General features: G+C 34.6%; 6 protein-coding genes across 7 annotated transcripts; 2 read left to right on the top strand and 4 right to left on the bottom strand.

Annotated features, from left to right (window-relative positions):
• The first annotated feature begins 1,704 nt into the window (after positions 1-1,704).
• Positions 1,705-3,142, top strand: LOC115956845. Its single transcript, XM_031075126.1, has 3 exons — positions 1,705-2,002; positions 2,443-2,548; positions 2,633-3,142. The coding sequence occupies exons 1-3, from the start codon at positions 1,860-1,862 to the stop codon at positions 2,966-2,968; spliced, it is 585 nt and encodes a 194-aa protein (XP_030930986.1). The 5' UTR covers positions 1,705-1,859; the 3' UTR covers positions 2,969-3,142.
• Positions 3,143-12,050: 8,908 nt separating this feature from the next.
• Positions 12,051-14,259, top strand: LOC115974400. Its single transcript, XM_031094749.1, has 2 exons — positions 12,051-12,481; positions 13,943-14,259. The coding sequence occupies exons 1-2, from the start codon at positions 12,071-12,073 to the stop codon at positions 14,096-14,098; spliced, it is 567 nt and encodes a 188-aa protein (XP_030950609.1). The 5' UTR covers positions 12,051-12,070; the 3' UTR covers positions 14,099-14,259.
• Positions 14,260-34,799: 20,540 nt separating this feature from the next.
• On the bottom strand, positions 34,800-35,939 carry LOC115956837 (uncharacterized protein At1g15400). Its single transcript, XM_031075120.1, has one exon. It carries the CDS (start codon positions 35,498-35,500, stop codon positions 35,132-35,134), a length of 369 nt encoding a protein of 122 aa, XP_030930980.1. The 5' UTR covers positions 35,501-35,939; the 3' UTR covers positions 34,800-35,131.
• Positions 35,940-38,908: 2,969 nt separating this feature from the next.
• On the bottom strand, positions 38,909-45,102 carry LOC115977042 (zinc finger CCCH domain-containing protein 34-like). 2 transcript variants are annotated; one of them, XM_031098673.1, is made up of 3 exons: positions 44,843-45,102; positions 43,557-43,667; positions 38,909-40,823 (listed from the first exon to the last, which is right to left on the bottom strand). In XM_031098673.1, the coding sequence occupies exons 1-3, from the start codon at positions 44,912-44,914 to the stop codon at positions 39,393-39,395; spliced, it is 1,614 nt and encodes a 537-aa protein (XP_030954533.1). In that variant the 5' UTR covers positions 44,915-45,102; the 3' UTR covers positions 38,909-39,392. The 2 variants fall into 2 exon arrangements, with proteins under 2 accessions (XP_030954533.1, XP_030954534.1); XM_031098674.1 differs by lacking the exons at positions 43,557-43,667; positions 44,843-45,102 and adding an exon at positions 41,038-41,128.
• Positions 45,103-47,377: 2,275 nt separating this feature from the next.
• On the bottom strand, positions 47,378-56,574 carry LOC115977041 (NADH-cytochrome b5 reductase-like protein). The gene is made up of 13 exons (XM_031098672.1): positions 56,240-56,574; positions 55,225-55,267; positions 54,925-55,000; positions 53,293-53,352; positions 53,133-53,183; positions 50,567-50,621; positions 50,361-50,431; positions 50,231-50,282; positions 49,908-49,985; positions 49,508-49,597; positions 49,295-49,408; positions 47,865-47,933; positions 47,378-47,772 (listed from the first exon to the last, which is right to left on the bottom strand). Exons 1-13 carry the CDS (start codon positions 56,420-56,422, stop codon positions 47,716-47,718), a joined length of 999 nt encoding a protein of 332 aa, XP_030954532.1. The 5' UTR covers positions 56,423-56,574; the 3' UTR covers positions 47,378-47,715.
• A 14,432-nt stretch (positions 56,575-71,006) lies between these two features.
• Positions 71,007-71,579, bottom strand: LOC115973463. Its single transcript, XM_031093731.1, has one exon. It carries the CDS (start codon positions 71,577-71,579, stop codon positions 71,007-71,009), a length of 573 nt encoding a protein of 190 aa, XP_030949591.1.
• Between the last annotated feature and the right edge of the window lie 510 nt (positions 71,580-72,089).

Raw genomic sequence — 72,089 nt, 5'->3', positions numbered from 1 at the left:
TTCCACATTATCTACATATGGTGGCGTATCTTGCTAGCCTTATTTCTCTCTCTCTCTTTCTCTCTCTCTCTCTCCACACGTGCTTGTGCACGTGCACACACACACACTTGGTCAAGTCACACTTGTCATAACTTCTATTGATATTACATTACTCAATAATATTCAATTATTTCCTATCTTTAATAGAAAACTATTTCATGTATGAAAAGTTTAATTTTTTTTTGAAATTTTAATTATATACAAACCATGAGTTTATGTATTAAATAGTGAAGGTCAACGAATTGAAATGAAATTTAGTACGCATGTGTGTGGAGAATATAGAGAACATGTGAACAGCAATGAGAATTTCAAAATATTAATTTAAAAAAAAAAATATTAAGTGGAAAAACTTTTTAGTTCTTGTTAAAGTAAAAAGGAATATTAAACTACTGAAAAAGTCAATTTATAGACACAAAAAATTTCACATACAATTGATATGGTAAATTATTAATAATTAGTAAAAAGTTATGTAAATAGTGAGTCTAGATAAAAATAAGTAAATACTTGTTAATTTAATTATTGTAGCAAATATTATGAAATTTTTTATGTGCTATACTAATATATTATATTCTAGTATATGACGTAATACATTTGAAAATTCTTACTTCGCTTCTACAAAAACGTACAATGACACATCCTAGCTACAACCATTTTTTTCACAAGAGACAGCTAGATGGGGGAAAGTTCAGCATCAGCTTTCCCCATACGCAATTATCAACAAAATAAAAGGAAAAAAGAAAACAAAAATAAGAGTTATTATTATTATTTTGAAATAAAATTTTATTTGTACATATTGTGTGTGTATATATATATCTTTTATTTTTATTGTTAGCATATTGGTAGAGTATAAAATTCAGTTTATCTTCTTTTATTATGTAAAGTTTTCTAAAGTTTCATTATTTTAGTAAGTTTCAGTTAGATTATATTAGAATATAATATAATAAAAAAAAGTTATTATTATATTGGCCTAATCCTGCCTACATAAAAAAAAAAAATCATTAATATCTTACTTTAATGATAAAGAAAAATTCCCACAAAACAGATATAATGGACTTCAAATAATTATATTTGTAATTAAAAAAAGTTTTATTATTTTAGATATAGTTTATTCCTTACTTCCTTACAAAAACAATAAAATGGATCCAATAATAAATAAATAAAACTTTAAAAACAAAAAAAAATTATTCATAAAATTAAAACTATACGAAACCAAAACTGGATAACTATTAAATTCAATTTTAAATTATTTATGTGCACCACAAGAAAAATTCAGCTATTTTTTTTCAAAGGTCTGACCATTTTGTTTTCCCCAACAATAGGTTGTGTGTGTTTGTTTCTCAAAAAAAAAAAAAAAAAAATATATATATATATATATATATATATATAGGAACCATTCCTCAAAAGAAAAAAAAAAAAAGGAAAAAAGAAAAGGAAGATAAACAAAAAAAATTTCACTACTTGTCAGAGCCCAGATACGTCATACGTGGCGATATCGATCTTGATTGGTGACAATGTGACATGACGAGTGGTCTACGTGGTATCGCAATCCAAACCTGGGAATCTAAGAAAAAAAGAGAAAAACCCACGAAGCATACATGTGATTTCGGTTCTATCTGAATTTGGTCTCTATATAAAGGAGTGAAGCATAGCTAAGAAAATCTCAGCAATATTCACTCTCATCCTCTCTTCAATTATATCAACCAACCAACCAAGCTCTTCAAATCCATTATTCGTTTTTGGTCTTAGCCTCATAATAACTTTCTGGTATTTTTGGAGGAGTAGTACTGCAGTTCTTGTTTGGATTGTAAAATTAAGCATATATGGAAAATCCACTGCGCCTTAAGTCCTTGAATCACATCTCGATTTTGTGCAGATCATTAGAGGAGTCTCTCGATTTCTACCTGAATGTTCTTGGTTTCTTTCCTATCAGAAGGCCTGGTTCTTTTGACTTTGAGGGTGCATGGTATACATACATACAATCTCAGTTCCAAGAATCCTTTTTTCTTTGTTTGGATAAATAATCCGATCAGTTTCAAGAATCTTAAGAACATTAATAGAACTAAAAGATTTTGTGTTTTTGTTGATGGAGATTTGTTTGATATGGCGCACGATGCAATTCAATTCAACATTCTTGAAAACCATGAATACAAAAGAGTCCTTCGAAGTTGTTGAGATGTTTTGCATGTCACCGTATCAAATATAAATGATATTGGTCAAAGAATATTTTTGATGGTGTACTACAATTCAACTTTCTTGTCTCAGCCAAAAAAAAAAAAAAAAAAAAAAAATCAACTTTCTTGAAAACTTTTTTCTTTTTAAATTTTATTTAATTTCACTGAATGATACTAACATTAATCTTTTCCTTTATTAATTTTTTTGTTCTTTGGTGTTGATTCTGAATAGGCTATTCAATTATGGTATTGGCATACACCTACTTCAATCTGAAGACCCTGATAGCATGCCCAAGATTGGCCACATTAATCCCAAGCACAACCACATTTCTTTCCAAGTATATCTCTCACTTTCTCGATTGTGTGTTTGTTTTTATGCATGTCTATTTGCTTGAAATTACTAAATTAGGATGTGTTGGCAGTGTGAGAGCATGGCAACCGTAGAGAAAAAGTTAAAGGACATGAAGATAGAGTACGTGAAAAGCAGGGTGGAAGAGGGTGGAATTTACGTTGATCAGCTTTTCTTCCATGACCCAGATGGCTCAATGATAGAAATCTGCAACTGTGACAACTTACCTGTGATTCCTCTAGCTGGTGACACCACCAGATCATGCTCACTTGTCAAATGCAATTTCCAGCAGCAGGCACAACAACAACAGCAGCAGCAGATTCAACAAGCAGTACAAATGACACAACAACAGCAAGTCACATGCCTATCTTCTGTTCACTTGAAGGAAGATTATCTTCCCTGTGCATAATACAAAAACCTTGAGAGAATTTCTGTCTAAAGCAGCTAGATTCAGTTTTTTAATACTCAATTAAGAGTGATTGTATATGTATTATGTGTCACTTGGCTCTTAATATATATAATTTGTTTATCCATTTTACTGGACATAATGCAGGGGCATTATGTCCTTAGGGTGATACTACAATTGTGTGAACCAAGTTCTTGTCATCTTTTCCATCTGAATAAATAAGTGATATATATTTGATTAGAAAATGGCGTTTTTTTTTGGGGGGGCTTAAGTTTTCATGAATCAAAGTTCCACATTTGAGCTGGCTTTCTAGCCTAGTCCATTTTGAGTGAGAGCTCAACTTCCATGGCTGAGGTTGAGGGAGTATGCTTCACTGCTCTGATTTCAGCCAGCAAAAGCTTGGTTAGGTTCAAAGGCTAATTTACTAGAATGGGTAAAACTTAGGTACAATTTCTTAAGTGTTGTATCTTACATTTTCCAATTGAATTTAACCATATAATTTTGTTGGTCAATAAATCATATGGTTGAATTTTTAATTGTCCATGAGAAAGATAGCATTGTTTGATATTGGTCAATGCAGTCATGAAGTTGAATTTAATTAGGAAACTTGAGTACAACACACAAAGAACCCACGTAGAATTCAAATGTATGCTTTGACTTTAATGGCTGGCAGAACTGAGTGTAGCAAGTGGCAATACATTGTTTGATTCTTTATCAGATGAGATATGTAAAATTTGCTTAGGTCTTCTACATAAGCATGTAATGAAGATTCAGCAAGGGGCCTGTCATGGGGTTTGGCTGGCATGCAAAGAGGAAGGCAAGCCTAAAAGAAAATGGAAGCTCATACCATCAAATTAAGCCCAAATTCAATCCTAGGATTTGGTTTGATTAGTTGTCCTGAGAGAATTTAAGCAGATTGGGATTATTTGGATGCTTGTTTAGATAGCTTGGTTTTTCTGCAGATGCAAGTAATGGTTAGGAATTTAGATGTGTATGCTTTTCATATTACTAAAAGTTTGTTTTAGGACCCATAAGCAACATCTTTGCAAAAGGTTGGACTTTCTGCAACATCTTATTGTGTTTAAAAATTTTTAGTAGGACCAATTACAATTGATATAGCAAGGCTCTTTTTAAAGTAATTCTCTGCATGATTGTGGTAATTTTGCTTTAGAATAAAAAGGTAAAATGATGATCATATTAATTAGTATGAAATTTTAGTACAAGTTCATAGGTTGAGTAACATTGCACGTCTAATTTGTCTGTCATTCTCATATCCAGGTTGTCTCTGATATTGTGAAGCAATGTAAACAGTGCTGCACATCAATATCAAATTGAACCCAAATTTGGCTTCTTTCATCTGTGGAGCCTATGTCCTTATCAAATTGTCTCCTGAGCCTGACTAGTTGATTTTACTTGTTTAATCTAATAAGCACTGCACCGTTATACACATAGCCATGACAGCGACGAATGGACCAAAAACGCGTTAATTAAGCATACGCATGGGGCAATCCATTTGCTGGGATGAAGCATCAATACATTAATGGTGCATTGTTTAGAATCCTATTATCAATTAAAAAATTGGAAAATAAAGTAGAATATAATGAAAAGCTAATTATCCATGCCATCCATGCACAATTGGACCTTTAAACAAGGACCATGCTAGGCTATAAGATGTTTACCTCAAGTACAGCAGACACTGAAGAACTGAAGGCTCAATTGGCTCAGCAATCTGTCTAGAAGCATAACAAGTCCAATGGGGCTTAGTTAAAAGACGCTTAGAATGAATGTCTATGATTCTGACTTGTGCAAATAATTTGTTCTCTATAATTCTTGTTAATCGTACATAAAACATGACTTTCACGGTAGCTTGTAGATTGGAATGTCGGAAGTGAATATAACTAACTATCTGCATCCACATATTTTTTTGGAAGCAATTCAATATATAAGAATGATTGTTCAATCTGTTTCTGCATTTTTGTCTTTCATGCTTCACAAAGCAGAACATAATGAAAAAGCTAATTCAATATATATGAGTTAAAAAACTATTGCATTTTTGTCTTTCATGCTTCAAAAAGATGATCCAGAAGTCATGCTGATTGTATAATCAAAGTGCTTGGCACTTTTAATCTGAAAGATAAAGTGGAACAAAGATATATAGTATTAGAGGTTTCATTGGAAAAGAGGAAGCTTGAAAGGAAGTTACCTTTCGAAGCAAAAAACATTGTGTTTTGATTTTTGCAAAGGAGAAGTACCATTTTTGCAGTTGCCTTGTTATGCCTAATGGGCCTTCTGAACAACACAAAATTGGCTGTCCTAATTGTTTAGTGTTCAACACCATGTGAAGAATCAATAATTTTTTCGATGATGATCTTTGGAACAAGAGACAAAAAACCAAGGTTACTGAGATAAACACTAGTCCAAAACTTGTAATGTTGTCATAAATATTATGAAGTGTGACAATACCATTACTCAACCTATAGATTTCATCTACCAAAGGAAAACACAACTTATGGATTTCATTTTGATTTCAAAGTAAATGAAACCTATATGCATAAAATTTTCTTGAAGAGATCAAACATATACTAAAGATAGAGATACCATCAATAATTCTAACCTTTGAAGCTGAGAGACTGAATGAAAGAAGAAGTAGGAGCTCCCTTCAGTCCAAAACAGCCAGCCAGAAGTTCAGCAGAATGTTTTGGGCTGAAAGGAACCCCCATTTCTACTTTTTTCGCATTATGTTAATGAAGAATGAACGGAGGATGAATAGGAAGAGGGAGGGCAATGGTGTACAATTAAAAAAAAGCATCCCTAGTTACTAGCTAGTACTAAAGTCTAAAAAAGAGTTGCTTCACTCTTTTCCTCTCTATATGCTTTGCTTGAGGTTGAAGGGAAGTTTTAACCATATAAAGGACACGAGGGCAAGACTTTTATCGACCACGGCTCATGATTTGTTCAAACCCTACAACCACCCTGGCTAACACATAAATGCATGAATGAATTGAACTGATTGGCCAAATTATAAACAGGACATGCACTCTAATAATAAGTTTATATTTGTAAAAGAGTTCTTTCCTCATATATGCACATGAAGTTATTGTAACTTCATGGCCATGATATAAATGTCACAGCTTCCTACATCTTTTTATTTCCTGAACTATGGGCTTCTATTTTATTGAGTTGATACAATCATCATTAACTAGAATCAGCTTTTATGAACTAAAATGGAGAAATGCGAGTCTGGCAGTGTAAGTTATCTGTTGTATTAGAACGTACTTATAGCTAAGTGCTTAAAACTTATGAAAAGTGAGACTCCATGATTAGGAGAAGGTATCTTGTGCATCTAATACGTCATCTTTCTCACTAACATGAAGATCTCATACATTGTGAAATCCATATGTTTGGAAGAAAGAAGATAACCGGGATATATGAGATAATTATTTCATGACCAGTAGGCAATGAACAAACAAATTTCATTGAGAATCAAGAGCATTTCTTTGTCATCAAGGAAACACTCAAAAATAAAAATTCGACTAGATGGGAAAAAGATACAAGGCCAGGACCATGCTACCCTTGGCTAGAATATGAATGTCTAGCGTTCTTAAAAGGTGTACCATAGGAGTCGACCTCAATCCATCTAATAAGAAAGCCCTCAACAAAGAATATAGTAATAGTACAACCTCAAGTCCAAATGTAAGTTTCAATTTCTTTTTCTTAGAATACAAGAGGACATGCGACATATTTTTCACATTATTGGTACAGTTACTGACAGAACTTCAGGTTCCATTTCTTCGTTGTGGTCCCTTGTGACCTATTGAGAGTAGTGGTTTTATCTTTCTTGTAGTCTATTGACTAGGATAGCCAAAGCCTCTGCCAAAGTTATTGTTTTTGTTTGCTGTGGAGGTATGGCAATGGCATAGCTCTCTCATCATGATTCCCCTATAATGAATTATGAGCACATGATAGTGAACTACATTTTCTTTCGGCCCAATATTTATTCTTTGCTTTCCTGTTTAAAGGACTTTGATTCCCCTATTCTCACTAGATCTTAGCTAATGAAAGTAAGTAAACCTAATCCTCACTAGCATAGACTGTATGGTAGCATTCAGCTTTTGATGACCTCTCTCTCTATCTTAGACACACACACACACGCATGCTCATCCCACACGTACGCACCTCTCTCATAAACACACAGACATGCACATTAATTTGCACTCACAGTCACACACACCTAATAAAACACACAAATATGGCAGCTATTGTTTACACGCAATACAAGATTTTTTTCATAAAAAGATTATATTGGGAGCTTCTTGAATCTTTGATTGCATCAACTATGAACAGTTGATGGTGTCACTGAAAGGTTTGTTGCTAAGCTTTTAGCCCGCAAAATTCCTTTAAATGGGGTGAGCCACTGAAAGCTTTTTTTTTTTTGAGAAAGAGCCACTGAAAGCTTGGAAGCCCATATACCACATGAAAAAATAGTTGATTATTCCAAGGATAAGGTACTAAAATTCAAAATCATCCATCAATGTCTACTACACCAAACATGGCAACCCCGCAATTTATGTCGCATTTATTTGGAAATAGTCTCTAAGTAAAAATTTTGTATTCCTCATTTTATGATGTGAGCATGACTCATGAGTGAGTTGTTATGGACTTTTTTACAGTCTATCTCTTAAATTAACATTTTGAAACTTTTAAAAAATATATATATATAAGCACTTTTCCTGCCATCATGTACATAAATTACATATATATTTGTAGGTTAAAAAGAATCTCAAAACTCAAAAAAAAAAAAAATAAATAAATAAAAATTGAGCATTCACTATGGTCAAAATTCTTAAAACTAGTTTCAAACAATTAGGGAATAGTAACAACTTTTGTCTTTGTAGGGTCCGGTTTTTCTGATCTGGCCTAGGATGCATGAGATTTTAGACCAGCGAGCTCGGTACAATGAATTTGTAGAGAGTGGGCTAAAGAGTTAGGCTTTGGTGTATGGACAACAGTTATCATGGTGTTTTACTTGATAGGATGAGATGGACTGAGTTCATCTGGGAGAATTGATCCTCGGTACAGTTTCGGGAGCCCTTTCTGGTCCCTCTTGTGTGTTGGGGGGTCTTCGCCCTGCCCTTTCTGCTTCTCTTTACTCTCCTTTTATAGTAGTTTTCTTCCTCCTGAATGGGGTCCCTAGGGTAGGTACTTGTCCCATCAGCCCTTTCCTCCAGTTGTTGGGAGTGGTTGTAAGGACAAAGAAGTATGGCCGTGTCAGGCACAAGACACTGAATGCAATAATGACAGCCTTTCCTTTAAACACTTTCGTTGTCCTTTTCTGTTTTAGTACTTTTCCCGCTCCGTGGGGTGATAGGGAGTGTCACTACCAGTGGCGGGTTACCTCCTCCATTCTCGGCTACATTGTGCCAAGGAGGGCTCTCCCCATGGCCGAGGAAGGGCTTTTCCTCCCCGCGACTGAGGAGGGATTTTTCCCTTGGGCTGGGCCTTTGGCCTAATATAGACATCGACATAAGCCTACTGGTCTTTTACCCCCCACAGTCTTTATTGACGAGATTTGCATTATGATGTATGATAGAGATCTGATTAAGAGAAAAAATCAAGAAAGCTTATGATAAGGCAGTTCAGAAATCATAATAATAATGTTTCATGTGTTATATTTTAGATTATGACAAATAGGGACGGAACCAAGGTTTGGACCTAATGGAGACAAACATGAGGAAAAAAAATTTCATGTGAATCCCAACTAGCGTTTAACGAATATTAAAAAAATATCAACAAAAGAGAAAACTCAAAATAACTTTTTCTTAATACTTTTCAACTAAATTATTTATCAAATGGAACTCAATCTTCTTTTAAATCTCAAAAATCATCTTTAACTGACTCTATACCAAATTGAAGCAATTTCCCTTTATTAAGAAGAAAAAAAGTTAAAATATCATCTTTCAATATTCAAAAACTTCTTTGTGAAATTTTGTTTGAGAATTTTTAAAAATTAGAATATCAGCATTAATTCGAGTTTGTCAATGTTGCATAAGAGGTATTGACTTCTAAAATATTTACATTTTTCTTTTTGAAAAAGTCAAATATTATAGTCGACCTTTTCATAATCTACAAATCAAATAAAAAATACGTTTCTTTTGTGCCCAATATCGTTGTAACTAAAAAATCAATTAGTTTTGCAAATAATAAAAAAACAAAAACTTAGGCTAATTTTAGTTTTTGAGGGGTCAAATATAAGTTTTCTTAAGGTTAAATTAAAATATTAAATATAAATATAGCATTTATTTTGTTAAAAAACTAAATTCTTGTGTGTTGGGGGGGGGGGGGGGGAGGTTTGGGTAAAAGTGGACAAAATTTTTGGTCTACAAAGGACCATATATGGATCCTAGATTGTTGCAGGAACCATAGCCTTAAATTATTATTAAAAATAACTAATTGGGACCCATAGGAATTGGAAAAAGTTTCCCAATATAACCTTCAGTTAAATGTAATCTAAATGAATGTAAAATGTGTGCCATTGATATCATTGGTCCAAATTGAATTAAGTTTCAGGACAAGAACAATGTCCTTAAACATTGAAATATGCTAAAACACCCTAACACAATATTTACCTTTAATACAAAGTTTTACGGCTAAGTTGATTTTAACACTAAACTAAACAATATAGTCCAAGTGTAAGTGATTTAGGAAATTTCCAAACTAACAACACTACACAAACATGGCAATATAGAAAGATAAAGGAAATAAAGAACAATAAGGCAAACCATACACAACACCACAAAGTGTTGTGGAAGAGGAAAACCCGAGCTCCGAGTGTAAAAACCTCTCCACCGACCACCCGTCGGAAAACTTGACTAGAATGAATAGTTGCAGACTTTGCAGTACATGGATGACTATAAATCCTCCAAGCCTATATCTCCATGTGTACTTGAGCCTTCCAAGCTCCAGCTAGCAACCAACTCCATTAGTCTTTTCTTCACCTAGCTTCCTGGAGTCACCACCGTTGAGCTACCAACGGAAAGCCACCAAATGACTTGGATTTGGATATGGATATGGATATGGTTTCTCATGTTTCCAATGCCATTCTCTCACTCACAAAGTCTATGTTTGTGGATGAGGAAGGTGTTTACAGAATCTCTATCAATACAATCAAGAGATGGAAAAGAAAGATGGGAACCTGGTTTTTCTCTAGGAAAAGCTCTCTCTTTTCATACAAATGGAACAAGCAATTGACCTACAATTAGCACTAACTTCTACAAGCAAAAGGAACAAGATTAATTTAAAAGATTTAGGGCATAGACTGCTTAACAATCGATGCAAAATCAATTTTTAGAGTTGATTCTATACACTATTTTTTTTTTTTATCACATACACAATGTTACAATCTTAGTCATTGAAGTACTATGAATATTTGACTTTTGAGGTATTCTTACTTCTTACTTTACTATACAATTAATCATCTTTGCTTACTTACAAATTTGGGTGTTATTGAAACTTTTACCTATATGTAAAGAATAATACTAGAGATACAAATTATTTTATAAAAAAAATTACAAATTGCTGATGTGTTGAGTAATTATTGGTAAATGAAAAAAATGATATTAATAGTAAGCCTAGATGAAAACCAATAAGAAATTGGCTACATCAACATTTTGTAAAAATATTATAAAATAGTTTGTGCTGGTAATATTACTCATATGTAAATTCACGTGTTGAACCCTAACTTAAAGGAGGTGTGAAACATGTACTAATTAATTTAATGCTAAACAGAGTTTTATTCACTTAATTTAGTCAAATGAATTTTTAATATTGTATTGTAGTAATATAATACCTAAGCGTAAGAATATGTGGTATATGGTAAAACCTCCTTGATAAAAAAAAATGGTAAAAGCTCCTATTTCATTTAATTATTATAAGTTAGATCTGAGTAAGAATTAATTATTATACGTTAGACATGACTAAAATTTGATTGACTTGACAATAAAATTATAATAAATTATCTCGTTGGTTTCTTCTTCTTTTTTTCTTTTTTTTTTGGGTGGGGGGGAGGGGGGTGGGGTTTCAATTGGATGTTAATTGGTAATTTATCCGTTTATAAATCTTTTTTTTTTTTTGAGAAGGTTATAAATCATATAATTAGAAAACGGAGTCTATTGTCTACAATTAATTGAAGGTACTTGTTTCTGAAAAAAAAATTTGAAGGTACTTTTTGATGAATAAAATTGAAAGGTACTTGATAGTTGATACCAATGTTAGTCTCATAATTTTTTTTTCTTCATTTTTCCTTGTTTAATTTATCATACATAGCAGGTATAAAACGATCCTACGGGATCGAGGTATATCCCAAAAAATATCAATTAAACTTTACCAAGAGTACTGAGTCATACACCCATCCAAGTAGAGATTATTCATTATTTTAGCACAAATCATTCTAAGCCGGAGATTATTCAATTTTTAACACGTACACAAACTTACCTGTCCATTTCACCATGTTCCTGAAACTAACATAACCACCATCATAATTCAATATTCTTCTTCTTCTTTTATTTTATTTTTTATTTTTTAAGTTCTATCACAAACTTATTGGTTGGCACTTGACAAAGAATTTTTCTCTTAATCAATTCTCTTTTTTTATTCTGCATGACTTGAAAACAAGGAGTATTATAATGACAAGGACCCATTTGTTAGGTACCATAGCAAGAATTGGCGGTGCAGGCCCTTCAGCTAGAGTAGGGGTCCATTTGTGCTGGCTTAGCAGAAGCAAAACTATTGGAGACATATATGCTTCCCTAATATTAATAATCACTCTCTTCCAACCACAAGAACCCATTATTTTTGAAGGAACAACAAAATATATCAAATCTTTCACTAGCAAAGACTCACCCTTTTTTATTATCCATGACCATAGGCAGTTACACATGGTTCACTCATTTAATTTATCTTTCCCACTTCTTAATCAACATTATTTTAATGGGTCTTCCTTGTGCTCATGATTCCAAACACTTCATCTTCAACGCATTATATATTTTGTACCTTCAACTTATTGAACAAAACCAACCCATTTCCAATACTGCCTAAGAAGCATCATCAATGGCTTCCCATGAGAAGCAAAAGAAAAGTTTCATGTCCATTTATAAGTCCACCACCGGCAATCATATAAAGCCGATGATACCACCACCAGCTGTGGTGGTGGATAAGAAATCCATTCAACGAAGTTGGTTTTCAAGGAAATCGAAAACGTGCAACAAGGAAATTGAGCAAGGTGGCCAGAGAGTCATAGAGGGAGGAGTTGGAGGTGTGGGACAAATATTAGTTGAAGCAAGGAAATCAGTTTCCCATGTTGAAACCAATTTGGCATCAGTGGCAACATTTCTTCAAGTCAAGGTCTTGGTCTCTGACATGCCTGAATTCATGCAAGTGCATGCCTTTCGTTGTGCAAGGCGTACTCATGATAGCTTGGAGAAGTTCAGCTCTAAACACATGGCTTTTAACATGAAGAAGGTATGTATGTTTCAGAGATTTTATCTTCACAAACATTTAATTACATGATGTTCTTAACATATAGTCCATACCATACTAATGCTATATAACATAAAGCAGCAGAAATTTGCTTGCCATTGAAGAAAAAAAAAAAAAAAAAAGGGATTGTTACTTTAAGCATAATATACCAATTAAATAAACTATAAAATTTGATGGTCTTTATTAACAGTGACCTATAATAAGTGTCAGTGATGCCAAGGCCAAAAGGGTGTCTTGTGATCAATTATTTTTCTTGGAGTCTCTTTTTGGAACTTCTCTTTTGTGGATGATTCACATTTGGCTATGTGATTTCCCTTTCTCTCTCATTCTGTATTCTTTTTTTGGCTTGGCTATGGAAATCAAAAAGCTAGAAGTAGAACATGGAATATGGATCTCTCTTTCTTTAGTTGGTGGGCCCCACTAATCAACAGTACCCTTCAGAAGATCTCAAGATACTGAAGATAGAGTCAAACTGAGACTTTTTTTAAATTCTGGGGTCATTTAATCTAGACTAGAGTCTAGACACACCACATGATCTAGCTTATAGCTAGGTTGTCCAGATTATTAGATACTGGACTGGATCGAGGAATCAACAACCCATGTGTATGGGTTTAGAAAGAACCTACAGCTACAGCTACAGCCAGGGCCGGCTCTATGGTGGAGCAAGAAATGCCACCGCCTAAGGCTCCAAGTAAAAAAAAGGCCCCCAAATTTTAACCAATAGGATTATTTATAATCAATAAATAAAATAATTTTTTTATTAGATGAAAAACAAATAAAAAAATAGAGAAAAATGCAATGTCGTCCACAATATTTTTCACAATACTTTTACAACTAATGCTAAGTAGCAGGTTGTTACAGCCTATTGTTGATGGCAAAAAAATAATTATAGTGATATTTTCAAATAAAAAACAAAAAGCAGTTTAAAATCTAGGATTTGTTGTAAAAAATATTGTGAATGTTGCACTTCTAAAAAAAAAGAATATTAATAAGAGTTTAATTAGCAAACTTTTACTAGTTTTCATCTAAATCTATCACTAATACCACTGTTTTACTTACCACTATCAATCTACCACATCAACAAGTATGAAAAATTTTGTCAAATTTTTTTTTTGTCTTAAAAATTCCAAAAAAAAAAAAAAATTCTATGTAGTTCATGTTAATTAGTAGTAATTTTGCATCTAAATTAAGATGATCAATTTTTGCCTTAGGCCCCCAAATGCATCAAGCCGCCTCTGGCTACAGCTACAAATAATTCAGCTAATCATGTACTAAATTACTAGTAGTAGTGTGTAATATTCTAAATTGTCTTCTTAAACTATGTGCATATATGCTAGTAGTATATGCCACAATAGTGGGGTTTATAATAATATAAATAAGATTTGTCTTTGGAACATAAACAAGACTCAAAAGAAGTAACAACTTGTCTTAATGCTCACACAGGAATTCGATAAAGTGTATGGGCCGGCCTGGCATTGCATCGTGGGCTCAAGTTTCGGCTCGTTTGTGACCCACTCAACAGGCTGTTTCCTTTATTTTTCAATGGATAAACTCTACATTTTGTTATTTAAAACGAAGATCCAGAAAGCTTTGGATTAAGGGTTAATAGGATTATAGGTTTGTTTGATCGATCACTAATGCCAGTATGATACTTTTTAGAAGCTATTGTTTTGTGTTTGATACTTAAATTTGATCCCTTATTGTATTTAGAAGTCTGAACATGGAGAAGTATTGTAATATGCTGTAACGTATCTTACAAGTTTGGGTCCTTATCACATTAAGCGTGTAAGTGAGATTTTTCAAGTTGAGGTTGTATGCTAATCATCAACTCTCTCTCTCTCACATTAAGCGTGTAAGTGAGATTTTTCAAGTTGAGGTTGTATGCTAATCATCAACTCTCTCTCTCTCTCTCTCTCTCTCTCTCTCTCAACCCAGGCAGTGATTAGAACTCAGAATAGAAGATTAGAAGTTTAGAACGCGTTAAATATTATTATATTTCGGTCACTTTTCCTTCCATTCTCCTTTTCTTCCCGGATAATTCAATCTCTCACTTTTACTATCAAAAATTAGATTTTGGTAAAAATGAGCTTAATTAATTAACCAAGAGATTACACAGTTTTATATACCAGCTAATATGAGTAAGTAACATAATAAACTACAATAACCAACTAACAAATTCTCTAACTAACTCTTACACGTGCTAATTAATAGATTATTTACAACTAAGCTAAGCTACTAGTCGTTTAGTTAACAACCATAAGTAAAACTACAATCGTTTTTCTCCTTCTTCTAGTTTGCAATTCATCTTGTGCTCTGTTCCATTGGCTGGTCACTTCTCCTTCTTGCTTTCACTCCGATACTCCCCCTCAAGTTGAACTGTAGGTGTATGTATGTTCACCATTCCCATTTTAGAAAGAAGATTAGAGAATTGATTGAAGTTTAGTGCCTTTGTTAGCAAATCTACTGGTTGACATTAAGTCATCACATTAATCAACTTGAAAACTCTTGCTAGAACCTTATCCCTGACCACATGATAGTCAATTTCTGTATGTTTAGTTCTCTCATGAAACACAGGGTTTGAACCAATATGTAAAGCAGATTGACTGTCACAAAATAATAATGCTTCTCTTTTGTGGTCTATTCCAAATTCATTAAGATGATACAAGATCCAAACTATTTCACATGTAACTACAGTCATGGACCTATATTTTGCCTTTGCTGAAAACCCAGAAACTATTGATTGCTTCTTGGACTTCCAAGAAACTAGTGAATCCCCTATAAAAATGCTATAACCTGTCACAAATCTTTTGGTATTTGGGCATGAAGCCCAATCAGAATTTGCAAAGCCTTTGATGTGTAGTTTTGAACTAGATGAGAACAGAACATAAGTCCCTTGCCTAGTTCATTCTTCAAGTATTGCAAAATCTTATGCACTACATCCAAATGAGGCTTTCTTCCCTTTCATACTTGCTGAGTTTGAGGTTTTACTCCATAGGTGTCTATGCAAGTTTACAGCCAAGAAGACCAACATCATTCAAGACCTCTAAGGTGTACTTTCTCTGGCAAAGGGCAATTCCCTTGTCTAATCTGGCTACCTCCAACCCAAGAAAGAATTTAAGCCCACCCAAGTCTTTGAGCTTGAATTTATGATCTAATAACACCTTAAAATAATTCACTTCTTCTTGATTGTTGCTAGCTATTAGGACATCATCCACATAGACCAAAAGAACCATGAATGAATGATCTTGTTGCCTAGTAAAGAGTGAATAGTTTGCCTTTGATTGTGTGAACCCCAGCTAAACTAGAGTAGTTGAAAACTTTGCAAACCATTGTCTAGAAGCCTGCTTAAGACCATAAAGTGATTTGTTTAGCTTACACACCAACTCCCCCTTACTGTGAAAACTTGGTGGAAGAGCCATGTAAACCTCCTTTAATAAGTCACCATGCAGAAATGCATTGTTGACATCAAGTTGGCTAAGAAACCAACCTTTCACATCAACCACATCCAACAAGCATTTGATAGAAACCATCTTGGCCACAGGTGAGAAAGTCTTGGTGTAATCTACCCCTTCCTTCTGAGTGAAGCCCTTAGCCACTAACCTGGCATTATGCCTCTCCACTAAACCATCATACTTGTACTTAACCCTATAAACCCATTTACATCTAATGGGCTTCTTGTTGGAAGGTAATGGAGTTAAGGTCCAAATATTTTTAGATTCCAAGATGAACTTGATGAATGGTTAACAAAATCTGGATTATGAGAATGAGAAATAGGAGAATTCTCATCAAGAAACATAGGTGGATTTGGAGGAGTAGAAGGCAAAGACAACTGAGAGGAAGAAGATGGAATATATGAATGAGTTTGGTAAGGAAAAACTGTTTCATGAAATGTGACATCTCTAGAGAGGAAAATAGTATGAGATTGAAGATCAAACAATTTGTAGTCTTTGACATTAAAGGGATAACCAATGAAAACACATTTTCTAGCTCTTGGAGAAAATTTGTGTCTATTTTGAGCTATGGTAGAAGCAAAGCATAAACAACCAAAGACCCTTAAATGATCATAGGTTCAAGGTTTATGAAAAAGTAGTTCATAAGGAGTTTTATTATGTAAATGAGGAGATGACAACCTATTAATTAGATGTACAGCAGTAGGGACGCAATCACCCCAGAACTGTAATGGAAGGTTTGATTGTAAATGTAAGGCTCTAACTATGGAGAGTATATGTTGGTGTTTTCTCTCAACAACAGAATTTTGTTGAGGGGTGTAAACACAATTTTTTTGGTGTATAATGCCACGAGAATTATAAAAATCAAGCATTTTAAATTCCATGGCATTATCAGATCTGATTGCTTTGATATTGATTCCAAATTGTGTTTGAACTATATCAAAGATTAGATTTTGGTAAGCAACTGAATAAACTATACTAACCAACAAACGAATTCTCTAACTAACTCTTACACTTGCTAATTAATAGATTATTTACAACTAAGCCAAGCTATTGGTTGTTTAGTAACAACCATAAATAAAATTATAGTCGTTTTTCTCCTTCTAGTTTGCAGTTCATCTTGTGCTCTGTTCCTTTGGCTAGATACTTTTCATTCTCGCTATCACTCTGATATTTACCTTATTTAATATGATTTTTATTTGTTAGAGATATATTAGCCCATTAGCATAGGCCCAAGCCTAATTTTACTTTGTGTGTAAGTTAAGTCTCCTACTTGTACTAGAAGTCTATTAGTATAAGGTTTAATCTACTATATACACATATGTTATGATTCATTGTAATACAAGATTTGTACTACACTATAATATATTATTGATGTAGCACTTTAAGGTTTCCTCTGTGGATGTAGGCCATTAGGCTGAACCACGTAACTCTTGTGTGTTATTGTGTTCTATACTTTATGCTTTCACTTCTACATCCATACTAGCATATTCAATATGGTGTATCAATGCTAATATTTAACATGGTATCAGAGCCACCTTCCTGTAACCATGGTTTTCTGTCCTTACGGTATATTTAAGAGCAATCTTTGTCTTCCTCGGTGTTTTTTTTTTTTTTTTTTCGTTGCGTTCATCTTCTTTGGCTTCTTACTGCTGCCGTCAAAACTCTCCGGTATAGTCAAGCCACCGTTAGAAGTCACATCAACACTGCAAGACCATTGCCTTCCTCAAATTACCGTCACATAGCCAAACTTCATTCGAGGGATCTTCTCAACTTTATCAAATCTCAAGATTTCATCAAACTTCCATCTTGAATTTGAGAGGGGGTGTTAGAGATATATTAGCCCATTAGCATAGGCCTAAGTCTAATTCTACTTTGTGTGCAAGCTAAGTCTCCTACTTGTACTAGAAGTTTATTAGTCTAGGGTTTAGTCTACTATATATACACATGTTATGATTCATTGTAATTCAGGATTTGTACTACTCTATAATATATTATTGATGTAGCCCTTTAAGGTTTCCTCCGTGGATGTAGGTCGTTAGGTTGAACCACGTAACCCTCGTGTGTTATTGTATTCTATACTTTATACTTTCACTTTCACATCTATACTAACATATTCAACATGGTGTATCAATGCTAATATTTAACATTATTCAATAAGAAATTACCTAATAAATGCCACGTCATTGTTATATTAAGTATTACATAGACCTTTTAAGGGATGTTTATTTGCAGTTCTTTCTTGGAACAACCTTTAAGATTTTTATGTATTATTATTCTAACAGGTTGAATTAACTTCAATTGTTTTTTATACTGCTTTTGTATACCATTTCTAGTAAGAAAAGGAAAAAAAGTACAAGTGGTGAGTTTTTTTTTTTTTTTTTTTAATAAAGTGGTGGGGGGGTTTTATTGCTTAAACATGTGTTGCATTTTGATACATCAATGCTTGGAGCCCGTTTGGTTTGTCATTTGAAAACATAGTGTTCAGTGTTTAAACACTGAACACTAGTATTCAAAAACAAAAAAAATATGTTTGGTGTACCAGTTTTGTCCTTATTATTTGAAAAACATTGTTCAAAAACCAATGTTATGAAACCCATTTTTTGAAATCAGCTCTGGATAGTTTTTAAACAATAAACACTAGTGCTTAGTGGCAATTCTGTAATTATTTCAAACAACAAACACAAGTGCCGGTCAGTTTTTTCATACTTTGTCAGTTTTTTTTAAAATGTTTTGGCTCTCTCCTGATTTATGGGCTCACCATGTTCTCTCTTCTAATTTAAAATATATTTATTTTGTATTTTGGTTAACTTTTTTTATCATTCAAAACACACATACCAAACACATATTTTATATTTTTTGAACACTGAAAAATGTTATTTAAACCATGATACCAAACACATTTTTTTTTTTATTCACACTAAAAATATGTTTTTCAACAACACTTTTTAAACCACAATTTTCACATCTTTTTAAACAACAATTTTTGAAAACTATAACCAAACGAGCCCTTGGACTCAGGTTTTTTGGGGCAGTCAAGTTCGAAATAACTCATGCCAATAGAATACCTCTTGATTGCTACCAGAAGATTTTCCCCTATATAATAAAGTAATGTAACGTGTGAAAAGTAGAAAAATAATGAGAAAAAGTATTTCTACAAAATAATTAGACTTTAAAGCATACAAAAAGAGTGATTAATATATTTGACAATGCCTAAATAATCGTATTCAATAGTAAATCTAAGCGAATAAATATATTTAGTAGCATCAGATGAAAATATCCAACTAATATATATATATATACACACACACATACACACGAGAGAGAGATATTTTGGTGGATGGTGGTCATGCCCACAAACAAGCAAGTGTCCTGCTTATCTCTTTGCTAAATAACTTTTTATAGGAAAAGAAACAAATTAACTAACTTTTTTGACAGATCTTTATATTTCTTATGAAAATGGTATTAAAAACTTTCTAAAATGATCCATTAACAAATACCTTAAGCTATTAATAAGACCCAATAAATATTGGTTCCCATAAATAGTGAAGCTCAAAATTCTTTGCAGAGATGAAACTAAGTTGACGCTAAGGGTGGCTATGCCTCCCTAGCCTTTGAAAAATGTGTGTGTGTGTATTTACACATAAAATTTTACTTTTGTCCCTAAAATTATATACTCCCCCCCCTCCCAAAAAATTTACAAGCTGACCCATGAAATTCCAAAAATGAAAAATTTATTCTATTCAACCCTTTTATTTAGATGTCATAAGAATATCAAGAAAAACCTTTAGACAAACATTGTACAATTCACAAATCTAGACAATAAGAAAAATCTAAAAAAAGAATTCACAAATCTAGATAATAAGTAAAATCTTGGAACAAATGGTATGTTTTATTAGTATATGGATTTCTCAAGAATATCATTCAAATTGTTTTTTGCCCACTGCTTTAACTAAACTGCAGTTTGAGCATATATATCTGTTATTAGTCTATTGGTAATAAACGGAATGCCTCAGCTAAATTAATTAAATGAGAAAAGCTTTATTATTTATATATTTGGTTAACCGTCCATCATCTTGTGATTATTTAATAGCTGTCTTTTTCTTTTGAGAAGGTATAGCTGTCTTTTTCTTAATACTATTTTTTCAAATTTGGAACTTTTAAAAGGAAAAGATCTTACATCTCTGTTGGAATATTTTTATAAAAATCATAATATTTTATATTTATTATTATTTTTAACTATTTGTTATGAGTTGGCGGCATAGTAAATGTCACTAGCTAACGTTTTTCTATTATTCAATCTTTTTTTTTTGAGGAAACACTTCAATGTAATTTATTATGAAAAACCCGATAAATCGGTTTGTAATACAGAATAAAATTATAATGAAACATCCTCTATCCAAACTAGAAAATCTGGTTTGCCTATTGCATATCTAGCCAGACTATGTGCTAAACTATTGCCTTCCCTCTTTGTATGAGAGTAACGTAGCTCTTCGAATTATTGGGACAAAAACTTTGCATCCTTCAGTAGTAAACTTCTATCATTCAATCTTAATTCATTGTTTTTAACCATTATCAATTTTTTTTTTTTTGAGAGAACAGATAGTCTACTTATTTTATTAATTAAAGACTCGAAAATCAGTACATACAAAAGTATCAATATTAGATGAAACAGACTCCATCCAAGCACAAAAAAGAAAAGATAGTCTTGCTCTTTGGTCCAAAGCATTTTCAATCGCATTACATTGCCTTACCACATGAGCGAAAGAAAACTCCTCAAGGAGCTAACATGAGATAGCGTGTCCCTAGCCAAATGCCCAATAGAAGAGAACTGTAAACCATCCCTCTGCAATTCCTTAATGACTAGCTCCGACTCACCTTCAAAGTGGGAATCTTGCAACCCAATTTCCTTAACGAAAATCACAGCTCACCTTGCTGCCAACATCTCCAAGCATTCCACGGAATGGGGCTGTTTTATTTTTTCTGCCATCGCAGCCACAACCAAGCCATTTGAATCACGCACCACTACGCCCAAACCAGCTTCATCACTTTCAGTAAAAATAGCACCATCGAAATTTATTTTATACTCACCTGGGTTTGGCAGCCTCACCAATTTGCAGCTCGCTAAGTGCACACAGCCAGAACTGTACAACTGCATGAATTGACAGACCGCCTCCCTGATGCCACTAAGAGGAACGGTTCTTTCTTGCAACCTTGTCTTATTCCTGTGGGACCATATGAACCATGCCGTTGAAGCAAAGACCTCACGGATTCTCGGTTTCGTCATGACTAGCTCCACCAAATCTTGAAACAAGCCTTGTGAAGCTTCGAATTGATTAACCCAGTAAAAGTCTCTGTCCCAGACCTGCTTAATTGCTTCACAACCCCACAAAGCATGGTGCGTGTCCTCTTCAGCTCGGTTACGTAGGTGGCAAAACGGATTCGTCAACACTCTCCTCTTCACAAGGTGCGTTTTTGTAGGCAAACAATCTGAGCATGCTTTCCACATAAAATGTTTTACCTTCCCCGGCACTTTTAGTTTCCAAATACTCAACCAGAAATCAGTGGACAGAACTGAGCTTGAACCCGATGCTTCCTCATTCCTTACTTCTTCGCACAAGGCTCGATATCCCGATTTTACAGAATACACTCCGTTCTTCTCAAATGCCCAGTACAGGAGGTCCGGTTGTGGAGTATTACACAGCGGAATTGCCTTAATCCTTTGGGCATCGAAAGGTACCAAGCACTCATCAATTACTCGGCTTTTCCAGCAGCCCAAATCTGTATCAATCATTTCTGCAACCTTCATATCCTCATTCCTTCCCCACGCTACAGAAATTACCCTTCCACCCGATGCATCTGGTATCCAGTTATCTCTAAATACCCTTATGGACTGACAATCCCCGATTCTCCATCTGATACCCCATTGATATTACTTTCTCGCCCTCAAAATGCTTTTCCAAGCAAACGACTCCAAAGATTTTTTTGGCATCAAAGATAGTACCTATTGGGAAGTATTTTGACTTAAACACATGATAAAATAGAGTTTTTATTGTGGATAAGTCTCCACACCTGTTTTGCCAACATAGCATTGTTGAATTTTGCCAGCTCCTTAAAACCCATTCTCTCATCTTTCTTGGGTCTACAAAGTGTCTCCCAATTTTTCCAACGAATCTTCCTCCTCTCTCCCCTTTGGCTCCACCAAAATTTTCGAATTAGCATCTCAATTTCCCTACATAAACTCACCGGAAGCTTGAAGCATCCCATAGCATATGTGGAAATAGCTTGGACTACCGCCTTTAACAATACTTCTTTTCCGGCTTGAGATAGGAGTTTCTCCTTCTATCCTTGTAATTTATTCCAAACCCGATCTTTTATATAATTTAGACTTACCCTCCTATTTCTGCAAACCACTGCTGGAAGTTCCAAATACTTTTCATATTGTTTTATCTCCAATACCCCAAGTAGCTCTTTTATAGAATTTTTTGCCATCTCAGTAACAGTTTTGCCAAAAAAGAGAGTAGTTTTCACCTTGTTTATTTGTTGACCTGAAGCACTTTCATAGACTTCCAAAATACTTTGTATTGTTGTGACATCTTCCAGCCTTGCTCTACCAAATAACACGCTATCATCTTAATGGGTTGAATTCATACAATTTTTATATTATTGTTGGCATCGATATATTATGATTCAATATAATTACTATTTACTATCCATTTTAAGGATGATTATTACAGTAATAAAGTAAATTTAAAACCCAAATAAACTTTATGTTTATTGTATGTTTCTTCAGCCTATATGAATATGCAGCCAATATGTTTGGTTTTGGATGAGAAAATCAATTTTCTTATTGGCACCATTTTCATGCAAAAGGAAAAACTCCCTGCATTTTTGCTAAGTCAAAATTATACTTTCTTGAAAATAATTCATCCTCCTAGACATTATTTTTTTGGGTAAGCAAGTATTATGTTGAGAGCTTTAGATCCTACAAGCTGTGTAGACTTGTAAGGATAATTAGCAAGGTAGTTAGGTTGTTGTATCCCGGGTGTGGCATGCATAATGTTTTAGTCTACTACACCAGAAACCCTATAGACAGCGTATATAATCTCAAGATAGTGACATGGTCCATACCCCAACTCTGCCATCTAAAAACTTATGAATTAATGGTAAATTGTTTCTCATGTTATGAAATTTCTTTAAAGTATCATCAAGGTAATATCTCCTCATTAATCTCTAATTTTATGATAAATTCTAATTTATGTGAATTATTATCATTCAAATGATATGTTGAATATTATGAAATTCAATTTATTTATTAATTATTGTTCTTAGGAACAACAATCTTTATGCTATCACACCAATAAATGTCTCACTCTTTTTTTTGGCTCAATAATAATGCATGACCTTGATTAGAAATTATTTTAGTTGTTTTATTAATGTAATGTTTGACATGAATTTGCACTTTTAAATTTGAACTATAATTTTTTTTTTCTAAGAATTCTTTAACTATAATTATTATAATGCTAGGAGATGCCTTTTATTTTTACAAAAGAAAAAAAAAATTATAAGTTGTTGTTGTGGTTAATTTTTACTACTTCTTATCTTCGCCCTCTTGTAGAAGTGAAAATTTTGCAACCAATCACAAAGCGCCACATGCTATTTAGTGGGTCCCACTGACATTATTTAGAGACCAATGAAAATATTCCAAATATTTCTAAATAAAAATTGCAAAGAATACTTAAGGGTTAATCACATGTCGACATGTGTTGATATTTTAATTTTAAATAACATAAGCAGTCAAATTAAATATTGTCATGTGTTATTTTAAATTAGAACACTTTGGCTAATCAAATAGTGTCATGTGTCCCTTGGAGAACAAGACATAAAATCCCTTCATTTAAATTATGACATGTGTCACTACTCATAGCCAGTTACATGTGATCACACCTCCCCAAGACTCCTATAAATAAAGACCCTCCTCAATCTTATGAGAGGGATTTAGAAACATTAAGAGGTCTCAAAGTTCTACCGGAACCAAGCTCCAAAGCCTCCAAGAACCTCAAGAACTTTACCTTTGAAAGTGAAGAATATTCAAAGCAAATTCATTCAAGTCATCCTTCTAGATCTAAAAGTTCATTGGAATCAAACTCAAAAGCCTCCATAAACACCAAGAAACTACAAATTAGTGAAGCTCTCCGGATCCAAGCCTCTAAGGCCCCAAGAAACTTCCACTACAAATCTTCGAAGACAAAAAACATTCAAATAACATTTATCCAATAACTTTTTACTTACCAATAATTAATTACCACATTAATAGTTTGTAAAAAAATTTGTACAAAAAATTATATCTCTAACATTTTCCTTATTTATATTGCATTATGAAGATGTTAGGAATAGAATTTTGTGAAAAGAATAAGTAAATTGATTTTTTTTATTAAAAAAATAGTCCTCCGTTGATAAAATCAAAATGTATTAATTAAGCGACAAAGCACTTAATCATAAATTTCTATTATTGATTTAAAAAAAAATACAAATAATTCAAAAACTAATACTAATAATGTATTGTTGCCAACCTCTAGTATTGATATTCCGATATTTGAGAATTCTTGAATAAAGAACTTCAACCCTTCTTAAGTTTGAATTTTGGTTCCATACCTGATTCTCTAGTTACAAACTCAAAAAGAATTGTCACAAGGCCTGAAAGGTTGTAGCACATAAAGCCTGAAAAGGATTATGCCTCTAGGCCCTAAAAAACACCATGGGTCGTATGGCATAAGCCAATAAAGTTGTGGGTCATAAAGCCCAATAATCTGTGGGTCATGAGGCCCAATAAAGTTGTGGGTCGTAAAGCCTAAACCATGTAGAAGAAATTATGGCTCTTATAACTTAAAAATCCATGTCATTTAGTGGAGATGTTGAACCTAAAAGCATGCTTTGCCCGACGAAGATATGAGCACAAAGCTTTTCATATGTAGATAAGATCGTTGCTGTAGGTCCATCCAAGGTGAATTTGGATAAGGTTCACAACTCATTGTAGATGAAAAGGCTTGACTGAGTATGCATGTAACACGTTACTACTGAATGATAGCTCTTGATGTGCGCAAAGTAGTAGACTTAACATTATTTAGTTGGAAGAGTGGAAAATTGGAAGGATAAAAAATGGAGAAGAAAGATTTTGGTGGAATGATAGGAAAGATTTTAGTTTTCCTAATTTGTATTTCATTGGGAGAGGAAAAGTGGAGAAAAGGAAAAAAATAAATTTAGGGTAAACTACATATTTGGTCCCTATCCTTTACACCGTATTTCAATTTAGTTCTTAACCTTTCAATTGTGTCAATTTGGTCCCTAACCTTTCTGTATTGTGTCAATTTAGTTCTTACCATTATCTTTTGGATGAAAATTGCTGACGTGGCAAATGGTTAAAATAAAAAATTTGTTTATTGCCACCTTGACTGCCACCTAGTCCAACATGTCAGAATAATCTTAAATTAAAAAAAAAAAAAAAAAAAGTTAAGTGAGTAATTTTTGGGATCAAAATTCCTAACCCATGATTACTTCACATTTTTTCTTTTTTTTTAAACCCAAATCAAATATTTTTGTTTGATAAGAAAGCTTCCTGATTTCATTAAACAATGATAAACCTAAATTAAATCCAAAATCTCTGCCTCCCTAAAATCCAAAATCCCCAATAGTGAGGACGGCAGCACCTTCTCCCTTACAGCAGTTCCTTCTCCTTCCAGCAACGCCTTATCTATTCCAGCGACACCAGGCCTTCTCCTCATCGGTTTGTTTTCAACCCGTCAAGCCATTCAAATTCTGTCAATACACAAACCCACCTACTATTTTTACTCCTTTGCGATGATGGCGACAATAGTGGCCTTGGTAAAAACTTTCTTCCTTGTACTTAAAAAGTGCAGCACCTGCACTCCAAGCTAAAAAAAAGCATGTCTCTCCTGCACAGAATACCCAAAAGATGAAAATTTTATTATGAGTATAAAATTAAAGAACCCATTAGTTTTAAAAAACCATAAATAACAAAAAGAATGAAAGAAAGATAGATATAGATATTGATGTACATAGCATACTTGTATATGTAGATGTGTTCTCCAAGCAAAGAACTTTTGGTTTCAGAGAAAGCATTAGACAAGTGGGTAGGTAGTCACCAGAGAGCAAAAGGTTGAAGTTATGCCGGCAGTGAAAACTGGGTGGAGATGTTATGGTGTTCTAATTTAGTTTAAGTATTTTTAAAATATTAATGAATACTTTAAATCTAACTTCTTATTATTTTATGTGTATTTTAGTATTTTTTAAAAGCTGATGTGTATCGTGCCATATCATCAGTTTGTAAAATAGTTTATGCCTATAGCCACGTCAATAATTTCCATCTAAGAAATAATGGTAAGGACTAAATCGACACAACACTAACAGGTTAGGGACCAAATTGACACAATTAAAAGGTTAGGGACCAAATTGAAATATAGTGTAAAGGATAGGGACCAAATATGTAATTTACCCATAAATTTATACAAATTTACTTATATACTCTTGTTAAAAAATAGTGCCCAATGAAATCACAAATTAGGAAATCACCTAATTTGTGTTTCATTGGGAGAGGAAATATGGAGAACAAGAAAAAAAAAATATATATATATATATAAATTTACTTATATACTCTTGTTAAAAAATAGTGCCCAATGAAAACAAACAACCAAAAAAAAGAAAGAAAAAGGAAATCACCTAAATTTATTTAAAAAGAAAAATCATGCCTAGAAAAAAAAAGTAAAAAAAAAAAAAAAATAAAGGAAGAAGAAGAAGGAGCAAAACCTGTATACGCCCAAAAAAAAAAAAAAAACCAGCAAGTCCACGCCTAAGAAAGAAAAAAATAAATAAAATAAAACAGGGGATAGTTCAATCATTGACTACAATCTACAATTATTTCTTTTTCCTCTATTTTCTCTCCAAATTGGAGAGAGAGAATTTTGGTATGCTAAGAGAGAAAACACTAAGGCTCCTCCAATTTTCCATCCTCCCATTCTCTCCAACTAAACACCCATAAAATCAGTTTTTTCTTCACTTTTCTCTCCCCTGTTTTCTATTCTCCTTGTTTCACCCCAACCAAACGAACCCTTAAGATGCCGAAATTAATTTGATTTGTTACATGTTAATATCATCAAGTGCCAAGACATATAAAGATGAAGATTGGATTCAATCTAAACACTTTGTGGTTGAGCAACAAACTGGCTTTTGATAGTGTGCAAAGGGAAGTAGGAGGGAGCCGACAAATTAATGGCTTTAAAGAAGCTCTTAAAGGTAACATTAGTATTTCTAAATGTAGTAGAATTAGAAATACTTGAAAAACACTGTTGTTATGAGGCTCCTCAATTCGAAAGACATTTCATTTTATAAAAAATGCAAATATAAATATATGGCAAAGAGTTTTTCTTTTTCTGGTAGAAACCGCATAAAATTGAACTAAACAGAAACAACATTCAAATAAGTTTAAAACTAAACAGAAACAACAAAGATACACTTTACACCCTATAACTTTGATGAATTATTTTAGTCTACTAACTTTAAAATTATCATTTTAGTCGATTAAATTTGACCAATTATTTTTTTTTTATTATAAGTTAAATTTTTCATTTTAGTCCATTAACTTTGAACAATTGTTATGTTATTTTGCTAAAAATTTTATTTTTTAATTAAATAAATTAATAAATAAAATCTTTTTTTTTTTGGGTTAAAAATGTGAAACAACATTGTTTTAAGGGAGTTAAAGAAAACTTTTTACAACAATGGACAAAAGGGACTAAAGCAACCACGCTGTCAAAGTTAATGGACTAAAAATAACAAAATTTGTTTTTGCCTAAATATTTCAAGGCGTTGGTTAAGGATATTGAAATTGTTGGATTGGGGGAGTAAATAACAAATATATAGATTAATCTCTAAACCCATTATAGCATTACTTACTGCATAACAAAAGAAATAAAGAATGTTGCTAACTTAACTTAATTCAACAGTAATATCTTTGCCTCATTGCTTAGTTCAGCAGTGGAACTTAGGCATCGCTTTTTCTAATTCAGTTGTAAGCTTCGTCATCCAAAGGCATATAGCTGAACAATATCATATAATAAAGAATTGAAAAGCAAGCACATCAATATCTAGAACCACTTTGTTTACATGAGACCATATAAGAGCTCCAAAAGCCTCCAATGCGTAGCTAGGCATATGGGATGGGCATAGGACTTCAAGGAATTTAGCTAGGCCATATAATTTGCTGCATCAATTTGTGTGTTTTATGTGGGTTTACCGTGACTTTTAGCAAATTATATGCAGTGCATGCTTATGTTCATGAGTTTGAGATATGCCTTATCATGACTTATTTACTTGAGTTTGTAGTCCAGTCCTACCTACTTGATCTTGAGTTGCTCAAGATTTCAGAGTGCAAAGAAAGCAAATATGATGTGCTTGGCAGCAGCTTAGAGATGTCATACCAAATTTTGGCTTGAGTCCTATTAATGCCCACTTTGGCAAGGAGGCCCAATAGCAAGAAGAAACCCAACAATATAGGAGGAAAAGAGTTAGTTAATTGAGAAGAAAACCATGAAGCCTGAATGGCAGAAATAATGGGTCATAGGCCTAGAAAATAGTAAATGAGCCTCAAAGAAAACAAGCGGGCCCAAAGGAGCACAGAGAAAGGAGTAGTAAATCCATGGGTATTATGAGAAATAGAAAGCAAGCAAGGATGGGCCAAAGAGGCCCGAAGTAATGAATTAAGTGAGTAAGGGATTGGTGGGAAAGCCCATAAACCCTAAGAGTAAAGGATATGGTAATTGGGCTAGGAAAGCTCAAAAGACTTAGCAAAGGCCCATGGGAATAAAGAATTGGAATGGGCTAACGATGCCCAAAAGGATGAAATGGGCCAAGGAAGCCTGGAAGCAATGGAATGGGCTAAGGAAACCCAAAACAACATGAATATTAGCCCAATGATAATACTGGGCCATTGGAATTAAGCAAAGGGAAAGCATACAGCAAGCCCAAAAGATGCCCAACAAGTAAAGGTCAAACAATAGCACAGGTCAAACAATAGCACAGGTCAAACAATAGCACAACAGGAATAACAGAATGGCATGGCAGAAATGCTATCAGACTCGTAAAAGGGGTAAAGAATGGATTAGAGAAGGAAAACCCTACAATCAAGTAAGGCCCAACCCAGGAAGGAAGCGAGACATAAAGAATGAAGGCTTAGAGACCCATTCACGCCACAAGAGGTCAAGAATGAGTAGCAAAATGTACAGATGAGCCTTCAAGTCATGACAAACGCATGAGTAGCAGACAAGCCATGGACACACATGGAAGTAGAGCACGCACAAGGCTCAGGTACCACCAACTTGTATCCAGCTAATACAGGAGTAGTGTGCCATGAGTTAGAGGTAAGAAAGGGTGTGGTCTGGCGATGGGGAGAAGGGGGAAGCTTATTTTGGGGTTCCCGCTTAAACTCTTTTGGGGGAAATGTCTTGCTAGGATGACATACCACCCAAAAGAGGGAAAGATGAATTGGAATCACTAGGTGCATGTCATGAGGGATAGTGAAAGAGAATGTCCACCCTTATTTGAATAGGAATGCCACGGTGGGCAAGCAAACAAAATAAGACTATTTGTTTGGGAATGGGATGTGGCACGGCCAGCATAGGTAAGTGGTGGTGGCTGGGCAGCTGACAGACCAGTGGGTGGTCTGGGAGGACACCCACACCAAGACAAAAGCGATTAAGGGGTAAAATAGTAAAAACCCATCACAGCAGGCAGTATAAAAGGGGCCTTAGTCGTGCATAGCAAAAAGGGAGAACACAACATAACAACACCACGGAGAACAACGGAAGAGGAAAGTAAATATAGAGCAAAAAAACTTAGAAAGGAAAAAGAGTTAGAGAGAAAAGCAGAAAGTAGGCAAGAGTATGATAGTAGGCATGCACCAATTGGCTAATCCCTTCTCTCCCTCTAAAAGCCTACCCTCTAGTAAGGATTAAGAAATTTAAGGATAAGCTATTTAGGCCCATTCTCTCAAAGTGGGTAATTTCCGTGGCGGAATCCCTCTATGAGGTTACTCACATTGAAGAGTGGTTCCCTTTCTGAACTTAACTCCGTAAGACAATCAAGCATGGTAGACTGACCATTCTTTTTTTTTTTTCTTATTAATTAAGCATCGGTGTTATTTCTCTTTCTTTATTATTATCATCTTACTTATATTGCATTTATATTGCTGCATTGCTCCTTCCTTTATTTCATTTAGCATTTCTTGTTTTCTGGCTGACAATGAGCATATATATTTTTTTTGTTGTTGTTGTATTACACCTGTCTGTCATAATTGTTTTGTAACAGTTCTCTCTACCATGGGCACGTGGCCAAAGTTTTAGCAAAGGGGCCTTAGTTTGTGCACAAGCCAGTTGGGGGTGTGTTGCAGTTAAGCCAGTTCTGACTCTCCTACCCAAAACCATTGGGCCATAGCGTGGCAGGAGGTAACCCAACCTGCAGTCATGAAAGAGGCCCACCACAAGTCCATTTTGGGAAGGAAAGAAATACTAGAGTAGGAGAAGATGAGAGGTTATGGCTCATAATTTTGTAATTTAATAAGAATGTCCAACGTGACAATACAATTATTCAAATAAACACATGTTTGCAATGATTAGAGCATTAGCATTGGGGGTGTAAAACCCCCCAAATTGCTATTTTACCTACCAAATCTATAAAAACAAGCCCCAATTAGGTTGCTATATCTAAAATAATTTGCAACCCAGCTATAGTAACAACCCTTAAAAACATACATTTGGGACAAGAATTAACCAACTTGGATCTAAATCCTAACATAGATGTAGTTGATGTCATTATACTTTGGGACTAGACTTACAATATATTGATACACTAACTGAAAGAAGATTGAAAAAAAAAATTTCCTAAGAGGCAGAAGTTTTTTGCTTTTTGTTTCTTTGTTGTGTTTTTTTTTTTTTTTTTGTCTTCTTTTTTTTGACAAATAATTTAAATTTTAACTTTTTAAAAAATAATCATAATATATATTCTCACACTTTGCAGATCTACTACTAGTATATTTAAGTACCTAGCTAAGCCTATATGCACTGTATACATACCACGGTACAATACATTAAGTGTGAGTTTGGATAGTGTTTTTCCCTTGGCGTTGCACATTTGCGTTTCATTTCTGTGGGTTTCATGCACTGTTCACGGGACCCACAAGTACGGAATCTGACAAAATCAACTTTAAAATTGGGTCCCACAATACTATTCACACATTTAAAAATTATTTTGCTACAGTGTTTTCAATTTTCAGCAATAAGCGGTATCCAAATAGACCCTAATAATTGTATTTATGAAATTTTGATGCTCATTTCAGCAGAAAAGCCTAATAACAAGAAGAAGCCCAACAATATGAGCCGAAAAAAGTTAGTAAATTGGGAGGAAAAAAAAACCATTAAGCCCGAACAGTAAGAATAATGGATCATAGGCCTAAAAAATAAGAAATGGGCCTCAAAGGAAGCAAGCGGACCTAAAGTAGCCCAGAGAAAGAAGTAGTAAACCCAGGGGCAGTATAAAAGCAAGAACGGGCTGAGGTAAGCCCAAAGTGACGAAGTAAGTGATGAAGTAAGTGAGTAAGGGGTTGATGGAAAGCCCATGAACCCCAAAGGTAAAAGATATGGTAATTGGATTAGGGAAACCAAAAAGAGTTAGCAAAAACCTATGAGAATACAAAGTTGGAATGAGTCAAGGATGCCCAAAAAAAGAAAGTGGGCCAAGGATACCCAAGGAGGAAGAAATGGGTCAAAGAAGCCCGTAAGCAAGGGAATAGGTCAAGAAGGCCCAAAGAAGCATGAATGTAAGCCCAATGACAATATTGGGTCACTGTAATTGAGTGAAAGAAAAGCATACAGCAGGCTTAAAAGAGGCCCAGCAAGCACTGGTCAAATAACACCATAGCAGGAATAATAGAGTGGCATGGCAGGAATGCTAGCAAGTTTATGGAAGAAGCAAAGAGTAGGTTAAGGAAAGAAAAGCCCACAATCGAGCAAGGCCCAGCCCTCAAAGGAAGCAAGCCATAAAGAATGAAGGATCAGGAAACTAATTCACTCCACAAGAGGTCAAGAATGAGCAGCAGAACACACAGACGAGCCTTCAGGCCATGGCAAACGCATGAGCAGCAAACAAGCTTTGGACACACATAAAAGGGGAGCACGCATAAGACTCAAACACCACCAACCTATACCCAGCTAATACAGGAGTGATGGGCTATGGGTCAGAGGTAAGAAAGGGTATGGTTTGGTGGTGAGGAGAAGGAGTAGCCTATTCTGGGGTTCCCACTCAAACTCTTTTGGGGGAAGTGTCCCGCTGGGATGACATACTACCCAAAAGAGGGAAAGATGAGTTGGAATTACTAGGTGCATGTCATGAGGGATAGTGAGAGAGGATGCCCACCTTGTTCCGGATGGGAATGCCACGGTAAACAAGCAAACAAAATAGATTTCTTTGTCTGGTAATGGGATGTGGCATGGCCAGCACAGGTAAGCGGTGGTGGTTGGGTAGCTGACAAACTAGTGGATGGTCTAGAAGGACACCCACACCCAGACAAAAGTGGTTAAAGGGTAAAATGGTAAAAAACTAGTTGCAGCAAGCAATATATAAGGAGCCTCTACCATGCACAGTGGGATTATCATCACAGCAACAATCATAACAAGAGATTCATAACATTACAACAACAACAATCACCACTATAACACACGAGTAAAAACTAGAAAGAAAAGAGTGGAAAAGCAAAGTAACAAAAATGGAGAAAAAAGAAAGAGAAGGTTAGGAAGAAAAACAAAGAGAGAATAGAATGACAGGCATGCACCAATAGGCTAACCCCTTCTCTCCCTCTAAAAGCCTACCCTCTGTTAAGGATTAAGGGATTTTCTGGGCATAAGCCATTTAGGCCTGTTCTCTCAAAGTGGGTAATTTCTATAGCAGGATCTTCTTGTGAAGTTATTCACATTGAGGGAATGGTTCCCTCCTTGGTCTTAGTTCCGTAATGCAACTGAGCACGGCATACTAACCATTCCTTCTTTGCTTTTATTGATTAAGTACTAGTATTATTTCTCTTTTGCCTTTGCCATTTCATTTATAATGTATTTCTTGTTGTTGTGTCGTTCTTTTTCTTTATTTTAATTGAGAATCCTTTGCTTATTCTGTCTAACAGCAAGTATATTTTTGTTATTGTTGTCATATTGTATTTGTCTGCCATAACTCTTTTGTAACAGTCTCATTTGACATGGGTATGTGACCAAAGTTTCAACAAAGGGGCTTTAGTTTGTGCACAAGCCGGTCTGAGGTGAGTTGCAATTGGACTGGTCCTAACTCTCCTACCCAGAACCTTTGGGCCGTAGTGTGGCAGGAGGCAGCCCAGCCCACAATCTCAGAAAGGTCCACCACATAAAATATGATGTTATCATGTAGTGATGGCAACTTTTTCCTGTCGTGCAAAGATGGTGGGCTGGGGTTGGGGCAAAATATTTTCCACACATTGGACCCCTACCTTGCTCTTTTAGTGTTAAAAACTTAATTTGTATTACTAAGTATTTAAATGCATACATTTTAAGACTTTTATTTTATTATGATACTTTGGATAATAATATTATTAAGTCTTTACTAAAAATTAGTTCGATTTAATGCATATTTAATTGTAATATCAAGCATATTTATATCAATGAAACATGTTTTTATTAAAAAATATACTCCCTCCATCTTAATTTGTTTGTCCTGTTTGAAAAGTAAAACTTTTTAAGGAAACATCATTTATTGTCTTTTCTACCTCATTAAAATGTATAAGTTTACAAAACAACCCTTAAATAAATTTATTAGTTTTTTTTTAAAAAAAAAGAGTCATTCTTAATAAGGCAACTAAAAAGGTGTTCCAATTAGATTGATTTTTTAAATATTGGTCAGTTTTCTTTTCAAATAGTTTTGAAAATAAAGTAGGAGTATAATAGGAACATTAGTAAATTAATAATTTTTATTTTTAAAAACAGGACAATATTTTGGGACATCCCAAAATGGAATAGAGGACAAACAAACTGGGAATGGGAGAGTATATAATAGGTGTGGGGCAGGGTGTGAAAGATGAACACAAAATAGAGTTTTGCAAGCAAGGCAAAACCCCAATGGGCAGATCCACGTGAAGCTCCTAGGGGTGTAGTTGGGGCAAGATAGTTTGTCCTGCTATGTGGCATGGGGTGGGGATAGAATAAGACAAGTGGAAGTATAGATCCCATCTTTCAACCTACTTCGCCCTATTGTCATCCCTAAAATCACACAACAAAGGTAGACATCAAAAGTTTAAAATAAGACCTAATGGCCTTTGATAACGACTAACATTTTCTCAACAAAAAAAAAAAAGAAAAAAGAAAAAAGAAAAAAGAAAAGAAGAAGAAGAAGAAAGAAAGAAAATGACTAATATTAATATACAAAATTCTATCCAATATATACATACACAAGACTTCAATCTAAAATATCTTATTATAGCAGCTGTGCGTACATAGGAGATAATGGCTAGCAGCTCATCTTCTTGGAAGTGTTAGGCGATAAAAAATAGAAAAGATATCAAACAATAAAAAAAAGAAGACGACGACTTTGGTTACGTCGCAGTGCAAGCTGTTAGAATTTTATTACTTATTTTGAACAGCTCAATCTCATGTAACAGTCATTGGATTCATTCACCATATACCATAAGAAGAGAGAGAAAAGATGGGTTGTGCATCGAGTTCTTCAAGAAAAACAAGTAAAATTCTGGTGAGAAACGGCCATCTTTTAAGAATAAATGAGATTGCAATACTCAAAATCCCACAGTTTTCGGAGGCATATACTATTCGGGGTACATCATTCATAACAAACATTCCACACAAGCACAGGATAAAGACTGTTTGATCAAACTGCCATAGAGAAAAGTTTTCCATCAAAATCTGGGGGGAACAACAAAGAAAACAAAGACACAGACATGTTTGGTTTTGTGCTTTCTTAATTCTTATGACTCAGTTTTTGTTGTAATCAATGTATTTCAACTAGTACTATACATAAACATAACAATTACACAACGCCAAACAAAAAATTTGGAAAAGCACCCATGCAATAATCCCTTACAAGTTCACTTTGCCCTATGCTTGTTTGATTTTGGCTGATGGGAAATCTCTTGTTTTCCAAATATGGCACCACAAAAGCCACAACCTGCAAACTTAGGAGAAGGCGGGTCCTTGTTTGGTGTTGAAACAACCTTATCCTTCCGATATGCATGTCCTTTTGTGGTTGTGGATGGCCTACGTTCCATTAAACCAATTGACCCTACACTCCGGGATGGCCTCAGCTCTCTAAATTCCGCGACCTCTTGTTGTTGTTGTTGTTTTTGTTGAGTAGTCCTCATTTTGTTCAAGTCCCCTGATATAAACCGGTCATTCCAGACCAATCCTGAAGACCCTTGTCTTCTAAAGGATGTTGTAGACCTTTGCAACCCAGCCATCTCTGTGTGTTTGTGTGAGATGGTTTAGAACCTAGATGGTTCTTTGGTGGATGTAAATATGATATGAAAGTGCAACTAGCTATAAATGGTGTTTAAAGACTTTTTCTTGTTTATAAGGAGGGACAAAGGAAAATGACAAATAAAGAATAAAAGAGAAGAGATAATTGGATAGGATCTATGTATGAGGTAAAGAATGACAAATTAGAGAATCCCCCTTTTTATTTTCCCTAAATATCTGCTGTAATATAGGCTTTTGTTGACTTGTGGGTAAGTTACAATTTACCAATGTCTTTCACAATAACTAGCAAGAAATTATCCAATGGCTTGGGGATTTTCTTGCCATTTATGATGAAATTGGAGATAACTCAGGGATCTGCTCTATGGAGCAAGCTAATGAAGATGGCCAAATTCTAATGCTAAATGGTCTGATTTGGTAAGCATATGAAAATGGCCAAAGGGTACAGAGCGGTTTGGGTTTCAATTTATTGAGTCTAGATAAGTTTGAAATTGGACACCACAGTCCTCAATTTAGTTGATTATATCCTTAATGGTTCGTGTACATGAGTAATGCCGCATTTGGCAAGCCAATAATGTCAAGGGCTAGAAAAAGTAAATAAGGCATGCTAATTTTTAAAAAAATGGAATGGTTGATAACCAGTGCTTATTGTTGCCTTGCTTTGCAGATATAGAAACAACAATGTTAAACAGGTAAAAAATTACAGTAATTTTACTATTCGAGTCAGAAGGGTACAAACGGATTGAGGTTGGTTGATTGGATGCCCGTAAACGGAGTGGAGTGGAGTTTGATGACGATATCCAGGCTTAAACTTGGATTTAGATGGTTGTATTTAGCATGTTGTATTTGTACGTTAACCTTTTTCTTTTTTTCTTTTTGGATAGCTGTACATTACCTCTTTTGTTCGGCCTTTTTGGAATAGAGCTTTCTTATGTAGACAGGAAAAAACCTAAAAAAAAAAAAAAAAAAAAAATGAGAACTAAACAAATATAGCAGGCATAAGGTATATGCCTAATGCCCAAATAACTAAACAAATATAGCAGTCATTCGAGAGAACTACTAATATTGCATTTGTAGTTAATTGAGCCATAAGATTATTGAGCCACTAGTCATTAACCCGTGCGATACACGGAAAAACTATTGAAAATAAATTTAAAAAAATATTATTATTATTATTATTTTTTTAATATTGAATATATCATTTTCCATGTCAAGATCTAAAGAAATATAATTTTAAAATATTTTTATTAGTGTTGCATATCAATTTGATATTTTAATCCCTTGGTTTTTAATGGGTCATGAAAAACACTAAGTCGGTGGCACCTAGCCAAAATGTCAAGTTTTCAAAATTGGCTTAACATAATTGTTTCTTCTCGCTAGTGGCCACACAATTGCAGTATCAAAGATTCATACTTTAATCATAGATAAGTTGTAGAATATGCTATATAGATGATCTCAATCATTGCAAATTTAAACTTGTATCTGATTGGTTATATACACATATTAAAAAACATATTTTTATTTAGGAAGACTACTAAATATTGTAATGTTGCAAATTGGGCTTGGATTATGCAAAGTTTTAATGTACTAAATTGCCAATGATGTTGATGACTTAGTATGCCTAAATGCACATTAGAAAAAATGAGACCATCAAAGCCTACTCAAACCAAGAGGTGTAATAAATAAATAAAACAAACTTACCAAGATTTCACACAAACCATGAAGTTAATTTAAAAAGATGCAAGAGTGAGATATTTTGTCAAACACATAATGTGCATGTTCTAAAACAGGAATGAAAAAATTATTTTGTAACATGAATCCACTCAAATATTACACCAAAGACAAACTAAGTACATTATAATTGAACAAACAATGATCCCAAGTTGGCAAGAATAAAGCAAAATGTTCAAAATGATCAATTACAAATTTCAACATTAGATGGGTGACATATGAAGTACTCAAGCAAAAACCAAAACCAACAACGTATATAAGAAATGCAAACAGAATGTTCTGTGACTTCTAAAAGCAAAATTTATGATTTGGACATTATCACTGAGCTGGAAATCTTTATTTATTTATAATTTTATTTTATAAAAGAACTCAAAGATCTCATTAATGAGAACAAATTGAATACATCCAAAGATAGTTGATCGGTTATATTTTGGTTTGCCTCAACTTGTTTTTGTGTTGTTTGATCTTGGAAGTAATTTTTTGGTGAATGAATTCGAGGGTTTATAGAATTTGTTAAGAAACACACAGGATGGCACAAAGAGAAATCATCGAAGAAAAAAAAGTAATTACAAAATCATATAATTAAGCAACCCAGATTCTCAAATTTCTAATTGTTCGGATTGTTATTCAACATTTCCTTTGGAATTTGGATCAATTTGTACAGCATTAAGTGAACTATACATATAAAAATTTAATAGACAGAATTATATGTATGTAGAACATATCACATGCGTAACGAAGAAGAGGGCAGTATTGTTTTTTAATGTTAAAAAAGAAACCTTATACGTCTTGGTCCTACCAGACTCTTTGACTCTCTAATCATGAACCCATCCAAAGTGCAACCAACCAAAGCCATGGGAATTGTTTTCATACACTTAGTCCCTTTGTGAATTGCCCCGCCTTGGATTTCGCGTAATTTTGGATATAGCAAACTATCTCAGTGGTGACATACTAATAGCGATGAATGAGTTTCGTTGTTTCTGGAAGTTATTTAAGTCAACATAGTTGGCTTTTTTATAATCACATATTTTGTTTAGCCATTGAAGCTCTCTAAAGTTTGAACAGTGGCAAAGAAAAAGAAAGGGTTTATCAGGAGGAGAGAGACAATGATCGGGTTTTAGAAAAGTTCAATTACGTTTTGTTTTTTGTTTTTTTTGTTTTTAATATTGTGTTGACGTGGAAAATTGTAGAAGTTTCAAAGATTTCGGTTCTAATAAATGACTAATATTCCTAATTTTATATATATATATATATTTATATATATATATATATATATTTTTTTTTTTTGTTGAGAATCATATAGTAGTAGTAATCCTCATTTTAGTTATCTTTTATCTTTTGGTGATAAACCGCAAATGACTGCTCCATCTCGAATCATTTAATAATAAAAAACTACCTTATGGCTCAATAATTCTTTTTTTTTTTTTTTTTTTTTTTTGAGAATGGAATAATCTTAATCTTAAGCTAGACAAACTACTAATATTGCTCAATAATCAATAATCTTAATCCTCATTTGTCAATTAATATTGCATTTGTCAATTAACTACTAGCAAATTCGAGGAAAATTTGAATCACAAATAACTGATGAAAGATGCACACAAAGCACATTAAGCAAATTGAAAGAGAAGTTGGAGAGATTTGATTCCTACGGTGGGTCAAACTATAAGATGAAAATGTCGTTGTTACGCAACCAAATGTAGACAGTAACAGTGGTTAAAAATCATCTTTTCCACACACAAATGCAACAATCAATTTGTGAGTTAATCAGCACCTCTGTACAAGAAATCAAGACAAGCTTGATAACAGTAACATAAGATTTTTGTTAAAAGGTGTACAAGCAGAAGCCAGCCAATAGCCCGCTTTAGCCTCTAAGTTCAGCTTTCAGTGATTACCAACGGTTGGGGGTCACAGAAGAGATTTGAAAACAAATGCATACGCATCTCGTCATGTTCCTCATTTACCGGAAAGAAAAAGTACCTTTATCTAGTATGTAAAAACACGATCCCGCACATCCAAACATCGCAAAATTATGCTAAGGTCCTCATCTCCTTCTCAGACTAATTTTTATCATCATCATCATCTGTAAAATTACTACTCATTACTAAATGATTGAGATTCGACTAAGCCTAACTGGATTTTTTTTTTTTAGTAGCCACTACTATCACTGTCCCTCACAAAATCCAGCTTCCTTTTGTCCTTGAGGATTTCACTCAAGGGTTTGGGAGCCTGGAAGTCAGTTGATGTAGTTCTGCTTGAATGCCCTACTTTCCAAATGCAAACCCCATTTTCTTCAACTTTTTTCTTCTCTTCTTTAATCTGGGCAAGGGTCTTGGGTCCTGTAAACGTAGTCAACTCCTGAGTTGATCTCCTCTCTCTTGTAACTGGTTTCCTTGTAACTTCACTTGAGAAGGGATGTTTAGAGAGAATTTTTTTCCTGCTAACCTTCTTTGACCTATGTTGCTGTGAGCGCCTCAGCAAGCCACGCTGGTTGGCAGTGGCACCATGTGAAAAAGTTCCATTCTTGACTGATTCAATAGTACTCATTCCCACTTCTGATGCCATTCTTCCATGAAGACGCTGACCCATTCCATGCCTGCGAGGCCTTTCCTGGCTGTGACCAATTAGACGAGATGAGCCATGCCTTCTTGATAAGCCAGTAATTGGACAACCATCAGTCACCCTGCGTCTTCTCAAATGGTCTCGAAGATCCACGCCATTATGGTCACCAACTGTCAGCTCCATTGGCACATGTTTCCTTTTCCGGAACAATATAGAATCCAACATGCTGTCTCTTGAATGACCAGGATCTCTTCTAACATTATTGAAAAGATGCTTGTCATCTGGATCATAACTATCATCGATATCACGTTCATAATGTTTCAAATCAGGGTGTGTGGGATCATACATAACTGGATCTTCAAAATCATAACCCAAGAAGTGGCTACTCAATTCTCTTTGTTCCCTATCAAGGTCCAGCAAATATTCTGCATCGTCATCATAACCCAAATTCTCTGATTTATCACCCACAAGAACATCAAAGCCAGGGGATGATTCCCACCGCTCCTCTGGCTCAATATCATCTTCCACTTGCTCCTCTGAACTCTGATCTGCCTCAAAATGAGATCTGCTTTGAATAAAACCATCTGCTATAAGCAAGGACTCTGATCTAATCGCAGGAGCTTCATCATACCCACAAACAGCAATCTGCGGAGAGGCACATTGCTGGGAAACATTGTTAGGTACTGGTTCCTCAAGTCCCTCCTTGAACTCAGAATTCGAATTGATAACTACCTTAGGGACACTTTCAGATGGATTCAGATGTGTGTCTGTTTGTGCCAACTGTGTCTCATTTCCTGCAGATATTTTTTTTTCTACGAAAGGTGCATCAGTGCTTGCAGAGGCAGTTTTTGTAGATTTCCCAGCAGGTGCATTACCATCAGACCCATGCATAAAAGAGCATCTATCACCTTTATTGCAGAAACCGTTGAAGTAAAAGTAACAGGGAGCATTGGTCTTGTTCACAGGTGCAGAACACTGGGCAGATTCAGATGGCACTCCTGCATGGCCATCCAATGGCTATGAAAGTAGCAAAGTTTAGTTCAAGTGAAATTACCAAATAACAATGGGATGATGGAAACAAAAAGACAGCATCCACTAACATATAATTCAAAAAAGAATGCAAAATATGGGCATAATAAAATCTCCAATACAGTAAAAAAGTGATGGAACAAGTTTAAAATACAACTTAAAAGTCGGATACTATCACTAATGGAGGTGTTTAAGGCCTAACCTGTTAAAAGAAAGTTTCTAATTCCCTTTTCATTTGTACCAGCTAGCCAAACAATCAAGATCTAACATCAATATTGAATTTGGCCAAGTATCATCACATCAACAACTAGTGCGGCCCATTCTTCCTTCATACATATCCTTGATGACGTGCATGTTAACAAGAAAGGTAAACGTTAAGTTTAGACAGGATATTCTTTGTATGAAACGGTCATAATATAGTCAATCTGGCTTCATACTCTGTAATTTTTAGTTAGGTAGTCAGCATAAATTACCTTTGTCAAGTCCTAAAGCGGTGCAGCAGCAACTAGCAAATTAATAGTGTTAACATAGCAGGTAACCAACAGCAGGTATGGTTCATTTTACTGTTATAGTGAAGTAGTAACTAGTAAGGGTTATTATTATTATTATTATTATTATTATTATTATTAATTTCTTTACCTGGCATAATTGCTAAGATCTCTCTCTCTCTCTCTCTCTCCCTCTGTGTGTGTGTGTTCCACATATTCATTTTTCCTTCTCATCTATTACATACACTATTTCCTCTGCAATCATGCATAGACTGCAGTCTTTACAGAAGCCACATGTTAATCATAAGACCAAACCCCATCCTGGAGCCACCCGCAAGGGAGGGCAGGGAGAAAAAATACTCCAAACCGTTTCTAAATAATTCCTAAACCAATCTACAATACCCTAAAACCAACACATCAATGATCCTTCATGTTGACCAAGAGAGATTTAAAATTTGCCCCCAGTTCCCTCCTCCCTCCCCTCTCCAGGGCGGAAAAATCCCTATATACAATACAAACATGGAAATGATACAAACTGAGATCAAACAGCAGATAGGTGTCATCTGTGTACAACAGAAAGAAAAAATTCCTATTCTAGAAACCTTGAACTCAATAAAGTGCCCTTTATAGCACTACCTACCCAATGCTGATGTCATCTGATAAAAGCCCACTGGACAAAGCCTGGGAACTCCCAAATGGTCTGTTGGCATGCAGACATGAGAACCTACAAGAGACTGAAGAAATGCACAAGGACATCCCATCTGTTTAACTCTTCCTACCTCAATACCTTGCAACACAAATCAGGAAATGTGAATTGGCAGGTAAGACACTTTTTCAAGATTTAACTTCACAGGATCGCAACTCCTGAGCATAGTTCATCAATCATTTACCTTCCACTTGCATATGACTTTTGACAAGGAGAAGCTGACCCAAAACCCCCTTTCATCCTTCTGGCAAGAATTCTGCGAGTATTTGACTCCCATTATTGGATATTACAGATCTGAAAGTGCAATACACTTTCCAAAATAATAGGGGGTAAAAATTCTAATAAACCCTCTTTGGATCCTCCTACACTACATCATAGTGATGTCATGCCCCTGGAACCAAGACCTTGTTACTACAAGACTACTCCTTGCACATGCAAATTCTTCAAAGTGCTTCTCTCACCCAATCTTAGCTCCCCAGCCTATGAACCTAAACAACCAATATTAGTTGTCTACTTAATTGCTATTTAGATGGCATAACTGGTTTGGTAAACATGGCTCAATGGTTTGGTATATGGTACTGGCTTGCTTGATGTGGTTTGTTTGGAAGGAGCAGAATAGACGTACTTTTGAAGACATGGAGAGATCCTTGGATCAATTGAAGACTTTGTTTGCTTGTACTACTTTCGACTGGTCCTGCATTTGGGGTTTAACTCATTTTTTTCTATTTCAGAGTTTCAAGTTTCTCTTAGATTTTCTTTTTGAGATGTACGTACTTTTTTGACACTTTGTGTTCATCATCATGATCACAAAGTTTATTTGATCATTAATAAAGTTACATTACTTATCAAAAAAAGAGAGTAGTCAATGATATCCTTGAAAAATTCATCACAACCTCATTACTTAATCCTCCTCATCTAACCAAACCAACATCTAACTCTCCATATTATAAGTACGGAGATATAGGCGTGATAGAGAGTACTACATCAATTCTAAAAAGTAGGTCAAAATTGTAAGAACAAAATCTATCTACTTCAAAATTTTAGGTTTTCTGATAGTACAACGCTTTTTCGTTGCTAGATATTGAAAATAAGGTCTTTACCCACAATAAACTAGAACCATGCTGGAAGTCTGGAACACAAAGGCTTGGTCCTTTTAGATAATCACATAATGGAACCCACCTATCTACCATGCTGGAAACTAAATGTGTGAGGATATATGTCTCTCAAGGCATTTATCAAAATATAAGCATTAATTGATTCATATAATTGAGACGTTTCTCAATGTTCAACTGCCTTATCCTAAAGGTATAACGTCCAAAATAATATGATTTATGCAACCATTTCATAAGGAAAATCCAACTACAAGTCTACAACACATAAAATATAGCGAAATCGATAGAAAAGAATGCTTAACTGATACCAATGTTCCTGCTGATTGAATGTGCAAATTATATTAGAAAATAAAAATCATAGTTCCTAGCCAACATATAAGCAGAAAGTTAAATAAATAAAAGAGCAAAATCTTACAGGGTGTCTAAAAGCGCATGTAGGATTGACACAGTCCCCAGACAACCAGTACCAGCAATCTCTTGGATTGAGCCTTGCAATCTCACTGTGCCTGTACTCACAATCAGTCCCCTGGAAAGAAAATAAACTAAAAAGCTCAATGGAAACAGAGATCATGACGTACTAAAAATACAAAACCTTACCTGACTGTATAAAACCCCAAAATATAGACACATCCTTCATTTTCTAAACTACCACTTGTCTTCAAAGTTTAGCTATTACGAAAGGGTGAATAAATAATGTAAGGATTATTTGAACACTCCCCTAACACATGGGATTTCTAACTTTCTTAAATGGGAAGGTAAGGTAGAGACAGGGTTCAAACTCAGAACCATTTGCTTTGATACCATCATTACCTTCCCCAAAAGCCTAAGCTATCAGAAAATGGTGAATAAATGATGTAAAGATTATTTGAACACTCCCCCAACACATGAGATTTCTAACTTTCTTAAATGGGTGGTAAAGTAAATACAGGTTTCAAACTCAGGACCATTTGCTTTGATACCATCATAAACTATTACCTTCCCCAAAAGCTTAAGCTATTAAGAAATTGTGAATTTAATCATTTAACCACTATTCTAACAATTCTACCAAGAATCGGTGCAACATTCCAAACACTAAGGGGCTGTTTGGTAAACTTATTTAAACACATTTTTTCAGTTTTTAAACAACATTACACGCATTTCCATACACTTTTTCACCCACACGTATTTTCAAAAAAACTGAAAACTGTCGTTTAAACACACGTACCAAACTGGCCCAAAGAATTCACTATCTTTGTCAACTTAAGTATACATTGTATAACTCATACATTGAAAACTTTGATGCATTAATTTCAGTCATCATGATATAGCAATGGCATAGTAACAAAACAAAATAGGAAAAAGGAAAAATCATATTTCCACATTCACATAAACCCTAAGAAAAACGAATTCCAAAAGCAACAAAAAAATTCACAATTCATCAAAATAGCAACCACAACAACACTGAATCTCTCAAGCAAAAGAAAAAGAAAAAGAAAAAGAAAAATCATAAAACCCTAAGTAATTCATTGCTTCAAACAAATAGAACAAGATTGTTGAAACGTAGGGGTGATCATATCAATATCATACACAACAAACACATTATGGAATAGGGGAAATTACAAAATGCAAACACAATTCGAAGCAAAATAGAAGATGAAAGAAAAAAAGAATTTGAATAGCAAGAAAGGAAATAGAGCGGCATTGTTGTGTGGAAGGACGAACCTTCTTGCAGGTGAGGGGTGAGGCAAGGAAATAGACGCAGTCAGTGTTCCTTTTCTGTAACTCTTCGTCCATTTCCGAAGGGAAAGAGAGTTATTAGAATTTGAAAAAACTGAATTCAGAGAGAGAGAGAGAATAGGGAATGAATGAGTTCTCTGAATTGTGGCTTACAATTACATGGCGGAGAGATCGTAAAACGGAGAGTGAGATATTGGGTTTTGTTTTGGGGTGTGTGTGTGATAGTGTTGTGTGGGATTGGGGGGAATTGGAATTCAGGTTTTTATATATATATATATATATTTTTATTTATATATAGTATTTTATTTATGTGATGAGATTATGAGAGCATGCAAGGAAGGACGCCTCTTTACATACGTGATTTGCGTGGGATGTGATGTGAGGCTACAAGGCTATATACACATTTGAGCATTTGGAAAAATAAGAATTTTGGACAGAAAATGAATTGAGACAAGATTTTTTTAGAATATTAAGATAAAAAATTATTTAATAACGTTATTGTATCCAAAATCACTTTCACATAAATGTGGATGAAACATATTTACTTGTTAAAGTGATAACTTATGTTCCCTACTAATTGTTTTTTCATTCATTAATCACAATATGATGCCTAATTAATTTTTGGTAAGATAATGTTACAAATACGAAACTTTTCACTTTTTTTTTTCACAAGTTGTTAGTAACTTTCCATATGGGTTTATCACCAAAACTACTATAATAACTACCATTACCAATTTATTGTCTTAACAATTATAGGATTAAAAAATTTGTGTATGTGAACCTACGGTTTAGTTGATGAAAAATATTGTATTCATGGGTTTTAGAAATAAGTGCAAACTCAAAATTCTCAAGTTTGAAAATCAAACAATTGAAAGGGTTTCACAAATATAAATTTGTATTGATTGAATGAGTGAGTACAATTTTATTTTTATTTTTTTTGGATTCTAATACAATAGAGTAATCTTTTGATTCTATCTTCTTGTAATTTTGGCTCGAACACAAGATCTTTTTTTCTTTTTTTTTGGTTGGAAGATGGACCGAATGATCTTTACAACGAATTTCTGACTTTGAGCCTGTTAGATATTTGTTGTTCTTCGAGTGTTCTTCAAATTCTTTGAAGATTCTTAGAATGCAAAGGCTTTGGGTGAAAGTGCTTCGGAGTTTAAGAGGCTTGATCCATTGAGCTTCAATGATTTAGGGCCTTTTAAAGTTTATGGAGGCTATTGAGCTTAATTTCAATAAAACTTCAAAGGATTCAAATGAATTTTTTCAAACTCCAAAGCTCTGTACTTCTTCAAAAGTTCGTGGCTAATAAAACTTCGAAGGATTTAAATGAATTCAAACTCCAAAGCTTTTGAAGTCTTGAATGAGTTCCACTTTGAATTGGTCTCCTCGAGTATAAGTAGTAAATTTGGCCCAAAGTTAGAGAGCCCCCTAGGACTTTGTTGATTGTAGATAATTATTTCTATTTTTATTTATTTAAAAAAGATAATGATCATCAAAGAGTCCCAATAAAATTTGTTATTCGCAGATAATTATCTCTATTTTTATCATTTTACTAAAGATAATTATCCATTAATTCTAAATAGAAAATTTATCTTTAATTTGTGGGCTCAAATATGGCAAATTTTAATTCACCAATGTATTGTCAATTAAAATGATACATGACAACATTTTATTTAATTAATTTAATGACAAGTAAATTTTGAATATATCAATAAATTTTGACATGATAAATTGTAATTGGCTTAATTTTGCCTCCTACAATAGGTATTTTGAAGTTCTATTAGTTGTAACTTGATTACTAAGAAAAGAATAATAATATACCTAGAGCCTTATAAGTTGTAACTTAATTAGTACCTAGTGTTTCTAACATAGGCATTTAGAATTCAAATTCATTGTGGCTAAAAATAGGGCTATTCACAATCTCCCAAAGGTGAGTCCTAGTCAGATCTCTTACCTTGTTGGGTTTGATTTGTTTTGGGTTTTGATTGTTGTGGTTTTTGATATGTGATTGTGGGTTTTGATTGATGTGGATTTTGGTATGTGGGTTGATTTTGTGTTTTGATTGAAATTTTTGGCGATTTTTGAGTATGAAATTTTCAGATCTTTCTCTTACGGTTCTTCGTGGCAATCAATCACCAAGCCGCCATGAAACCACCACCTATATACCGAAAAACCAACGTCCAGTAAGACTGATTGGCCATGGTGAGGTCCTCAACGCAGCTCAAGAATCCCCAAAAACCACTCTGATTCGACCGTTGAACACTACCAACTAAAAACAAAGTAAAAAGGTTAAGAAATTATTTTATTGTTCGGTTACATATAAGGGAGTGGGCTATATATATATATATATATATATATATATATATATTCAATAGTTTAAATTATATAGTTCCTTGAAATCTTTCATTCTTTCCTTTTCCTTTATTTTTCCTCTGTTGTATCGTCAACAGCATACAACTTATAAGAGAAATCATAAACAAGCATTAATGAATATGTTCCCTCATTAATCTTGAATAAATCTTAACTATCATCTACTCATTCCATTTTTAATCCTACCTCCTCAAAAACTTTCGTTTCTTTCTATTTCACTTATTTTTCCTCCAATATCAACAAGTACAAGAAATAAAAAAATAAAAAAAATCATACAGGCACAGAGATTTTGCAAGGTTCCTCAAAAGTAAAATGCAAGTTAGTGTGAGCTCTCACAATGCATTATTTCTATTGAATATCACTGGCAAATTTATTCGATGTTTTGCTCAAGTTCAAGCTGCCAACGTTTCTTCAGGAAAAAACTTGTACAACTCAAAATTTGAAGTGAATGCACAAATGCTTCAGATGCTAAATTGCCTGATTCAAAATTTGTAAACCATTTGCTCAGTATACCCAAGTTCTTTCAGTAAGCCAGTCAGCTGCAATAAAGATAATGAGAAGAGAACTCAAGTTAACAAACGTTTTAGCAAATGTTGGAGAGCAAAAACCAACAGAAAATGCTCTCTCATACCTCTCCTTGTGAGTAGTCTTTAGCCTTGTCACCAGATATATGTTTCATCATTCCAGGGGGACCACATACCTGAACAAACCGTAGAAAGTCATTCAAGGAGTAGAACAATAAGTAAGAAAAGCATATCCCGATCTCTGTCCCAATTCAAAGGAAATATTAAAAACAAATTAGATAACAATAACATGAACATGAAACAAGGTTTGGCAATCACCAGGGGCCACATTTCCATTCCATAATCTGTTTTAAGTGAATACTTTCAAATATTAAAAGTGCTTCTGCTATACTGAGATTTTGTCACAAGAAACCTCATATGGTAGTAGAAAAATAAAGAGAGGGAAAAAGAAAAAGAGAAAAAGAAAAGAAATTCTTGTAGGACACATTAGATATTCAATAATTCTACTATAGTAACACAAATGGCACCGCCCTTGTGAGAACAGAGTGGACATATGTTCAAAAGAATAATTTCACTATTCTAGTGCAAGTTTAAAGGTTGAGATAATTTGGTTTGGAATTGTCAAACCTGGGTATCAGAATTAAGGCCTTAATCTGGTTTGGAAGGAGTGGTATTGAAACGTTCTATATCAGTCTTAAGTCTAAAGCAGCAGCGGACAATTAGAACAAATGCACTTCTCATTCACTGTGAAGGAAACCAACTCATGCACAGATTGGCTTGTTACTCAAATGGTTATCTTACCTTAGATCTCAAATAGAGTATTATAAGTGGCATTACCAATTGATCCAAAAATTGTCTCGCAAGATTGGTGATTTTAGTCATGTTTCAAACCAGAGGAGGAAGCAACAAACTAGATAACAGAATACCTAAGAAGCATCAACATGGATATGACACAACATGAGACATAGAAACATGACAATCTTATAAAGTTTGGACATGATACGGTGGGGATACAAAAATTAATTAATTACTTAATATTTATATCTTTAGGTATATTTTATTTATTTATTTATAGGCATATTCTAAGTTTTCAAAATAAGGAACTATCAAATCTTTAAAACATATATAAAAGTAAAGAACTTTTTTTTACACTCCCTACACAATGAGGACACACATGCAAGAGTGTCACCAGCATGTCCACATGTTGAACACAGACACACTGGGGGCTTTGAAGTGTCCATGCTTCTTAGTAGAATAGTCTTTTTATTCTTCAAATACAATATGTACAGAACTGAACTCAACAAAGCTTTAATTCCATCTGATTGGGCCAGCTCCATGAGCCTTTCCAGACTAATTGGTTTGGATTATATGTATTTCTGTTTTCCAGTATTTCTCTCTCACCACTTTGTTTTATACTGGACAAAATGAAAAGACATTTGGAATGGCTTTCCATTGCTGGTTTATGATGATGCCATATCATGATAAAATAGATAAGCATGTGAAAGTTGAAACACTGGAGCATCAAAGCAACACTCACAAGGATTAGAGTATCGCCACTAGGACCAGGTAAGCCTTTGATGGCCATATCCTTTGATATGTAACCTGTACCTCCTCTCCAACTCTTTGAGGGATTATCAACAGTGTAGAATACCTGGAATATTTGTCCCCACAAAATAAGCCGTATTCATTTAAGAAAAATATGCAATTTGGACAAATCAGCAAGAGTAATTACATTCTGAAATAACCGTACCTTTAAATTTGGGTGACTAGTTGCAAGTACATCAAGCTTCTGTTTCAGCAAAATGTCATCCGGGGAGACATTAGCATAAAGCAGTGATACCTGCAAGAATAGAAAGCCTCAAGCTTAATCTTACATAGTTTTATTGAAAAGGATATACATATAAGAGTGACAAAACATGCTTAAATCTACAAAAACTAATGACCTTGCCACTTATGGATGTGCATAAAAAAATCCTAATGTCTTTAAAACCAAAATTGGGGCACACACGCGTATGCACATGCACATGTGCACCCACACATGTACATGCACTCGCACACACAGAGACACAGAGCATAGGCAATCTGCCTATCAAGAAAAGAAATGCCAGTTGCGATTAAAAGGAAAACAATAAGATAGACACACAACTCACCTGAGTGTTGTCATCAGAATTTTTCAGTATAGCCTCAATAACCTGAAGCATTGGAGTAATGCCTGTGCCTCCAGCAATCTGAAAGAACAAGATACAATTAAATTCAGATAAAGGTGACCATACATATTAATTAAACTTCAACAAAATTCCATATTACAATAAGTACTTTGCAGATAAACGTTGCAGCCTAGCACTACCATTCCCCTATAGATTCAATTGTACATAAATGGCACACCATAGATAGAGGACATGGCTGAGATGAATAGCCAGAGCTATCTTCAAATCTGACAAATTAAATCTAACTTCTAAAAAACTTCTCTTACCATGCCAATGTGTTTCTTCATATTGGGACTATATCTAAGCTTCTCAATGGGCCTGCAAAAAATGAAAGCTTCCCATGAAGATAATATAAAGCATATTATCTGCTAATAGTTATGGACATGAAGAATCTACCCTTTGACTTCAACTACATCACCAGGTTTTAAGCTCGCAAAATGCTGACTCATTTTTCCTTCTGGATACACCTGGTACAATTTAAAAGGAAAACCATGAAAGTAATTCAGATTAGGAGCATTACATGTATAAAGAAGGACATTTTCAAAGTGCAAGCAGAAGTAGACAATGCCAAAAATTAAGTAATCCCATTACTGAGAGCAAACCTTGATTAATAAATCAAAGTATCCCTTAGCATCTGGATCTGATATAGGAGTATACCTGAAAACAGAACCCATCAAGTTAGCTCCACAAATGCCCAGGAACCAAATAAGAAAAGGCCAACATGTCAAGTAAATGATCACCATCTAATGATTTCATATTAAGACATGGTCAATTGACATGAACCTTAATGGGGAACTATGCACCTCTTTCATCATTGGGCCTGGCTTTTGCCAAAAGAGTAGAAAACACTCCTAATCTATCAAATTACAGTGGTCATAATGTCTAATGCATCCAAGTCTAACAAGTCTGGTATTAAAATACTTTACACAGTAATCCAGGCAACCAGGACAACAAGATAAAGTGTTAGAATATTATGGTTAAATGATTTTTTTTTTTTGATAAGTAATGAGTTTTATTTATATCAAAAAGGAATACCCTAGTACACAGGGAGTGTACAAGGGGTCAACAAATCAAATACAAAAATTGCAAGAATCTAGGAAATCAATAAAAGAAGGGAATGATTGTTTTTGCAAAGCAAACAACTAATCCAATAAAGTTCTAAAAAAGAATAGCTTGAGGTCTGGAATAGATCTCTCAATATCTTCAAAACGTCTACTAATGGACCATATATAACCATTTCAATAACAACCAAACCTGCCTTGCCAACACCCTAACAGATGTCTTGAATTCAAAACAGGTCTCCACTCTACCACCCATTTAAAAAGTTCTAATTCCCACATGTTGGGTCTCATTTAATAAGGGGAAATCTGAGCCCATGCATAATGGGGAGTGTTAAAATATTATAGTTAAATAATTAAATTCACAATTTCCTAACAACTTAAACTTTTGAGACAATCAGTAATTTATCATTAAGAAACAATCAAGTTTTGTGATAATATCAAGTAAAAAAAAAAGGAAGAAAAAAAAAATCACATATACAGTTCAAATAGAGAAGGTAGAGATTTCAAAACAAGAAACAATGCATTTACAACTTGTAACAGACTTGCCCTAGAAAAGCATGTCTTCAACTATAGCAGCTTAAATTATTTCTTCCGCAACATCGAAACAATGCATGTAACATAGATACTTTTCCACTCCCCATAGGATCGTACCTTCTTTTTTTCTTTTTCATATAATTTGATCGTTATAATAGGGGAGGGCATATTTGAACTCTGGACATCTCTATTAAAAACACTAAGAGTTGCCAGTTGACTACAAAGATCTTGGTAGGATTGTATTTGAAATTGAAATTTTATTTCCTTAAAGATTTCTAGCAAAAGATAAAATGTCTATGAAGTTTATAATTCCCAAACAACTGAAAACCAGAAGATGGCGAAAACAGGATAGTTAGAAGAACCATTTCAAATATTGAAAATATGAAAATAAGTGTCTGAGACTCTGAGGTATGCAGGTTACAATTATTTATTTAGTTATTATTATTGGTAAGCTACACATACCCAATAAAATAAGTCTTGAATTCACGACCTCACCTTCCATCCATCCCATTATTGTGGGAGAAGGAAGTGTCAGTTGAGCAACAGCTCATTGGTGGTACACAGGCTACAATTCAAAAGATGGCTGAAGAGAAAATTCTGATTTGCAGACACAAACAGTATAAATATATCAAAAAGTCTTGTTCCTTGAATGAACATAAAATGAGCACAAGAAAAATAAAAATGAATCTATGAAGTTAACTTGACATGATTTTTTTATTTAGCATAATATCTGGTAGGTCCCTAAAAGAATTATTTGTTAGTATTTCAGATAAGAATTAAGTTATCAATGCTTAGATGATATTTATACTCAAAATCACAATAAGAATAATGAATCTTTTTTTTAATAAATACAATAACAGTAGTGAATCTTGGGTGCTTTAAGCCATAAAATAACTCCTTAACAAGAATAGAGGTCACTCTTATGGATCTCTTTTATTTTTTTTAATAGGTAATAAACACATATTAGGAGACAAAGTGCACTATTTATGCACTGTTTATGGGACCCACAACCATTTTATTGAGGGAAAAAAATATTGAAAATGGGTCCCACGATACTATTCACACATTTAAAAATTATTTTGCTACAGTGTTTTCAGTTTTCAATTTTCAGAAAAGTAAACTGTATCCAAACAGACCCTAGTATATGGTCTTTTGTAAATTAAAAAAAAAAAAAAAATCATAGACTTGAAGGGAAGAGTTGGGAGTTGGGAGGAGAGAGAGAGAGAGAGAGAGTCAATAAGAAGCTGAATGGTCTGAATTGAAAAGTTGGACATCACATTCATCCCTTAATGTTGTCAGGACTAATTAACTTACCTTCGAGGTTCATATATTGTAAGAACTGAAAACTATGCAACTAATAATAGAAGATGTTGAGCTTATCAATATATAGAGGGCATGAGAATGTATGTATTTGAAAATGCATATGCAGTTTAAAGAGTATAAACCTCACTGTATATAGTTACATCTAAGAAAACAATAAACTTGAATGTTACACAATCATATACAATAGACTGGGAGAAAAAGTTCAGATCAAGAATCTTATCAAAAAGAACAGGAAGAGTGGAAGACTTACGGGCGTATGACATATTTTGGTTTTCCTTCAGCATCTTGTCCTGTTGGAGCCCTACAGTGACAGGAATGCATCAAGACAATCAATTTAGAGGCAGACTTCTTCCGACTCCAACTTTTTTTTTTTACCAAAAAGTTCGCTCATCACAGACAGCAAAACATACCTTGTAAGGATGCATGAAGCAATATCTAGACCCAACTTGGCAGTAGGATCAAATGAAAACCTACCATGTGAAAGAAGAAAAATTATTAATAAGTTACATTGAACATTCTTGCCCAAGTAGCCACACTAAAAACTTAGAACCTACATGGTCAAAAAAATGAGTGTACAGTACTTTTGATAGCACTCCAATGACTTTATTTTTTTTTGGTTTAACACAAAATTAAGAATTCCAAGGTTTCTTCAAATGATCTCATATATATTTTATCCTCAAAATGCAATATGCCAAATTAAACAACCTGAGATCTGGATGCCAAGAAAAATAAAATGGGCACATCAAATTTTACCACCTGAATGCTACCCTAAGTGAAGAATATTTCTGAAAAGGCAAGAATGACTAGCTGTTGCAAAACACCCAAATACTTTTTTTTTTTTTTGGTAAGTTACATACACACCAGGTGGGTTTTGAAACCAAAACCTCACTCTGCATCCATTCTTATTATTAAGAGAAAAATAAGTGCCATTTGAATTAGAGCTTTATTGGCTACCCAAATACTGAATTTTAACAATTCATCACTGCAATTTGTACTCTTAGTGGGATTATTGTGTAATTGGTTGAAGAGGTGAAGAGCTAAAGTTGGAAGTGAAGTCTACACAATCTTGTTCAAGCAAGATTACAAGTTCACACGATATTGTCAGGCAAGTTGCTCAATTTGAAAAACTGTTGAACAGCAATCTCGCCTCTCACACTTTGTCTACTGAGATTGCTAGAACCTGAGAGAAATTTGTTATTTCTTTTATGCTTTTCCCATCCATAAACCTCACTATATAGCCATCATTTCACACAAATTTTCTAGAGAGAACACCCAGATATTGAAGACCTAGAGTGCAACCAAAACCCTAGAGCAAAGCCCATTTTGTTCTCTATATCTTCACCCTCTCTATAATTCCAAATTCCAAATTCCAAATTCCTTGAGAGGAGGAGAGTTTATACCACACACACCTAAATTCTTGAGATTCTTGCGTGCTGATTGGTGCTGGAGAATCAATGGAACAATTCCAAATCTTTAAGAGGCCTTAAAGTGATCAATGAGACTTGATTGCACAGTTGGCAGCTCAACTTGTGGATCCACTGACTAACAAGAAAAAAGGATTCAAGGAATCGGTTGCTAGCAAGAGCTGGCGGCTCAAGTACATAGTCATTACTTAGCTTAAAGGGTTTTGTAAGTGTTTTGTATACCAACTATTCTTGTTTAGTGGATCGTTTGGTGCTAAAGGCCCCAGAGAGTTGTTTGCCCAGTTTTTGGGTTTTTCTCTCTGTAAATAATTCGGTGTGTTTGGGGTACTTGTATTGTGATTGGGATTTTTTGTGTGGTTTATCTATCAATGCATATCTCAATTGGTTAATTATATTAACAATTGGGCTTAATTTTGATGAGTAGCTTAAAATTGACATAAGCCATAAAACCATAGTCTAAATTGTTTCTCTCAGCTACATTACCTTTAAACTATTGAGTACTTTCGCTTTCAAACTGATCATGTGATTTCTAAGAAAAGATTTTTCACCCAACAAGGTGATTACTCTCTGGCTGATCTTCAAAAAAATATAAAAGAAATTGACCAAATATTATATTACCTGAATAGTTGAGTATTATGGCTGACCCTTGCAGTGTCTTGCAACTTAAATTCAATCCATTTATCTGAATTGAGCGCTGAAAATTAACAAAAAGATCATTTAGCTTACACAGTATAATAAAGGGTAAAATATCCTGTATCAGGCACTCCAGGGAATATGCAGCTGTATGATACAATTTGCAAAATGTTGAAAGCTTAATAATTATATGAAATAGAAAATTTTTCATAATTTCAAAATTAATGTTGAGAAGCTCCAAGCAAGCCCTTTCTACAACTTTGTTATAAGTTTGCTAAAACTCACCAACTTTTGGACCTGCCTCTTCATTGATTTGATCTAGATGAGCCTGTAAAGAAAAGCACAACCATTATAGAATACTAGCATATATGGGTCATATAAGGTATACCAAAATCTAATAAAACTATTTCATCATAAAACCACATAATGAGTATGAAAGAATAAATCGAGTATAATGAGTTCATTCAGTCAAGTGGATCGGTTTCTCAGTCTGCATTCACTCACTTCAAACTTCATAAGAACAATCAAGTTGAAATATTTAGATACAATCAGCTCATAAAATTAGCAGCGATGGATTTCTTTCCGAGGCACAAAGATATCACATTATGATAATACCATTAGGGAACTCAAACTGATACCCTGTGAATTCCTCCAAATAAATTTGAAGTACATAAAGCCCAATACAGATCCGTGGATGATTCAATCCCATGTGGGCACATGAGTTGTGCATAAATTTAAAAATCATTAAATGAAGAATGCCACTTTTATTTTTTATTTTATTTATTTTAAAAAAAGTCCTTCCTCTTCAAAGTAATGCTTAAAAGTTCTAATTGTAAGCTAAATCTATTTCCTTTAGTTCTTATAATGCAATGTGTGTATATTTATATCCATAGTTGTTCACAAATAGATACACTCTTATAAAATTTCACAGCATTGCCCATCACTTCCAAAATTCACAGCATAAAAAAAATTAAAAAAATCAGTCAATCAGTTTGACCAAAAACTATTCACATCAACTTGAACCAACCCAATTACTCCAAATATCCAAAACCCTCTCTTTTTTATTCCAAAACATCCAAAACCCTCGCTAACCATTTCAACTTCAAAAACCCAAGTGAGTTCACCACAACATTTTACACACACACAAAATCAGCAACTGGGTCTGCCTTTCATTTCAAGACCAATCGGAATTCAGAGCCATAAGCCAAAAAAAAAAAAAAAAACACAAACAGCCAGTGCTCATTACATGACCAAAGACCAATTAGAAGAAAACCCAGATGGAATTACAAAGAGAAAATACCAAATTCGACGAGGAAAAGCAGTAGTAGTAGGAGATTCCACCAGAAACGGCTGCGATTGCGCCAATGGGTATCCGAAACCCACTGAAGCCAGACTTGGTCTTGTTGGCTCCTCCAAAAGACAATGCATTGTTGAGTGCAATCGGAGTAGCTCTAGCGAGCCTCTTGAAGAAGAACGTAGCCATTTCTCAATGGAAATGAAGAAACAACTCACGGTTCGACTTTGTTTGAGAACTCAGAGACTACTACTGTGCTATATATATGCCTTTCTTCTGGAAGTGAAATGTGAAATGAAATGGAATGGAAAAAGCTTTTGTTTGTGCCTTTTCCAGAGATCAAGGAGTTATACGGTGTGGTGTAATCTGGTTTCAAAGTGGTGTGGACCCTGCTTTGATTGGTTGTTTATTTAAAATTAACGAATGAAATGTTGCAACGTGTACAGAGTTTATTAGCCAGCCTGAACTTGAGTTTTAAAGAATGGGCCTGGTAATGGTATGACAATGTTTGGGCTTGCCCAACTTAAATTGTTGCTGTGAGTTTGATTCAACTTTTTTAATTTGTGCATTTTGAAGTTTTTTTTTTTGGTTGAATGCATTTTGAAGAAGTTGTGGTTTTAAAAAGTGTGGTGTAAAACTAAGGTTTTTTTAATTTATTTTTAAATAGAGTATTTGGTAAAAGTAGTCAAAAAATGGTTTTTGAAAAAGTTAAGTATTTGATTAACACTTATAAAATTGCTGATTTGTGTTGTAAATTATCAAAAATAACAAATTATATATATATAAAGGAGTTTATTTCATACTTTTAGTATCAACTTCTTCTTCTTCTTAACATTCCCTTCGTCCCACTTTTTTTGTCCTCTATTCCATTTTGAGATGTCCCAAAATATTGTCCTATTTCTAAAAATAAAAGTCATTAATTTATTAATGTTCCAATTATACCCCTATTAATTTACTAATTCAATTTTTTGATAAATTTTTTAAGGATAGTTTTGGAAACTTATATATTTTTAAAAGACAGACAAGATAATAAATGATGCTCCCTTAAAAAGTTTGACTTTTTAAACAGGACAAAAAAAGTGAGACGGAGGAAGTAATAATAATAATAATTGTGGGAGGTTAGAAAGATTGAACCCATTGTGCTTGATTCGAGGAGCCTAAAAGCCCAACCATCTACTCACCTAAGTCAAGCGGGCACGAATTGACCAAAAAGAAGATCTGATCGAAGAAGCAACTAGCCCAAAGAAGGTGCTCAGACATTGACCATCCAAAGAAACTAGGAAGGAGTCTACACAGAGTCGAGGATGCTGATCTGAGGAAGATGGCAGTAGCCAATGTGGATAAGAAGAAGGGGAAACTTTCCAGAAAGGTTGTCATCACCTTTGCATTAAATGTACTACACCAATCAAGTTTGCCGCATTAATGACCAAATGACGCCTGAACAGTATCATCACAGCCTATTACTTACTCAACACAGCCTCAAAAGGAAGGACGAGACGACAAGTCTCTTCATAGAGAATTAACAACCATCTAAGTGGAGGGCCAAGATCAAGGCTAGGGTACTATAAAAGGGAAGAGACCCCCAATGAAAAGGGATCAGATCCTAACCAAGAGAGAGAGGGAATAGAAAACATAGTTGACTAGTGTTCAATCTTACTTTTCGCTAAGTGTTAAAGGCTCATCGGTCATCCCGATGATGATGAAATAAACAAATTTGCTTTTTATTATCAATTATTTTTCCAATCACTTGTTATACTTCAACCTTTAGATAATAATTATTATTAGAAGTTCAACTCTTGGTCCAAAATCCTCTCTCTACAAATTAATTGTTGTGGACCTTAGTCCAAGCCCAATTCATTTTTGGGCCCTTTAATTTTTGGCCCATACAGTATTGCTAAAGGGAAAGGAACCAAAGGAGTAGCAGCACATAGGAGCTCCTACAAAGAGAAACTTGTGAGATTGTGAGATTTGGGTTGACCACTTTAAGTGTTTTATCTATATAATAGAGGGGTAAAGTTGGGTTTTTAAGAAAAAATTGAGGGCAAATTAAGGAAATAGATGTACTTTACAACGGTATCATTTATGTTTTGAACTAACGCATTTGTAGCTTAAAGGCTGCCACATGAAAACGCAGAAAAACCCAATTTTAGGGAGATAATGTGGTTTTAAAATTTGTTACTAAACACGTATTTTCATAAATTGAGTTAGTGAACACACATTTTGGGCCCTTAAAGTAGAACCAAACGGGCACTAAGATTGGTGACAATTTTTTAAAATTGATTTTTTTTAAACTTTAAACTCAAAAAGGAAAAAAGTAAGCTTCGATTAATTAAAAAGACTAAATTGCAATCAACGTTTAAAATAACTACTATTATGTATTGTTTGGATTTAAGCTCTTCCTTCCATGTGTCATGCTCAACTGTTCGTAAAATGTCACATCCCTAAAACTATGTTTTGACTTTTGACTACGTAAAAAAACAAAAACAAAAAAACTAATTATTTTATGTTTTTTTTTTTTTTTTTTTTGTCATCTTTCTCCTTTATATGCACAACCAGCATCTCTTCATTTCCTTGGAAAATGAAATTTTATGAAAAAAAAAAACACACGCACAAAAACTAGTTTGCATCTCTCTGTTTGACTATGGAGCAAAGTCAAAGGATTTTTTTTAACAAAAAAAATTGATATAATATTACATACCCAAAATTTATTATTATTATTTTTTAGATTCAAATTCAATATTTCTTTTCAATAATTCGAATGATTTCATTGAAACAAACACCATTTTACAAATTGACAGTGATATTTAGACGAGCCTAAGATCATTATAACAATTACAGGATTTTTTTTTCTTTCTAACATTTTCAAAAAATTAGTCTTTAATGATTTCCAATGTTTTCCACCATTTCACATTTTTTATTGTTTTTTCATACACCAGCAATCAATAATCCTAAATACAAAAGCCCTTTCGAGATCCAAGATCCACAAATGAAAACCAAGGTCCACAAACGAAAGCCTTTGACCGGCCTTTTTTTTTTTATACTTCTTTTCTCTCTCTCTCTCTCTCTCTCTCTCTCTCTCTCTCTCTCTCTCTCTAATATATATATATATATATATATATGTGAGTTGGGTTCAAGTTATATCGTTGGATTACATTATCTTCATATATTCTCTATACTTGCAAAATTTCAAGGTAATCGAATATCAATAGTCATGTCATCAATCAATTATTTAAATTCAAGTGTTTGTAGTTTAAAATAATGCATAAAAAATTTGTTTATGGATGAAATGGTAAATAATATTCGATTAAAATGAAAATCGGCATGCATGTTAAAAACATATAGAACATGTAATCCAACGGTAAGATTTCCAAAATATGAATTCAATAACAAGTTATTGAGTGGTGTAATACTGTTTAGAGTTACATCAGGTGTAACTTAATCCTAACCCTATATATATATATATATATATATTTTTTTTTTTTATGAGAAATACTGAAACTTTATTGAAAAAAAGAAGAGGATAAGTTACATAGCTTCCCGAAACACAAGGGGTTCAAGGAAGGGTGGGCTCTCCTCTATCCAAGTAACAAATTCACTAATTCCTTTAGCATGTCGCGCTAAAGTATGTGCTACCTGGTTAGCTTCCTGATTCACATGTTGAAACTGAGTTCGTCGAAAGGCTTGCAGTCGATGAAGAGTTCCTCCAATGATATCCATAACTGAGACTTGGGGTGTAATGGTACCACGTAGGGCATTAGAGACCACCTTCGAGTTCGTCTCAAATATCACCTCCCTCACCCTAACGTCCCATGCAAAGGAGACCGCTTCATCTGCGACTTTTGCTTCCGCCTCCAATGGACCCAGCGGTAGTGGTAAGTGCTTACTCAAAGCGGCTATCACCGATCCCTCATGGTCACATATTATAACCCCGATGCCGATTGTGTGAAGGTCTGAAAAGATTGCAGCGTCGATGTTAACTTTGTACCATGGGTGTGATAGTGGAATCCAACGAGGATCCGCTTGTTCCTTGAAAAGAGGCTGAGCAGGGTGAGCTAGTTGGAAGTCATCGAGGATGGAGCGAGCTTTGTGGATAATCTCATGGTAGGTCTGTCTGGTGGAGCCAAGCCTTGTCTTGTTGCGGTTGTACCACATGCACCATGCCGCTGTGATAATGAGCTCGACCAAGTCATTTCCCATGTGCTGCACAAAGATTAGGTACTAGAGAAGATCAATAAAATCCTTGAAGCTGACACCCCTAGCATCAAAAGTATTCCTGTGGCCAACCATACTTCATGTGCCTTAGTGCAATCCCAAAACAAATGTCCACTTGTTTCTTCAACCCAATCGCATGCTTTACAGGTGGCATTATCAATCACTCCGCGACGGCAAAGGTTTACCTTCGTAGGGAGGATGTGGCGGCTTGCTTTCCATGCAAAAGTTATCAGTTTGTTAGGGATATCAAGGCTCCAAATTTTCACCAAAACCGTCTCATCATATCATTGGTCGAGGCACCCTCCGTGGTGGTATTTGGTGGCATAGTGATGGCCACTTTGTAGGCGCTATTCATCATGAAGCTTCCTTTAGGTGTATAGGCCCAAACCATGCGGTCATGAGTACGTCGATGGCTCCTTTGGTTGCTTAGAATGGTCTGGGGAAAATCTGCTTGATCAAAGCAGCCTTCCATTCACCTGTCACTTCATCGATAAGCTTGGTGACCGTGGAATCAATGTGGATCATATTTGGCAAGGTGATAGCGCGAAAAGTAGATGGTTGTGGGATCCATTTGTCTCTCCACACTCGGATAGTAGTGCCATCTCCCACCTGCCAACGGTGACCAACATCGACAATGTGTTAGGCTGCCATGAGGCTTCACCATGCATAGGAAGGTTGTCGGCCAAGCTTTGCATGGAGAAAATCACTATTAGGAAAATAACAAGCTTTGAGAACACGGTATACCAGTGAGTGTGTGTTTGTTTGTAAACGCCAGCCTTGGTTTGACAGAAGTGCCAAGTTAAAAGCACGAATGTCTTGAAAGCCAAGCCACCCATCCTTTTTAGGTGCACACATCTTATCCCAGCTCAACCATGCCATCCTATTTTTGTTGTTGGACTATCCCCACCAAAAAGTACGAACCATGCTAGTTAACTCATCACACAAGGTATCCGGTAGCCTGAAGACACTCATTGTATAAGTAGGGATGACTTGATCCACTGCTTTGATGAGGATTTCCTTCCTTTCTTGTGAGAGCATCTTTTCTTTCCACCTGGAGAGTTTATTGTCCAGCCTCTCTTTTAATGCATGAAAGGTGTTTTTCTTAGATCTACCAACTAGGGAAGGTAATCCCAAGTAGGTTTCATGCTGCTTGATGACGTCCGCTCCAAAACGGTGCTGTATATACTCCTTAATTTCTTGGGGAGTGCTATGGCTGAAGAATAATGAGGTCTTCTCTCTATTGAGTTATTGGCTAGATGCTTTTTCATACTTCTTTTTTATATTATTTTTATAGATAAGATAGTATTTCTAATTTATGGCATTCCTTTAGTGACTAACAAAACTATATTTTGAAAAATAATTGGACACTTCAAAATCATCACAAACCCATTCCCATTCACTAAAAGTGCTTGATTGATAAATCAAATGAAAGTTGGATTGACAGTAATTATGATTTTCATGGTTCAAGTTGTAACAACAGCAATTTTATTTCACTATGAATCATTACAAGTTAAAATCTTATTTTCAATTTTGTTAGAGTTTTGGTGCAAACTTTGATATAGTGAAAATTGATATTTTTTATTCGGTTCATGTGATTTAAAAAGATTGAATTAATAATAAATAAATAATTGGGTAACAAGAAGTTTATCATTGAGAACTTTAGCATGAAATTAAATCACAATAAGTGGAAAATCGAATTGTATGGTGAATGGCAATTGCAACTTGAGGCACTTTAGTTTACATTATACATTTAAATTTACTCATACATTTTCTAAGAAAAAAAAATTACTCATATATTTTAAAAATAAATAATATAATAGTACAATCTAACCCATTATCCTATTAAATTTTTGTTAAAATTATGATTAAATTATTAAATTCACCATTTTCTATCAATTTAAACTTTTGAAAAAATCAATAATTTAACATAATATTAAAGCAGGAGATCTTAAATTCAATTCTAGTAACTTAACAATTTTATTAGGGTAAATTCTAGATAATTACCTTGAGGTTTGGGATAATACCAAACACATCCAAGATAATTAAAAAGCAACCATTTTAGTCCTAGAAGACAAACGCCGTTACAAGCTATTTGTTCACTACAGAAAACAAAATTTGCACAATGCCTTTTTTTTTTTCCAAGGCAACAAGTTCAGAAAATGTACCCCACACCATCTGTTCCCGCCAAGCCAAAATTCTCACATTTGAGTCCAACACGTTTTCAGCATTTTTGCTCTTCCCAAGAGCAACAAAGGGCTCTTAATATAAACTAGAAGAAAATAACCCAAGTCAATTGGTTCAATGGCTCTTTTTAGACTTCATCAGAGTTAGAATTTCAACTCTCACTCAAAAAAAAATTTCAAACTAAGCAAAGAGAAAGAGGGCTTCTCTTCGAGTTTTATTCTGAAGAAAGGTACAAATTAGTTCTAGATATCAAAATATAGCTAAACTTCTTTTAATGGAAGAAGTATTAATTACTTGAAAATAGTTGATTTAATTTTTGTTCTAGTTTCTTTTGTAGGTTCTTCTTTTAGCAACTTGGGTCTTTTGCTAGGTAATTTCAACTCTTCTGGCATGTAATCTTGGATTTTTTTTTTTCTCTAAGTTATAGTTTTTGGTATGTAAAGAACTTGATCTTTATGGAAATGAAAGGATAAACACTAAAAAGAATTTGCAAAATGTATTTAGGCTGGCGGGAACAAATGAGTGTGGGGTACCTTTTTGAACATTCATTCTTGGAAATGGAAAAAAAGCTGTGCAGCTTTTGTTTTAGGTGGAGTGAACAAATGACATGATAACGGTGTTTATGTTTAAGGACTAAAATGGTTGCTTTTTAATTGTCTTGGATGTGTTTGGTATTTCCTCAAACCTTAGGATAGTTATCTGGAATTTACCCATTTTATTATTATGATTTTTATCTACCAACCTTGCAAATTAAGGGCTTTCATTTGTGTTATTGATTAAATATTTTAATTGTTAATGATAAAGAAAAGTACTCGTGCAATACACAATTTATAGACTAGTTTGTAATATTGAAGAATCTTGAAAGACCTTATTTGGTAATCTAGCAGCCACACTTTTTTTTTTTTTTTTTTTTTGAGAAGCCAAACTCATCGACAATTTTATTAAATAACTAAAAAGTCAGAAGAAACAAAGCGATAAATGTCTAGTGGAACATCCTCCATCCAGACTAATATAGGAAAGGAAAGCCTTGCTCTCTGAGCTAAGGCATGGGCCACTGAGTTACCCTGCCTTCTTACATAAGAGAAGGACTTGGTTTGTAGCAAACCTGACATAGACCAAATGTCTTTGATAATGTATCCAACGCTAGGTAAAGAAAAATCTTCGTAATCGAGGGCTTTGATAATAACCTTCGAATCACCTTCAAAAGCAGACTGATTAAAGCCTCACTCAAGGATAAATTTGACTACCCTCCACGCTGCTAAGGCCTCTAGGATCTCAGCTAAAGCAGGTTTTTTTTTTTTTTTTTTTTGACTGATAGCACTGCCATGACTTGTCCTGCTTGATTCCTCACCACCACCCCTATCCTGACCTGATCAGATTCCGAAAAAATAACCCTATCAAAATTCGTTTTCCACATTATAGTTGTTGTTGGTGGTTCCCACTTAACATCTCGGTGCCTTAGTACACTAACACCATGACTATAATGTTTCTGAAAATCACTTAGGAGTGAGGCAGCTGATTCCATAATCTTACCCAGCGGCATGCATTGTTCATTGCACCTCAATTTATTCCTCCGGCATTAGATTAACCATGCGATAGTAGCAAAGATTTCCAATTGCTTTTGCTGTTGTCCAACTAGTGCAACTAGGTCTGAGAATGTTGCCAACATTGGGTAATCCTTCCTCAACCACCCAAACCTCGACTCTCAGGCCGTATGGATATTTTGGCAAGTCCATAAAGCATGCATCATAGTCTCATACCCACTTACGCAATGCTGACAGGTTGGGACGCCCACTACCTTCCTCTTGAATAAATTGGACCTTGTTGGTAGTGCATCAGAACATGCATGCCAAAGAAAAATTTCTATTTTGTTAGGTACACTCATCTTCCAAAGCCTCTTCCAGAAAAGCTTTTTGTTTGCTGTGTCCGATACCAAAGCTTTATCCATCAACTCCCTTTCACACAGCAGTTGATAACCCATTTTTATAGAGTATGCACTATCCCTGCTTCTTGGCTAGATCAAACAATCTGCTTGGTCCATGACACAAAGTGATATTGCTTTTATTTTCTCTGTGTCAAAAGGTAGGAAAATGTGATCTATCCTTGCATAATCCCATGTCTTCGTGTCATGATCAATTAGTGATGAGACACGCACATCACCTAGTGTAGCAAGTTAAGGTGAAACAATCTTGGAAGGGAATTTCCCAGGCAGCCACTTGTCCCAATAAACCCGGATTGTTGAGCCATCTCCCACTCTCCACATCATACCATCAACTATGACTGATCTAGCCTTCAATGTGCTCTGCTAGGCATATGATCCGGAAGCCTTTTTTGCATCAAACACCGTTCCATGAGGAAAATATTTTGCTTTGAACACACAGTAGAACAAAGAATTCTGATCATGTAGTAATCTCCACACCTGTCTGGCAAGCATTGCCTCATTAAATTTGACCAAATCTTTGAATCCCAAGCCTCTTTGATCCTTTGGTTGACACATCACCTCCCAATTTCTCCAATGAATTTTCCTTTGTTCCCCTCGCTGCCCCCACCAAAATTTTCTTATCAACATCTCAATATCATGGCATAGACCTACCGGAAGTTTAAAACAAGACATGGCAAAGGTTGGGATGGCTTGAACCACCGCCTTTAGAAGAACCTCTCTACTCGCTTGAGATAATAGCTGTTCTTTCCACCCTTGTAATTTATTCCACACCTGTTCTTTGATGTAATTTAGGCTTTCTTTTTTATTCCTTCCCACGACCGATGGCAGCCCCAAGTATTTCTCATACTCTTCAGCCTCCGAAACCCCCAAAAAGTGTGATAATTCCTCTCTTTTTTCCACTGAAACAGCTTTGCTAAAAAAGATTGTCGTCTTCCCTCTATTTACTTTTTGGTCGAATGCTTGTTCATACAAATTTAGAATATCTTGAAGTTCAAGGAGATCACCCATCCTCGCTCTACAAAAAGAAAGGTATCATATGCAAAAAAGAGATGACTAATTCGTGGTCCATTCCTACACAACGAGAATCCCCTTATCTTGTCCTCCCTTACTGCTCCCTGAATCAACCTATTTAAACCTTTAGAACACAATAAGAAAAGATAAGGTGAGGGAGGGTCACCTTGTCTTATTCCTCTAGATGGTGTAATCTCGCCCTTCGGTTCCCCATTTACCAAAATTGAGTATGACATCGTACTAATACACTCCATTACTAAATTCACCCATCTTGCACCAAAACCCATTTTCTCCATGATTTTTTTTAGAAACCTCCATTCAACCCGGTCATAAGCCTTGCTCATGTCAAGCTTCAATGCCATAAAAACCAATTTTTTCGCCTTCTAAGTTTTCATGTGGTGTAGAGTTTCGAATGCCACCAAGATGTTATCAGAAATAGTTTTGTCTGACTGAAATGCACTTTGTGAGTTTGAGATAATAACAAGTAAAATTCTTTTTAACCTGTTAGCAATAACCTTGGATACAAGTTTATAGAGAATATTACACAGATATAGGGTGATATCCAGTCACAAGGGTTGGGTTTTTACCTTAGGAATAAGAGTGAAGAAAGTTTTATTTATGGATGGAGGAATTGAACCTATGTTTAAACAGTTTAGCACCACCTCTGATACATCATCCCCAATGATTTGCCAATAGTGTTGAAAGAACATTGGTGGCAGGCCATCGGGGCTCGGTGCCTTTAGTGCTTCCATATGACTCAAAGCAGAATCCACTTCAACCCGTGTGTAGTCCTCTTGGAGCATGATATTCATCTCGGGTATGATAGCAGGTGGGATGTCTGTCACGACCCAAATCCATGGAACATGAATTTAGATACATGACTAACTTGCTGAACTTATATAACTTACTAAACACAACTAATCCAAAATAAAATAAAACTCCAAAGAAGCAATACTCTTAAAAACCTCTTACAAAAATCCAAACTCCACAAATTTAGAATAATCTTCAAAATACAGTGAAATCTAAAGCGGAATAAAAAAAAAAAAACTAATAATCTTTTAAGACTTCAAGTATTATTGACTTCGCCTAATACTCCCATGCTCTACCTTGCAGCTTACGAAACAATCCAAAGGTTATGTTCCCCAACTAAACTTTAATCTGAAAATTTGTAATTGATGGGGTGAGCCACACATCCAATAAGTAATTATACAGAATACACAACGGAATAGAATCAAGCCAGACACGAGTATTTTGATTTTTCACAGACTCATTCAATGATATCAAAAATAATTATTCCAAAACATATAATGAATCACTTAATACAATTGTAATCACATCTTAAAATCATTAGAAAACACATACTTATAATTGATCAGAGCACAGTGTCACATATACACATCACATATTCTCACATACAATCCTGTGAGCGGATACCAACATCTAACCCCTGCTGGTGAGGGATCAATACATATTCTCACATACAATCCTGTGAGCGGATTTACACATATCTGATATATCTGATCAATTCTAAAAAACACTTATTTTTGAGTCACATATCACAAAAGTAAAGTTTATACAAAATATAATAATTTACTTGATATTAACAATTTCTTTTCAAATACAGAGGCATATCAAAGATCACAATATCGAATAGAACATAAATCAAAGGATGCTTGACTCTCTTAGGAAAGGAATAAGAACTGAAGAGTTTATATAAATATTTTTACAATCCTTGAGTAAGTTTGAAAACCCAATTTGCTAAAAGAAACGTCTTAAATACCATTTGAAAAATAAGAATATAACTTTGAAATCACTTGGTTTTAAACAAACTTAAAGAACAAGAACCTTTTTAGAAAACTTACATTGAAACTCAATTATTTTCGGAAAATAGTTTAGTTTAAAAATCATCTTTTAAATGAGATTTGGACATTCAAAACTTATTTAAAATTCGAAGTATCTCTTTATTTAATAGTCAAAATTTCTCTTTCAATGATACAAAAATACCTTTGACAAACTTTAGAAAATACAAGTTTGAAATACAAAACTTTTGAAAACTTTTAACTTCTAAGAACCTAATGGACAAAACTTGTGCATATTATGCATAATTACTTACTGCACTTGAATCACTCTGAAAGTCCAGCCGAAACAACCTCCAAAAAGCCTCAAAACACTCTTAAATAGGACCTATAATCAATCATGAAAATTACTAAATATCCTCCACAAAATATAAAACTTATCAAATTATACAAACTAACTCACTAAGAAAATACTTTGCTGAACTAATAACACTTTCAACACTAAATTAACGTTTCTCTAACCAATAGTATTCTAATCAATAATACACCCTTGCATTAATCAAAACTCGTTTAACCATGAGGAATGCAGTAGCAGCACTTTAGAATTTAATATAAGGATTTCTGGTATGAAATCATAAAACTACCACTAGCCTTTTAAAAAGAAGGTTGTAGACGTGTAGAACCTTAAGGTATCATTCTGTTTGGAATTAGTCAACACCTAGGCGATAGACTACCAAGGCCATTACTTTATCCATCTCTAATGATTCATTGTAGTCAAAGTGCAAAGACTACCAAGGCCATCACTTTATCCATCAGAGAAACTTGAACTTTGACAAAATGTGAGCAATCTAGTGTGAACACTATGCAACCTTATTCATGGTTTAATAGCATAATCTCAATGGCAAGGAAAACGGTGGCAGCAATTGTTGACTTATTAATTAATTAATTATATATATATATATAAATATATATATATATATATTAATTATATATCTATATATATATATATATATACATATCCTAATGAAAACGCAGAAGTCTTGCCTTGTTCATGGGTACACAGCGGCAATCTAACCGTAAAATATAAGTAGAATTTTAGGACCAAAATCAAACTTCTGAACAATCTAACATCACAACTGATTCTAAGATAACCTTATAAACTTTTAATTCTTTGTTTCTAATGGTGAGAAATCATACCTTGAAAAAAAAAAATCTGATTGCCTCTTCAATTGTATGTGCTCTAACTCCAAGGAAAACTTCTTAGCCTTTTTGATAAAACCCTAGCCTCCTCAGTGATGAAACCCTTCTTATCCCAAAACCCTCATTATTTTTTTTTTTCCTCCAACTTATATTTTAACACAAAAGAAATGTGGGCTTGGTGGGGTAGTGGGCTGGATTTTAAAACCCACTTGAACTTATCTCTTTATTTTGCAAGGAGCCCATAAAACATCTTCATCTTTTCCTTTTTATTTATTTATTTTTAATTGTCTCACTAAATCGTAGACACTAAAACTTTAATTTTCTCATTTATTTGTAGCACCACAAAATTGTCTACTCCCATCTTACTGTGCACACACATATGGTACCTCAACTCTATATTAAAATTGACAAGGTACAATGGTAATCATAAAATCAAAATTTGGGGTATTACAATGTCAGCCATGGCATGGTCAATGTTGCATGGATTGGCCGAATTGAACAAGCCTTGATAATACTCAATTAGGACCTATGCAATATCATCCTCTTCCGTATAGTGTTGCCCTTTTGAATCAAGCAACTCACAGATTTTGTTTTGACGAAATCTTTGTGTTGCTTGACCATGGAAGTAACATGTATTTTTATCTCCTTTACGTAACCAAAGGGCTTTAGACCTCTGCTTCCACATCTTTTCTTCTTTCACCAATAACTCATTAATTTCCTTTTTCAATTTCAACACTCCCTCCATAGTACACCCTGATCGCATCTTCTTTTGCCCTCCGTAGCTTCTCTTTTTTTTCCTTTAACTGCTTAGTCACATTCCCAAAAGACTTACTGCTCCACCACTTCAAGTTTGCCTGGCATTTAGAAATTTTGGTCTCCACCTTCTTCATTGGATCACCTAAGACAGCTTGGTTCCAAGTGGATTCCACCAAAGCATGGCATCCCTCCTCTTCAAGCCATATGTGCTCAAACCTCCATGGTTTTTGGCATTTTTTTGGGATACCTATAGGGAAGATCACAATCGGTTTTTGGTCTGAAGGCCCACACTCCAAATGAACTACTCTTGTGTCCGGAAATTTTTCGAGCCAATTGATAGTTGCCACTGCCCTGTCTAGTCTCTCCCAAATGGTATATCCATCCCATTGTACATTACACCAAGTAAATTTTCCTCCCAAAAAACCCAAGTCTCTAAAGCCACATTCGTCTAGGACATCTCTGAAATCTTACATTTGTTTGAAAGGGCGTAACCTTCCTCCCTTTTTTTCATGTGCTCTAACAGTCTCGTTAAAATCTCCTGTGCAAATCCAAGGCAGAGAATGCTTGGACTTTAGCCTTTGAAGGGTTGCCCAAGACACATGGTGATTTCTAGTATCTGGTTCACCATAAAAACCGGTGAATCATCACTCCTCATCTTTCCCTTTGTTGACAATTGCATCAATATGGTTTGGTGAAAACATGTCTACCGAAATATCACAATCCTTCTTCCAAAAGAGCACCACCCCGCCCCCTCTGCCTTCTCTTGAAACTTCAATCATACCCCCAAATTAGTAACGTGCATGAATTTCCTCAAGCCTAGCTTTTTTCAGCCATGTTTCTGCCAAGAACACAACTGAGGGATCTTGTGCCCGGATTAAATCTCCAAGCTCCTAATCTGTCTCCAGGTTCCCAAGCCTTCGACAGTTCCAAAATAGGAGACTTATTGGACCTGGTGGGGCTTGGAAACAGCCTCCGCTACTAAATTTGTGTTTTTCCCTTCTTTATGAAGTACTCCTTTCTTTCTTTTGTAATGGTCACCTTGATTTCCATCATCATCTTCCACTATGTTTCTTTTTGCAGGCAACATGGTAGCCTCAGTATTGCACCCTTGTTTTTGGTCACGTTCAATCCTTGTCCACATTTTTTGTTTAGGGTTTTTTCCTACCTTTGGTCCATGTGAGGTCATGTGCTCACTAATCTGGCTTGGCACCTGGATACCTGGCTGAATCCCACTCACACTGCTAACTGGATCAGTATAATGAGTTTTAACCCTAGCCGTTACCTTCTAAGCCATTAGATATCCTCCTAAATCACCCAAATAATTGCTATCATTTATCTCATACCTTTTTAATTCGTCATCAATTTCCTTAATTTGATTCTTTAGGCAGTCACCTTCCTTATTTGGTTTATACGTTGCTTGACCTTGGGGAGACGTATTAAATTCATCAATTTTAATATGCTCATTAAATTCCTCCGTAAAAACCGCTTCCTCCTCCACCTGTGTCTCCACCACCATGACCGATCAGCCTGACCTTCCGTCCACCACTCGTTCCGCCCCAGCCTTGCCCCCATGGTTCGATGATTGTGCTTGAGTCCTCTACGTCTTCTTCCTAGCTTCATAGAACTCAGGGACTCGGACCACTGATTTTTTATTCGAAGATGATGGAACAGCTCAAATCCACAGCCCATACTCTCTATCTTCCAGTTTCAAGCTTCCATCACTTTCAATCCAGCGATCACAATCCTTATCACTATGATTCAAGCATCCACACCAATAACATATGTTAGGCAGTCTCTCATACTTGAAGGAAACCCACCCTTCCTCCCCTTTGTCAAAAGTTATAAGGCGGCCTCTACAAAGTGGGAGAGCTACGTCAATTACCACCCGCACTCTCATAAAACTCCCACCAACTATGTCAGAAAAATCAATAGTCCTATCCACCATGCCCACGTTTTCACACAACTCTTTTGCAACCTCGCATGTCATGAAGGTAGCTGGGATGTCATGAATCTGAACCCATATTGCTACATGACTAAAAAACAATTCACGTACATGTAGCTTCTTCTCATAACGTTGTATAAGCATTATGTGTCTGTCGAAACTCCAGGGTAATGCTGCAAAGATCTTATCCACTTCCTCCTTATTGTCAAAGACAAATAACATCACATGGTCTCCTGCGTTTCTAACTTTGAATCCATTCTTTGACCTCCACAGAGTGTTAAAAGTACGTATGATTGCCTCCATGTTTAGAGCACATTTTGTTAGGAATTTTGCTGCAATAATCCACTCACTCGAACTTTTTTCCTTTGCTAGATGAAACCCACCCCCTTACCTATCGTTGAGAGAGAGGTTGCTCTAATGCAGTGGCGGCTCTAGTAATTTTGTCCAGGGTGTTCCTATTCCACTTTGAAAAAATTTCAGATCATTTCAGTCTATTTTGGGTGTTTTGGGACGTTTCGGTAAATACCGACTGAAATTCAAGATTTGGCCAGCATGAAGTTTGTACCCAAAAAAAAAAAAAAAAAAGTTCTTAAAACCAAAACAAATTTGCATTCTGTACACCAAAAAACCTCAAAAAGAAAAAAAAAAAATGAAATGAAATGAAATGAACAAAGGTACCTGAACAATGAGCTATAAGTTCATTTGAAATATTAATAAAATTATTAATTATTGTTGTGGGGCCCAAATGATTTATGGGCCAGGCCCATCTACCCGGGGAGAATCCAAAGGCCCAAGCCAAGGAGGGCTATGGCC

The sequence above is a fragment of the Quercus lobata genome, chromosome 2 (assembly GCF_001633185.2).
Source record: "Quercus lobata isolate SW786 chromosome 2, ValleyOak3.0 Primary Assembly, whole genome shotgun sequence".
In the NCBI taxonomy this organism is placed as follows: domain Eukaryota; kingdom Viridiplantae; phylum Streptophyta; class Magnoliopsida; order Fagales; family Fagaceae; genus Quercus; species Quercus lobata.
Note: the sequence above shows the minus strand (reverse complement) of the source record. Positions and strands in the feature narration are given on the sequence as shown.

Coding starts and splice junctions, on each gene's coding strand:
- LOC115956845 (XM_031075126.1), top strand. CDS start 1,860: ATGGAAAATCCACTGCGCCTTAAGTCCTTGAATCACATCTCGATTTTG. Junction 2,003..2,442: donor TTTGACTTTGAGGGTGCATG/GTATACATACAT, acceptor GATTCTGAATAG/GCTATTCAATTATGGTATTG. Junction 2,549..2,632: donor ACAACCACATTTCTTTCCAA/GTATATCTCTCA, acceptor ATGTGTTGGCAG/TGTGAGAGCATGGCAACCGT.
- LOC115974400 (XM_031094749.1), top strand. CDS start 12,071: ATGGCTTCCCATGAGAAGCAAAAGAAAAGTTTCATGTCCATTTATAAG. Junction 12,482..13,942: donor TGGCTTTTAACATGAAGAAG/GTATGTATGTTT, acceptor ATGCTCACACAG/GAATTCGATAAAGTGTATGG.
- LOC115956837 (XM_031075120.1), bottom strand. CDS start 35,500: ATGGCTGGGTTGCAAAGGTCTACAACATCCTTTAGAAGACAAGGGTCT.
- LOC115977042 (XM_031098673.1), bottom strand. CDS start 44,914: ATGGACGAAGAGTTACAGAAAAGGAACACTGACTGCGTCTATTTCCTT. Junction 43,668..44,842: donor CACCCCTCACCTGCAAGAAG/GTTCGTCCTTCC, acceptor TTTTCTTTCCAG/GGGACTGATTGTGAGTACAG. Junction 40,824..43,556: donor CATGCGCTTTTAGACACCCT/GTAAGATTTTGC, acceptor CTACTTTCATAG/CCATTGGATGGCCATGCAGG.
- LOC115977041 (XM_031098672.1), bottom strand. CDS start 56,422: ATGGCTACGTTCTTCTTCAAGAGGCTCGCTAGAGCTACTCCGATTGCA. Junction 53,184..53,292: donor GCTTCATGCATCCTTACAAG/GTATGTTTTGCT, acceptor CTGTCACTGTAG/GGCTCCAACAGGACAAGATG. Junction 47,773..47,864: donor AAGACTACTCACAAGGAGAG/GTATGAGAGAGC, acceptor TCTTTATTGCAG/CTGACTGGCTTACTGAAAGA.
- LOC115973463 (XM_031093731.1), bottom strand. CDS start 71,579: ATGGAGGCAATCATACGTACTTTTAACACTCTGTGGAGGTCAAAGAAT.